The 72,089-nt window shown below is 40.8% G+C and overlaps 1 protein-coding gene across 7 annotated transcripts; it reads left to right on the top strand.

Moving 5' to 3' along the window:
• The first annotated feature begins 24,039 nt into the window (after positions 1–24,039).
• Positions 24,040–53,882, top strand: LOC114143005 (transducin-like enhancer protein 3-B). 7 transcript variants are annotated; one of them, XM_028014679.1, is made up of 21 exons: positions 24,040–24,487; positions 24,941–25,179; positions 25,583–25,683; positions 25,929–25,992; positions 27,440–27,484; positions 34,631–34,693; positions 35,544–35,648; positions 40,087–40,291; positions 41,505–41,563; positions 43,949–44,071; positions 44,685–44,735; positions 45,148–45,303; positions 46,067–46,202; positions 46,457–46,632; positions 47,198–47,274; positions 47,364–47,613; positions 48,335–48,582; positions 49,371–49,518; positions 50,706–50,856; positions 52,117–52,193; positions 52,550–53,882. In XM_028014679.1, the coding sequence occupies exons 2-21, from the start codon at positions 25,156–25,158 to the stop codon at positions 52,655–52,657; spliced, it is 2,367 nt and encodes a 788-aa protein (XP_027870480.1). In that variant the 5' UTR covers positions 24,040–24,487; positions 24,941–25,155; the 3' UTR covers positions 52,658–53,882. The 7 variants fall into 7 exon arrangements, with proteins under 7 accessions (XP_027870480.1, XP_027870485.1, XP_027870481.1 ...); XM_028014684.1 differs by having other exon boundaries at positions 41,547–41,563; XM_028014680.1 differs by having other exon boundaries at positions 40,090–40,291.
• The last annotated feature ends 18,207 nt before the right edge of the window (positions 53,883–72,089 follow it).

Here is a 72,089-nt window from a genome sequence, read left to right on the forward strand (position 1 = left end):
TTCCTCAAAGGCCATGAAATTTAGACAAAGAATGTTAATCTTATCAAAAAATTATTTGGTCCATTTAACACTAATTTATTAATCATTTTGTTCTTTCCACTTCATTGACTGTGTAGCAGCTGGAACAAGATGCTCTTCCCACACTTCATGCTGGTAAAGTAGCCCGAGTATTTTTATCCCGTGTCAGTTGCCAGGCGCTGAGGGTGTTTGTGTGAAGTCTTGTGCCTAGAGGGGGTCGGGGTTGTATCGCTATGTGGCAAAAACAAGTAGAGGAATAGTCAAGCAGTCAAAAAGAGATTGTTTTTTTTTTAAGCGAGGTTGAAGAGCCGAAGCTCAGAGATGTGTCAGAGAAATGCCTCCAGAGACACATCTGCTTTGTTTTCTTCCCCCCGTACAGTGGAGAAGAACGGGTCGACATAAGTAGCGTGTCGCTCTTGCTACAAGGAGCTTTGGGTCTCAAGATGAAAGCTCAATGGGAGCTCTGATATAATAGCTACTGCTCTAACTTCATCTGATAAATATTACTGTATTATATGTCGTCAGAATGGCTTTCGTAGAGTCTGGTATCTGTAATCACAAGCTGAGTCACAACAACGGCAGCGCTGTAGTGAAACCATCTGACTGGTCGTTGATGTTCTAAAACTTAATTTGTTTAATGAGGTAAAATGTTCAGTAGTTTAGACTTATTTTTGTCATTATCATCATTATCCTTCCTATCACAGCTTCCTGTGTTGTGATGTTTTCGTGCTGCGTGAGTTGAACGTTTCACAGTTGTCGTTTTTTTAGCTTTCCACATTGTTTTGAGTCCAAACGACGAGATCTCAGCAGCAGAATCTCCTGACCTGATCTGACCCAGTAAGCTCAGATTGTTGTTCTTACTTCATAGATTGGTTCTATCTTGTGAAGGTTGTTTAGCGCCAGAAGTCCAAATGTTTCTCACTAAAAGTTTCTGATCAGATCCAATGTGTTTTTATCATCAACCAAACACAAAAGGAATTTGGTATAAAACTGTCAACTTCATCGCTTAGCAACATATGGGTCATTTTAATTGATTTAACTAAATAATAAGTAACTCTTTCTGTTTTCCATTACATGTTCATCCAAGTAGTTGAAGTGCTTAGAGTTTGCCACTGAGTGATTAAACATTTTACATGCAACTCATTTAGATTATTGTATTGTAAGGGTCCTTCACAGAAGATCCTGCTAAACCCATAATTATTTATTTTTAGAATTAATTTGGGACTCAGCTGCTATTTTCCAAATTCCAGAGATGTTTTCCTGCAGGGATGCATCTAAAACCCTAGACTCAATAGTCCTTGAGATCTACTGGAGCTATATCTCAAATACTAGGGTTGGAGACCAGACACATAACAGCGCACCTAGGGATATCTTTATCCTCGTGTAGAATGACTAATTCTAACATTATGTTTTCACCCCCATTTCCTCATGATGTTGAACTCTTAAATGTTCCTGGATCACAGTGTGGCTCTATGCTGACGGTGGATTCTGTTCTCCCTCAGATATGGTACAGCAAAGCCCACAGTTTTATCCTCCCACTTCAGATGGCTACCCTCAGCTTGGTCACACTGCTTTAATCTCATTAGCTGCTATCATTGGGAGCACGTCTAAATGACTTAAGGCAGATGATGGGCTTTAACACAGATCGAATGGTAGTAACCTCTCTCACCCTCGGCTTTTGTAACTGCTGTCTCTTCTTGGCAGAAACAGAAAGTCTTTCTTCAATTGCTCCCTCCTCACTAAATATTAAACTGTGCCCTTTGGTGTGTGTCGTTACAGCACTTAAATTCAAATCGATCTATTTCGGCTTTGCTACGCCCTTTTATCCTTTTTTTTTTGAAAATCTTGAACATGGGCTTGGACTGAAGTACAAACTTGGTTATATTTGTTTTTGTTTTTTTTCTCTCCCAATGCACCAGAAAGCTGATGCATTGCAAGCAAAATGAATTGATTTAACGCTAAACAAAATACATCAGATGCATACAGAAGTAATCGGCTCATGACCTTCATACTCCAATTTTCAGTCTGATCGGCTCTACCTGTTCATTGACTGGAAATTAAAATATTCAGTCTTTTTCTGATCATTGACGGATTCGTATGTAAGCGCTATGTGGTAAACAGACTATTTGTTGGTGTTGAAGTTGACTGAGTGTAGCCTTTTCGGTGTCAGTGAGATATTTAAAACAAAGTCAGAGGAAGCAAGGATGTAAGAAGCTATCTAAAAGGAAATATGTTCAGCAGTTCATACAGATGGTGAGAGAGAGCAATACTTTTAATAAGATAACACAAAGGCTCAACGGAGTACAGCGAAGTTGCTCTGTTTTGTATTTTCAACTTTAAGCATCTGTCATGCTAAATTCGAAAATGCTGGCAGCCTTTGAGAAATCTTAAAACTGAGTAAATATATTCAGGGAATGCACAAGAAGATTACTGCTAATAGTCAATAATGTGAGAAACCAATACATCTTTTTGTCTTTGTTTTGATACTGTGCTGTTTTACAGAGACAACTTTCTCGTGACTGTTCATGGGGCAAAGGCTAGAAAAAGCTATTTCAGTGCTGCTTTAATAGGTCACCTAAAGAGAAATCAACTAAAATCAGTATCTGCAGGTCAAATAATCTTATATGGGGAAACATGGTTCAGACAAACATCTTTATACTAACATCTTTCATTGTGAGGATGCTGCCATATCTAATTCTTAGGTGCAGATACGTCATGTCTGCACTTTCAGTGCTCAAATGTAAACCTAAGAGAAGCTTATCTTTTGTACTTTTTGAAGGCCTCAGCTGGAAGAGCCACTTAAATGCAGCCTGACCCTGGGTGAGGCGCGGTGTGTGTGTTGCTTTTTGAGTGAGAGAGCTGTCTTCCCATTGAAGAGGCACTTTAGTCAGTTTTTAAAACATATTTGAGAGCAAAAAGCCTGAACTAGAGTACACACTCCTGAAGATGCCAAAGCTCTGCTTTGTGACCCCTGAGAGGCTGTTGATCACGTTTCGTAACAATCCCATCTTCGCGGGGCTGGGAGATGCAACGGCTCAAGTAGTTATTCTGTCATCCACTAACAACCACTTGAACCTCGCTGCCAAGGAGACCCAGGTACTCCCCAAATCCCAATTAATGAGAGAATAGCTTGAAGAGGGTGTTCTTGACTCTGGCTGTGACAGCTTAATTGTAATTTTAGTGAGGCCCCTCTAGCAACAATCTCCTCTACTTGACAGCTCTGTGCTCCTGATTTAACTGAATGACCTCTTTTGCATATTCATTTAGGAGCAACAAAACAGTGCAGTGGCAGAACATATTTCTACTGCAGGCCTTTAAGCTTTGTGTTTGCAGGCAAAGAGCCAACATGCTTTTACCCAACATGTCTTCATTGTGCACAGATGCAATGAATGCTAATCAGGAACCTATCCAAACAGGCCGGTGCTATGAATGCGTGTTTACGCATTTCTGTCAAAAGATGTTTTTGTACAAGAGCTGGAGCCATATATATTTTCTAGAAATGCTGTCATGGCTGCAGAAGAGACTTCGTCTGTCCGGATTCACCGCTGTGTTTTTACAACTACAACCCACATAGTTACCTGTTAATATTCATTCACAGCAAGCGTGTGTGCACTCTGATAAGAGTCTCTGCTTCCCTGAGCGTGTTTCCACTCAACCTAAGACTGCAGGTAAATATGAAGAATGAAGTGATACAAAGACAGTTCTGTTTTTCTCCATGAACCCTGCCTCCCAGGTGTTCTGCTCAGTCAAAGATCATTTGCTGCTGGGTGCACCTATAGCCAGTCAAGGTTGTTGTGAAGTGAATGTATTAATGAGTACTGTGAAATATGTCTGACCATAAATCTTGGTAAGTGTTTGAAAAATTCCCCAGATTCATGCATAAACAGACTTGATTTTTTCTTCTTTTTTCTTTTAAGTCGACTTATGAAATTATCACAATTGACTAGACACCCGGTATGCTAGTGATAAATATTAATAGGTGGTTCCTCAAAGCTTGATATTTAATCTCCTACATAAAAGTCTTATGCACAAAAAGTAGCAATATACTTTAATAAGCAGCATTTAGAACAGGGGTCTTCAACTCTAGGCCTCAAGGTTCAGTTTCCTGCAACTTTGATGTGTCCCTGGTCCAACACTCTTCAATCAAATGGCTGAATCACCTCCTCAGCATGCAGTCAAGGTCACCAGAGTGCTGCTAATGACCTCATTATTGGACTCAGGCAAGTTGAAGCAAAGACACATCTATAAGTTGCAGCATTGGCCTTTGAGGACTTCATTTGAAGACCCTTGGTCTGGGGAAAACCATGAGTTATTGCTTCCTGAACGTAAAGAAAGTCTCTCTAGCAGTTGTTAAGGTTTAAGCATTGATTCATCTCTTGAAGCAATCACTTATTGGCAGTGATAGTGAATAAACTTTAAATTAAGATTACCTTGGTAGAGCTCAATAACTAGAATCTAGACCCAGAAGGTACTCAGAACAACAAGAACGGCTACAAAAAACGTTGATGTCTTATCCATCTACAAAATGTGTTGATTGGGTTTAATCTCTAACTCTACTACAGGTTTATAAGTAAACATGAACAGTGGGTGTTGATTCATGAAAACATTCAAGGTATTAAGTTAGACACAAGCCAGTTGAGTTTTGGTTATTGGCCGGGTAGAGAATGCAAATCTGTGAGTAGCCCGGCTCGCCACTGGTATTTACCCTGATGTCTTCATCATTGCAAGATAGCTGCGGTGTTCAGCTTCGTAGAGGCAGGAGGATATTTCAGGAGCTCAGTGAGGTTGGTAGTCATGGGGCTTATGGTCACGACGTGAGAGCATAATCTACAAACTTTGAAGGTCAGATTACTTAGACTGATTCCCCTTTACTTTGTCGAAATGCGGGATTATTAAACTCAGAGGGAAAACAGATGCAGCAAGTTAGTAGTGATTCAAGTTGCACAGATAACGTTTGTGTTAATTGTCCTTAATGTAACCGTAGCTCCAGTTTGATGCAGTCCAGTTCAGAAATTATTGATTCAAATAAAGACACAGGCTGAAGTCAAAATTTACTTAGCTAAATTAACATCCAAATCATATAAGTCAGTTGAGGGCAAAACTTGAAACAGAGATGAGGTGAAAAACGCTGCCAAGACCTGAAAGGAACCAAATCAGAGACGTGGTCAAAGACGTCAACCCGAACATGAAGTCTGGGCTGCAGAGGAAAATGTAGTCGATCTGACAGAGACTGCGAGAACACGGAGAGCTGAAGCAGAAGCAAGAACAGGTGAACATGATGAGCTTTATTGGCTAGAGTGAACTGCAGCACAGCTGCACATGATTAGGCATGAAGTAAACACAAGATTCGAGGCCAAAGCACGCTGAATCCAGATCAGGCAGTGACCAACAGAATTTCGAAGCCTCACTCGAGCATTTCCTAACTCCTATGATTGAAATGTGGGTATTTTTGGAAATCTGCATGAATATAAGTTCTTCCATCCATTCATTGAATAATCTATTCTTCTTACCTCTGTTTACTGAAACCTGGTAAAATCTGAGTTTGCGGGAGACTAGAGCTAGAGATCTATGGGCTGACCAACTAAGAAAGACAGATTCAAGAAGAGAAACCAATCAGAATTTTTTAAGACTGATTTTAGTCTTGAAACTGACTCTTAACAAAGAAACTTAACTACACAACAGGATACACAAAGACCAACAATGAGAAAATTCAGACTGTCCAGACTGCACCACAGAGCTAACAGCATCCCCATCTCAGTGGAGTCTGAGGACACAGACAGACAGACAGACAGAGAGAGAGAGAGAGAGAGAACGGCGTTTGAAGCTAAGTCTGCTAAGCACCAGTACATCTGGCTGACAAGCAGAGAACAGAGATCCGACAGAACCAGAGCAGAAACCCAAGTTGCTTTGGAGAAAGTAAAGAGTCATCTAACCCCACAGCAGGAACGCTCACCCTGTTTTATAATTCAGATTGTTTCCTGGTATCAGAAGCAAATGATGCAAATTTGGAAGTAAATAGAATCAAACGTTATTCATGCTGTTTTCCAGACTATTTTCTAGCACAACTTCTTTAATAATTCAGGAGGAAAAACGGACCATTTTAATTTCTGATTATTTTATAAGAGCAGTAAGACCAAAGCTGTACAATGCAAAATAAAGAATCTCTAAATGTTTCAAGAAGGAATTCATAACTGTTGACAATTGATTTTAAAAAATATGAATCACTACAACACAATGCAACAGACCTCTTTCAGTATTTTTCAACTAAAGTTTGTATCTTGGCCGTCTTAGTTCATCTTAACTAAGTGGTGGCTAAACAAAGAGACATTTTGAACATCTGTAATAAAAGTAAACCTATTTGAAATAACCAGTAACAATGATTATGCGGAGTAGCTTAAGAAAACAAAATCCACCCGTCATCCTCCCTACGTGCAATGAAGTCAAGTCAGATATTTGGCTCTAAATTCACTCTGTGTGTACGGAAATGGCAGACTCTTTAAAAGAGGGCCTAAAATGATAATTCCAGTTAATAAAAAGAGCCTTGATCTTTATTTAACCACTTCAAAGACAAATCTGCTGATGTTTGGGATGGAGCTTGTTCCACAGGCAGAAACTCTTGTTGCACAAGGCTGTGCTTCCAGCTGTTTGCTTCTGAACAGGAGATGTGAATAAGTAATTACACTTCCTGCATAAAGAGGGTTTAAGTCTGTTTACATGGAATACATAAATCAGCTACTGTATTAAACTTTATAGAATGACTTTAATGATTCATGTACTCATTGCGGGCCTATGGCAGTGTAAATACAGCTTTTAAGTATTTCAACGGTTGTATAACATTGAGTTCTTCTCAAAGCAAAGCAGAAATAATTTAGTCCTGCTTAAAGAGGGCAATAAATTAGCCATACTTGTGCAAATTCTCTGGAACATGTTTGCATTGAATTTAGAATTTTGTCATCAGGAAACAACCAGAGAATTTTTTAATATTTAAATTTAAGTTCAATAGACTCTCTTGTTGTTTAATTAGAAGTTCTGACTAGCTAATTGGTTAATATATAATGCATGACAATATTATATTTTTGCAACTATTTTTGGGGTAAATATACCACCTTTTATCAAGTCGTATGCTTTAAATTTATGCATGTTTTCAACTTAGTCCTAGTCACCAGTCATAGCACTTCTACACTAGCTAATGTAGCAGACTGTCTGAGAAAATGCAAAGGAGTGCTAGTTTAGAGTCTCCTAAAGGAAAATACTTTATACCTCCAGTTATTTTTTGTTTTTTTTATTCAGGGATAAAATTGTTACATTTTGCACAAACTGACTTGTAAATTCTGAAGTTTATGTGGATTTGCTTTTTCAAGAAATAAAATGCAATAAAAAAAATCATAAAGATTTTAAATAAAATCACTTAAAATGTAAATCAAAGTTTATAATGGCCATTTTTCCTGCAAAAATCAGCCAATATTTCATTAACACAAAAATATTGTCAGGGATTGAAACTTAACAAATTGGTGATCATCTTTAAATAGCATTCTTTAAATCCTCTCAAAAACAGGAAATGTAAACATTACAGTGCAAAACTTTATTAAGTTACACGTAAAAACTAAGAGTGAAACAATCAGTCCTCTTTAGAAATAGTCTATCTTGATGCTATCATTTTCTCTGCATTCTGCTGGAATTATCTGAAGCTGTAAGTGAAAAGACAGGAAAACATATTATTGCCTATTGCAATTGTTGCAATATTTTAGACACATTGTTAACTTTAGATCAGGTTATTTGGGAATAACCACTATGACGTGGCACAATAATGAAGCCACTAAGCAAGTTTATGGAGCTGATTGCTACCAATGAGGTCATGCATTTCAGCTGAAGGTAAAAGTGAAAAAAGAAAACAATATTTTTCAGGTAAACAAAGTAATGAAGGTCAGAGACTGTTGTACTGGGAATGTTAGTCTGGGAATTAGATTCTCCCAGATCAGCAAACAGGGGAGCTGCTGTTTGCTTCCTGCTACTTCTTCATTAATAACATTAACACCAAAGTGTTTGTCAGTTTTCAGCTTGTAAAACAGCAAGGTACATCAGGTTATAAATGACTCACGCAAATATCCCAGGATGACCTGCTTCCTGATGTCACGTCGTGTTTGCTTTCCTTCAGTCTGTTGTTGCCAACTCTCCACTCTTTGGAAGAAGACTCTCTTTTTGTGTTTTGCTGCAGACTGGTTAGAAACTTCCCTGCACACGTGACCTTCACCTTGCACTGGATGCATACTGTCTTTAACCTTTCAGTAGCCACAACAAGAAAGTCTCATAGTCTATTTCTACAAACCCACAAGCATTTGATTATCAAACTACTCATCGTAGTTTGATAATCAAATGCTCAGCCAACAAAAATCTCAGCCAACAAAAACTTTGTTCCACCACTAATGGAACCATAATACTTTTCCGCCTCTAGTACTGACCAAAAAGCAGCATGGTTTTTCCTGAATAACTAAGTGTCTCAGCAACCCGTCAATGTCCAATTTGGAGTTGTGTGCGCTGCACAAAAGGTGGAAGCCCTCTTCCACTAGGAACACAGTCCATACCGATCTTTGTGTTTAAGTGGCAGGATCATAGCACTGAACCTGTTGGCTTGTGCATCGCGGATTGTGAGGTTCAGAGACTCAAGAACCTTTTGGTTGCAGCTGAAGCTGAAAGCCAATCCTTGCTTGGCTTTCATTTGGTTGGGAAGTAAATTTAGTTGTGATCTCACTAAATAAATATTACGCTTCTTTTTAGACTGGTGGAAAGTGATGGTACATGTGGTTGCAATGGTAATAAATGTAACTTAAATGCTTTAATCAAGTAATGGGACAGAAATATTGAGTCAACTTAAGTTAGTTTATTTTTCATTTATGTCTGTTGTTGAGCTCTGGTTAAATAAAAAGAAAGTAAAACCAAATGTGTCGGGAATCCTAAACCCGTTCCACATTTCTCTGGATGAAGAAGAGCATGTTTTCTTCTGTATCTGAGAATAAAAACCTCTGGTTTCTGCCCCTGTCGTGTTTTTTGATGAGCACAGACCTGTCTGATCACAGTAATGGATCGTTGCTGGCAGCGCTGTCGTTGTGATGTTGTGTGTTTTGTTTTTTACTCTGAGCAGAAACAGAAAATCTTTCATTTGACCAGTCAAGAGTAACATATTTGCTACATCAGAGTGAGTCTACACGTCGCTGCAGGACGCATTTCCATCTGTCCTGATCTGCGTCAGCTCCGTTCTCCACAAAGGCACGACCCAAATCAAGAAAAGCACTCGATCTGTTCTGCATACCCAAGGATGTTTTTGTTTTATTTCGACTGTAAAATTTTGAAGCACACCGTCGACAATCTTGTGGGAAAAAAAATTGCTCTGTTGCTTCTGCATGTTAGCTGTAATGTTGTTATTGTGAAAAATGTAGACAAGAAACATTGGGTTAGCATAAAGTGTATGCCCTCGTAGAGCATCCCTGACCTTAGACCAGCCCAGATGAACCATTACCATCAAACTGACGTGAAACGGCTGTAAAGTGCATTAACAGCATGTTCCTCCTTTAATGAGGAGCACTGTATCTTGCCCAGTTCCTTTCATTAACATAATATTAGCATTGAAAAGGCTCAAAGTAAGTGCATTTTTCTGAATAATGCAAGTAAAAGACATGTCGTCCTCTATGCGTCTTTTCCACACGCTTTTGAGCTGCTTTTCCTCTCTGAAGTAAATGTCTCTAAAAGCTTTTTTGGGGGGGGGAGTGCAGTGCAGTGGAGTGGACAACAAAGCAGAGCAAGAGGAGGCTATAGTGCCAAAAGAAACAGAATGGTGACAAATTATGAACAACTCATTACACTGAGATGGTAGATTGTAGCAAAACACAATCAGACATGGAGGGGGCATCTCCTGGGAGTGTCGAAAGGTGCTAATAACTCTGTCAACGACGAAACGAGTCGCATTCAATTTCCCTAAAGAACAAAAACCTCGTTAATACTTTAATGTCTGAAGAAATAGGATTTTTCTCCGGTCTTTCCACTCCGCTTGGTTTAGTAATTTAAATAGTTTGAAAAACATAATTAAGATAAACTGATGTAGAAAAGGCATGATGTGCAAGTGCTGTTGAGTCCATAATTATTCATACCTCTTGGCAGATTTAGGTTTAAAGTGACCCAGCCCGATCTCTGGCTGGATCTGATTGAGAATCTGTGGAAAGAGCTAAAGATGAGGGAGATGGCGAGAGGCCTTCCAACCTTGAAGACTTAAAAGTAAATTAAATAGCTTTGATGTAAATAAAGGACTCATTATTGATTATTAAGAAGGGCATAAATACTTGTCAATGTTTTTTTTTTCAATATGTCAATAAAAATTGACATTGCTTTATTGTAAATTATACCTGCCTTATTATCTTCCAGAAACAAACTTCTTGGCTAAATAAAAATTAATTCAAATCCCGATCTGGCAGTAGAAGAAGTTTTTGGGGGATTGTTTTTAGATATAAACATTTTGCCGACGAGCCATGTGGTTTATTTTCAGCTTTCAGTTTAGGTTTTAAATGGCTTTTTGTTCTGACTACAAGGAAGGCCAACTTTACCTCTTAAATCCAAACATTTGGATGATTTGCACTGTTTTGACTACGTGATCACATTGATTTTCTGTGATCACACGCCATCAACCAGTCTACAGTTTATAGCGATTTTTAATTTTTTTTCTAGAGTGTGCAAAAATCTTTTTTGAAAGTGCCAGCGGACAATTTATGTCTGTTTCTTTGAACAGCTGGTGTCCATGTTATCCTCCAGAGTTCTCCGCTCTATCAGCATCAACATTGTTCAGGATGTCTGCTTTCAGTTTTTTGCTGGATTTTTAGTGCACTGAAGATATTCAGATTTTTAAAAAAAATCACATTTAAAAATAGCCTCAGTTTTGGTTTGCAGCTACATTATCTGTGAATTTATATGTTCTAATTTTTTAACACATAAGAATACCAAAGAATATGAAACCAGGCTATAACCTAGATACCTCATACTATCCTGAAATATTCATAACTCTTTATTTTTACCTACCAAATTACTCATAATACTACTCCGTTTACAATATTAACAATAAATCCTTAGCACCAGGTTTTTCTGCTACCACCAAAAAGCTTTGGTCTCTCCTGATCTTAAGGAAAGAAAATTTGTCTGATGGTGTGTCAATGGAGATAAGTAACCATTTAAAATATTGCAGGAAAGTTTAAAATGCTGCACTTCTGCTTTTAATCTGCTTTAGCTGGGAGATAATCAAGTCAAAATATAAGATTCAACATTTATCAAAAGTGAGGTTTGCATTTGAAGAGCACAAGAGCCCCATCTCTAATATTCTATTTGCTTTAATATTGCCAAGTAAAGCTACAGTGTCATGAATCGATACTTGATGCAGAGCTGGGTTCGCAGGCGCTATTTATCTGTAAGTGCTGACGTTTGTTAGCTTTGATAAATCCCGTTTGAAATGTTTGTGTAACCTCAGTTTGGAGCGCTGCTCATAAGTGATAAGAGATCAAAAGTACAGGCTGGGATTGTAAACAGCGTTGCCTGATTCTCGCGGGTATGCTGAGATAAAATTCAGAACACAACAGAGGAAGAACCAAACATGTATTTAAACAATATTCTTGCCCCTACCTTAATTGCTGGTTGTGAAGAGCAAGGCGGTTTTCAGGTGTGTTTACTTATTAAGCCAGTGGAAAATGTAAGCCCTGGTTTTGTCTTAAAATAGCTGAGTTGTATTTCAATTACATAAAAGCATTCATTTATGATTCATATACTTTAATTTATATCATCGATTAGAAAACCTAACTGTGACACTGTGCTGCACTCTGTATTGGTGGATAAAATGAGGCCATTTTTTTCCCTTTTTAATTTAAATTTAATTTTCCATAGAAGAATAACAAAGTGATGTTTGCTAAAAGAACGTTGAACTGATAAGTCCATCCATATTGTTCTTGACATATCGGAACAATATGGATTGACTGGACGGCTATCATATTGTTTATTCTTATTGGATAAAATCCATCAATCATAAGATTAGTCATGTTAACAATAAACTTTAACTTATGCTTGTTTTGGTGTTTTTTAATTTGTTGGTACTGAGAGCATCACTAAATCTCGATATACTGAAAGATATGATCAAATATGCTGTTCAGTGATAAAAATGCATGGCTTAAATTAACATCTGTACTGAAGCAGCATGCTTGATCTCAAGTTTTATTTTCAGAAAAGTAGTTGTAATTTTGGGGATACGTGCAGTGACTGGTCTGTTGCCAAGAATTTTTAACACTTGGTCATTTTTATCATTGCTTCAATAAATATAGCCAATCTCAAATCAACACTACTGTACTTTATCATCTTCTTTCTTCCAGTTTTAGTTTTAGGGAAATAAAAAGAAAAAAACATTCCACGTCATTAAACTTGAAATACAGTTACCTAGAAGGTGAAAACAGACTAATAAATGTGGTTTTGAAGAGTTTCCTCGCTCGGCGAAGCATGATTAGTTAGATCAGATGAAGTGGAAATAAGCAGCCACTAAGACAAAATAATATTTGAGGTTTCGGTTTGGCACTTGCATCCGGAAAGGTCACGTTCCCAGAGCTGTGGTTGAGGTGGAAGCAGCAGTGAAGGAAATAAAAAAGGACCAGCCAAAAACTTTATTTAAAAAGAGAGATATTAGCATTAGAAGAAAGGTACCATAAGTCCACTCTCTGCCGTTTAGCTACGGAGCTTAACGATCAGCCTCTCTGAGGGCCTGCAATGCCCCCCAATGCCCGCCCATGCCTCTGGGCCTGGCCTCTCAGTTTCTCTCGTGTCTGGTGAAACGGTGTAACCCTCTACTCGTCTCTCGGATTGAGTTATCAGCTGTTTGGATGCCATGGTGTTAAAGAGAGCCTCCGTGTGGGCCAGCACATGTTTCCCTGGTGGCATCATCAAATCCCTGTGGCTGGACTCCCCACTTTGCTTAATATCCCTTGTCAACAACTGCTTTGGGTTCACTTCTCGCCACTGGTATTCTAATCAGTGACTATTATGAGCTAAACAGTTACACCGGCCCTGAGGCCAGCTGCTGGCCATGTTTAGATGGGCTTGGATGCACGCCTGAATTGCGAGGGCCTGCCAGCATGGGGGCAGTGCAGTTTGTTAGACGCTTCACAAATGGACTCAGACTCACCGTAAAAACACTTAGAAATTTATTCGTCTTTGGTGTAAGGGCCAGAAGAAGATTCCTGCTTCAGTGGTTAAAAGTTTACTCTTGCCATGATTAGTCTGGGCGGTTTGTCATGCAATAATTGACTTTTGTGACCTGGTTAAAAATAGAAATACACCATTTGCTACATATGCAGGAGTATTATTTGCTACTTTAAGTAGCACTGTACTAGTAAAGAATTGATCTTAAACTCTTTCTGATTAAAAATGAGTTAAAGTGTCTAACTGTGTTTCTCTAAATTTGTTCTGTATGTTATCAAACATTTATGAGATTTGACTCTATAATGACAAAACACACAAAGCTGTAGCATTTAGAAAATAATAGATTTATTTTTTTACCTAATGTTTGTAGAGCAAGAATATTTCATTGTTTCTCTTTTATTTATTCTTCATTGCTAGTAAGGGAGGTTTACAGTCAGAAATCTCTTGATATTTATTACCTTATTTGTATCATGAAGTGACGGTAAATTAACATTTATAATCTGTTGATAAACTTATTATTCTGCTGGAAACAGTCATGAGAATAAGCAGACATGATGTAGCTTTAAATCATATTTCTATTTCAATAAAAAAAATCACATTGACTTTTATTGGAGTTGTTCCCATCAGTGTTTCTTTCTTCATATTACATTTTTGTTTTCATGGCCAGTTTTTTTTTCTAACTATATTTTCTATTTTCTTGCCAATATCTGTTTACTGTTTGTTTATTTCTTGCAGCACTGGAGCAATAATCAAATTGAAGAGAACAGAAACGGTGTACTCAGTAAATATTATATGACAAAAAGGTTTAAAAAGAAAACTCAAACCTGCCCACCCACTTCACCTCACCAAGATCAACACCATCCACACTAAGACTTTTCAATATTTTATTGATCAACTTAGAACAATTAAAACATAATGCACAATAATAGTATATCATACCATTAGCCACATTGGCCATGATTTCCATCATATACATGAGATGTTTCCTATGTGCCAAATAAGCTTCAATATAATAACAGATGAAAATAACATTGCAACATGATAGCTGCTCTAACTACATGTTTTAACATTTCTCTGTGAAATGTAACCCGCTAACTGCTTCTTCTACAAAAGAAAGAATCTTCTTTGTTCACTTGAGTGTTCACTTTAATGGTCGCCCTCCCCAATATGGTGGACATGTTGATGTGAGACACTCAATGCGGCATCTAGTCATTCTTTCTCCAATGGGCCACAATGCAGCTTCTGCTAAGATGCACTGCCTTGTTGCCACTGTAGCCCAACCTTTCAGGATTTGTATGCAGCCATGGATGGAAGTAGATGAGTATTTCTTCAGCTTTAATACACATAATGTGGAGGGCAGTGAATAACTCTATTCCATAATAATTAAAATCATCATTTAAAAACTTAAATTTGTTGATCTGAAATGATAAAGCAAAAACTGAAGAAATCTGGAAGGGTAAGAAAACCTTTTTGTACCTCGTGTTAAACTATCCTGCATGTCAGTCTTTCTTAGTTACTAATTTCCCTTCAGAGTTGCATGAAAACATCCCTTGACACAATTTAATTGATCTATCAAAGATGTGTTTTTTTGTCACATTGCTCAGCTTAAGAATTTGCACACTTGAGCTGTTTCCTCTCACTGAATGAGAGACTGTGTGAAAGTCAGAAAGTGATGGGCAGTGGGCGGCTTGCCAGCGTCTGTGATAAGTGGTCTGCTGCAGGGCTATGAGTGTGGAGAAACCAGATAGTGGAGCCGGCAGCACTCAGCATGTTAGAGGTGAGAGACTGAGGCAGCAAGGGCAAAACACTGACAACAGCATTACTTCTAAGTGGACAGCTTGAAGATATTAACGCGAGACACTGTTTGGCCGTGTGCAGCGTTAATGATACATGAAGCAGAAGTGGTGCTGAGAGAAAATTTAACTAGGCGATTGTAAGTCAAGGTGAAACTCCCAACAGCGAGTCCCAGACTTCCGTTTGTGCTCTGGCCTTTTTTGTTTCTAACTGTCTCAGAAAGCACAAACCACGTTTGCGACTGTGGCAGGGTTTTTATCTCACAGTGAGTTTCTGTTACAAGTTTCAAGTCATGCAACATCTTTGAAACCACGCTCTGCTTTGATTGGCCGCCTTTAGAAACATCCTGTGGTGCTGCGTTTAGCTTTTCGCTCTCATTCTGACAGCAGCTAACGGGCACTTTTGAAGCTTTTCTCGATGTCTGAAACATGTCACTTATTGTCAATAACTTTTCTTAAAAGACTGTTTCACATAACCTTTGTAGATGTATAGAATAGTCAGAAATGTTGCAGAAGGGATCAGATGTAGCAAATCTTTAATTGAAATAGCCAGTCGTTGTTAATGTGGAGATGTTTAAAGTTTAGTCCGGAGCTCTGGAACGCGGATGTGATTTGATCGCATTCCAGATCCTTGGAAGACTGCGTGCTGTCCTGAATTTATTGCAGTGGGTGGAGTGAGGTAATTAGAGCTATCGATCTGGCTAAATGATAGCCTTCTTAGTGCTAAAGGGCATGCGCTCAGCAAGCCCTGGTGTTATCTGATGACCCATAAAATCAATGGCGTGGCAGGTGATTTACCTCATTTGATTTAGTTCAGAACCGAGTGGGTTCGCATGAACGAAAGCAGCACACAACGCCGTGCACTGTGTACCACACTCAATATAGGCATGCACGAACTCTGCACAGTTCCCTCTGCGGTATACATGAATACAAAAAACCTCATCTCGTCTTCAGTCCTGCATGTAGGTGCTTGTTCCCTTGGAAACCACATTTTGCTCTGGTCCATAATGAACTCAGTTCTTTAGTTTCCTGCTGAGCAGCTGATGGAAAAAAAAAAAGATCATTACATGGAGGAGACATTTAAAATGTCAGTAAGATGTCAGGCTGCTCTCACCTACTTTGTACATCCCTCTTCCGTTTTTTAATAGACAGTTTACATTGTAATAACAAGGCAGTACTTCTCTGCAAACCACGGATACTTATAAACCTGCAATTTTCAGGATTGCAGTCTAACCTTTATTTTATCATCTTAAAGTTGCACCTGGTTCCCCCCGGTAAAGAGGAGTAAAAGAAAAACCTTAAAGTAAAACACATTTTTTTATTGCAGTAACATAATCTTACACTGAGAAATTGAGAAAAGCCCAGGCTTTAAATTAAGAATATTGATTGAGTTGGGGAGAAATACATGTGTAGAAATAATTATTTTTAACAGAATTACTAGGGGCTCAAGAACAGTATTATTTAATTTGTGAATTCATCTATTTGCAGATTTTTCTGTGGAATGTCTCTCCAAGCTGTTTGCAGAAAATCTGCCTATTTGTGGTTAATTTTGTAATGCATATCTAAACTATTAGAAAGAAGATGCAGCTTGTGAAGCTGGAATTACTGAGTGCAATGCTAGTTGATATTCACAGAACTACAATTATTTTCCTTGGTGCTGATTGGCTGTACCCTAAGAGCAGAAATAAGGAAGACCATACATATTGGCATCCATGCTAGTGCCAAGAAAGTTTCCACTCTGTGTATTAATAAATATATTTTTGCTTAAATCTGCCTATTAAAATAGGCAAATTTAAGCATTTTTGTAGGGGGTCTGAAAATAGCTGTATGCGGTATTTGTACCCTTAAAAATCTATTTTAAATAAACAAAACTGAACTATTTTTTTCAAAATATGCTTTTTACTGTTGGACAATGCCTCCTAACCTGCAAATTAAATTGTTGCAGAACTGGAGAGCTCCTCCATTGACAGAGTGCTGCATCCTAGGTGCACAAAGGAACGTTATCATAGATCCTTCCTCCCAGCAAACTCAGTAATGCCTTATTTCCGCTGAGCAGTACGGATTTTGTAAATTTTTTTGTAAATTTTCTGTTGGGAGTTTTTTATATGCAAATATACATGCATATATATACTTTTTCTTACATTTCTACTCAGCGGCTCATTTCTGGGAATCAAAGTACGGTACGCTATTTTGAATAACTGCACTGCATTTTGTCTTATGCTATACAAATCTCCTATTCGTTACATTTTTCATATTATTACTTTTGTGTGAATCTGCATACTTTGACTTGCCTGTCACTGTGCTGATGGTACACCTGAATTCCCCCACTAAGGGACAATGAGGATTATTTCTACTCTAGATTTATTTTATTTTTTTAAGTTGAACTTCTAATTAGTAATCCGTGACTCTTTGATCTCTGGAGTATAAATAATACATGTCACTGAGACTCTTTTTTTTTTAGCCACATAGTTCTAAATTTATTAATCTGTGCTTTCAGCAGCCCACCCACATCGTGGCCACTGTCCCAGTTGGGAATAGAGTGAAGGTTGTAATTTTATTGGCTGTGGTCTGCCAGAAAGGTTTATGTACCCGTGCTTCCTTTGGAGGTTAACTTTTGCCGCTTCTTGCTCTGCCGTTAAATCAGTCTGACAGTTAGTGAGAAAAAGATGAAGTATTATCAATCTCCACCTGAGGCAGCTTCATATAAACTCATCAGAATTTAAAAATTGCATTACAGAAATTCTCCAAAGCCTTATGCAAGTGCCAATGGCACCGGGTCTTGTTTGACTTCAAAACTTAAAACCTGGCATTTTCTAGTTTGGAGGTAGCCATCCATGTTGATTTCATCCTTCCCAGACTGGAGTTTCCCTGTTATTATAGCATTGGAAAGTCACAAAAGAGCTGCCACAACAGAGTCTCTGATGCTTGTTGTTGTTTAGTGACTGAATTTAGCATGAGCAAACCAAAAAGCAAATGAAACACAGACAAGAAACTGCAGTAAAAGAGCTTTACATTCTTTATATTTCACCACCAAACCACCACTTTGTTCATTGTAATTTATAGTAGGCCAAGAGTCAGTTTTTCACCAGTTAGTCTGCCCAATTTGTACCCATTAACAAACCATTTAGCATACATGTACTGAGTTATTGCAAATCTCGTTAAATATTTTATTGGATTACAGACATAAATATTCATATAAGTGCTGAAATGCCACATTTATGGTATGTTGTATATTTTCTACAGATTTTATCTTGCCCTGTGGTTCTGATCCCCAGTTGGGGCAGTCAACTTCTATTTATTTAGATACAATAGATTATCACACATAAGCACCCTCTTCTTTGAAGATATGATTTGCTGGACCACATCTTCTTACAGCAGACTATAAACAAAATTTATGGGAAAATGACGTTATATCATCAGTAGTCATTTTGTGCGTGAAATGTCTCCAAGAAGATGCGAAGTGATTCGTGGTCAGAATCAAATGCACCAATGTTTTCAGGTAAAAACAGCAAACGTATGCGGCGGCCAATTGACCAGCACCACTTATTGTTTCCATACCAACGTCACCAACAAAAAACCAGCAGCAATTACCAGATTGTTCCACTTACTCCTGAGGCCGCCACAGAATGGCAGATACATGTAGGGGTGCACCACCACAAAGCATGTTTAAGCCTCGAGTTATTCTCCATAAAACCACCTTAACGCCCGGATGTAAGCAACTCATTTCTCTGGAAATCGAAAGAGTTGGTGTGGCCCGGAGCCAGGGTTTCTCTGGTCAAAACAGAAAGGATTGGTTCTCAGTTAGACACCGGCTCCAACCACAGCTGTGGAAAAGGCTCCCGTGTTGGCCATGTGTGTGTGTGTGTGTGTGTGTGGGTAAAACACTCATTCGCTTGTTAAAAGCAGAGAAGGTCTCTCCATCGTCATGAGGTCCTCTTTCACTCTCCGGCTGATGGACAGGATCAGGTCACTTTGTTGACCTTCTTTTCCAACGGCAGCCACTTGGATGGTAATCACAAAAAATAACACCAGCCCCCTAAAGAGCGTTAGCCTGAGCCAGCCTGTGGACCTGGTCACAATGAGAGCTCTCTAAATTGGCTTATTAATCACAAACAGCACAAGAAGCAAAGCCGTTCTGAATTCATTATGGATCTGTTATAGCAGACTCAATCATTAGGTATCAACAAGGGTGGACGGCAAACACTGACACCTCATAAGCGCCTCGTGCCACATTCCAGCGCCGTGAAGCACAATAACACTTCATCTAAGCACCATTTACAAAACGCTGCTGTGAAAATATTCTAATTATGTTTCATATCAAGGTATTACAGTGCATTATCATTTTGCATTTAAAGACCAAACTTAAATCAAAAGACCTGGGTCTGTTAAAAACAGATTTTTTTCTCTTTTCATAGTGTATCTTTTCAGCTGCTTCTCAGCTTTGATTAGGCCCCGTACTTACACACCAGCCAACAGCACATGCTAATGTAGAAATTACACAAAAAAGGCCTTCACCTTTTTTGATCAAGCACTGCTCATGTCTGTGTTTGTCTCTTTTGATAAGGTCCTTTCATCTTGTTTGCATTGATTAGAGGCTGACGAGTCACAGTGATACTTAAGGGCTCTATTCATGTCTGCTGCCCCCACGACACACACTGGGCCCATTGTGGCGAGGAATGTCTCCTTTCAAGGCCTGAACTCGCCTGTGAAAGCATGTCAATAATCCTGAGTCAGTGGGCGCCTTAGACCGCCACAGCGACCGTCCAACTGAACACACCGCGGTGGAAATCCAGCCCCCAGTGCTGCACTCCTCTAATTCAAAGCAACTGGGATGGCTGGAAGTGGCGGCAGTTGAATGGATGAAGTAATTAATCTCATGGATGCTGGAATATAAACAGCCTCACAAAGGTGATGTCACTCTCAAAGGAAGAGAAAAACAGCATTAATCAATTTCACCCCTTGCTTATAGCCCACAACGTCCAAAAAAGGGTCTTCAGGCTAGATTTTTTTTTTTAGCAGTGCAGAGACAATTCGTTTTTTACACTTCAGTCCTCCATCAGAGTGAGCATGGTGCGATTTTGTTAAGGATTCCTACACCGCCTGAAAACACTGAGAAAGTCTGGGTCTGATATAAGCATGTTCAATGTCTTGATGAGCATCCATCCATCCACATTTGTCTTTAGCCGTTCGTTCAATTATCAGTTTGTCTGTTTTTGACATTAGCCATCCATCTAACTACTTTTGATATTATCCGTCCGTCTGTCCATACATCCATTTGTCCTCTTTAGACATTAGCCATTTGTCCATCCATCCATCCATCCATCCAGTGGTAATCCTAGGCTGAGTTTTATAGACCCCTATTTCTTGTACAAAATGAGAAGAAGAAAGCATAACCAACTGAAACTGTGGTTTGGATTATTTATTTGCGCAGAGAATGTGATATCATAAGCCGATTAAATGTGAATTTACTCTTTAGAGGCCACTAACCCTATTAAAAATATACATCAATCATATTTATTTAATGGCTGCTTTAAGTTGGTGTTGGGGTGGCGAGGCAGTGGAGACCAAAGGAATCCACTGACAAAGCTTCTGCAGAGATGAGGGTGCAAAGAACCAATCATTGCTCTGTAAAGAATTAAAAGCACCTCTGCAAATAGCCTCAATATTTGTGCAGTGCCTCGGAGTGGGAGTTTCACAGCGTCTGGGTTTCCAGTGCAAATAAACAGTGCAGAGGTCTAGAAGGGCGGAGCGGCCCCACTTCTCCCAGCGGTGAAGCCCACTTCTTTGTTGTTCCTTAATCTAGGCCACTCTCTATTGAGTGGGATGAAAAGTGAATCTTTGTGTGTGTGTGTGTTTGTGTTGGGGTGAATACGCGTGTGTTTGTGCGTGTGTGACGCATCCATGACCGGCTACGTGTCAGATGAAGCCGTACGATAATGTCTGTTTGTATGCGGTTTTTGAATCAGAGGCTCGGGCCTGTGGAGACCGTTGCTGTGTTTGCCAGTTCCCAGATAACCCACATCCTTACACAGGGCCTACACATACCAATCCCAGGAAGCTCAGCGCAGAGCAAACTGTCAAATATCTGTGCCACTGACCAACAGCTCCACTTAAATCAACACTACAAGCCCACTTGACTACAGATATGATGAATGGATGATGATGTTGGAAATCTAGCAGCTCTCCATCCTCTGCCCACCGAAGCACCGATCTTATGAATATGTGTCCCATGTTTGTGTGTTAATGCTCCTCTTGAGTAGTGTATGTAATAATGTCTTTCACGCTGATTCTGTTGAAATAGAGTGTAGTGTTAAAGTAAAGGAGAAGTAAACGTCCTGCAACTGTTGATTCGTTAGTGGAACTCCAATCTGCAGTCTCGTTTTTGCAAACTGGACTTGACTCTCTTTTTTTGCATGCTATGTCTTGCGCATAGTTGTGAAGATTTGTATGCACACCCCAAATAAAAATCCCATTTGGATCTAATAATATATAAGCAGGATAAGCTCAAGTGTATGATGAGATTTATTTTACTTTGAAATTAAAATAAAATGATTCGTACAGGCAAAAGTGACAACGGAAACCGTCAGCAAATACAAAAATAAGCCAATCTGAGAAGTGGTTTCTGAGCATGACACAGGCTTCCTGAAATCATCTTGCCATCGTTTTGCAAGAGAAGTGAACTAAACAGTTGAAATTGTGCAAATGATTGGGAAAACATTGAGCAATGCGGTTTTATTGGATTTTAGTGCCACTACTCTTTTCAGGAACTGGAAAGAAAAAATGAACTGTGGTCTAACACCATTAATTCGTTTAGCGCACACAGTCACACTTGGCTATTTAATCACTTTAAGGGTGCTAGTAGAGTAAAAGCGCCTAGGTAGCAAGTGGATATCTTTGAATCTATGAAGAAATTGAAACTGTTGACTAAATTACAGCAGGAAATGTAATTAGTGGAACCTTGTTAACGAGCTGAGTGCTGTAGCCTCACTTGTAGTGCTGCCATGTATTGCCAAATGCACTCATAACACAGAATAACATAACAAAACGTAAACTTTTACCTGTTATCCGTTTCAATGCTTAAGATGCCTGACATTGCAGGAATTCTGAAATTTTCATTCAGACATTATGTCCTCTGAGGAAACTTGGATGTTCAAAAGCAGACTTGAGTTTTATCTTGTTCAAATGTCTGTTGCCTCTTAGAGTCTGTGATTGCGACTGCTACTGGAACAATTAATCATTTGCAGAAGTTTTATGTGAAACCCGTCTTTAAAGTCTCCCAGCCAGTGTGTCACCCTGCGACATGCCCTCAGTACATGAGTTATTATCCCAACTGATGTCGCCACATCTGCAGGAGGGATCCATTTGTTGCTAGGCAGCAGCCGAAGCACGCAGCGTGCTAGCTACAGCTCAAATGCAGTACTTTGCGCACTTCATTGTGCTTCATAAAAATGATGAAGTATTCCAAAGCGGTGTTTTGGTCTGGGAAGAACAAAATGTTCCAAAGTGAATCCAATTGCATTATTTTTATTAGCATCTTGATTTTCATTATATAATATTTTATTTATTTTGCACAATCCTCTAATTTGTAGCTTAGGTTTGTTATGATGAGTATAGGGGATTTTTCACTTACAAACCATATTCTTAAGAGGTGTGCATTCATTTTAGATAAAAAAATAATCAATGTGTCTATTTTCATTTCTTTTTTTTACACCAGATTAAGTTCAACATTTAACAGCCTTTATAAACCAGTAAAGCCACAAATGTCGTGAAGGCCAACCAAACCTGGTCCACTAACAGAAATCCAGTGCTTAAATCAAAACACGAGGAGCCTAAATGGACTCCTAGATAAACAAACAAATGCAGTTTTAAAGGAAATTGAGGGCAGAAACAGATGAGCGAAAGGAGCCAATGTTTGAGTGAGGTAAAAGCTTTGTTTTGCAGCAAATGTTTTCATGGGGGATGGGGGGTTGAAGAGTGAGGGGCATGGGGGGAATCAAACTGATATTTAAGCCCCTACTAGCTTTTTTTTCCCTGCTTTTGTTTTATGCAGGGCTCTTTTTACCACATGGTAGTGACAGATTGTTTGAGCTGAAAGGAAAAGCCATTCGAAGCTAATTAAGCAGCCATTCCAGGCACTGTTCGCAGGCAGGAGGGAGAGTAGCACAGGCATTTGTCAGCGCGGTACCCAACGTGGGTTTAATTGACAACGGGGACTCATGACTGACAGCGTTTCCAGCACTCAGCCAATCGTAAGCGGCGCAGGAGGACAGCTGGGTTCCCATTGGATAGAGAGCAGTGAGGCGGAGGTAGAGGCCCCCACGTGGGGTGTGTAGAGTGAGCAGCACATGATAGGCGGAGGCACGGAGGTGTTGTAGTCTTCCTATTGATGGTGATAGGAAAGCTTGTACACGCTTAAGTTCTCGTTAGAAATAGGTCGATCAATTCAAGTCACTCAAAGGGCGCTCTGCTGTAGATAAAGCATCTTTTTATATTCTGCGAATTTGAGGTTTTAATAAATTGAGTTGAGTTGTTTTTGGTTTGATAGCCAAGGGAGCATGTTTTTTTTCTTTGTATGTTTTTCTCTTTCTTGTAGAAGTGTTATCGTCACGTTCCAATACTAATATTTATTTTAGGGTGACGTTGCTTTAATTTATATATGTTCACCTGGCATTTTATTTGCTTAAATAAGCATACCTCTTGGGGTGACGTTCACACCACAGACGTCCTTGGACGACCGGAGTTTAATAGATGTAGACGGCATTTGCTCTGCTTCGCTGAAATGGACGAACATATAAATTATTACCTTTGTTTTGAACAAGTTGTTAAACGCTCAGAATGTCACTTCACATCCAAAATGGCGACCGTGTGAGGTCACCGTATTTGTCCAATGAGGACGTCTGTTTTTCTTCCAACCCCACGTGGGGACGCCGCTCAGTGATTGGTTGCTCGTGCTGAGCTCCGACGAGGAGCCTGATTGGTTGGTGCGGGGCCCTCTCTCAGCAGTGAGGTCCTCGTGTCAGTGCACAGTCTGTGTGTGGTACAGCGCGCGGCGGAGGAACTGGGTACCCAACGGCAGGCTGGCGGTGAATTTCACAACGCTCGATATTTTAACACAAAATAACTGGTTCGGTCGACAGTTCATACTATCAGGAGCTACTGGAGAGCTGGCGTACTGCTGCAGGATCTAACTTGGCCTGTTTTTTGAAGTTGTCTGCGGTCGAGGACTCGTCCAGCGTCCGATCGGACGGACGGACGGAGCGACGCTCTCCGCTTCGGAATCGCCGGGCTTTAACGGACTCTCAAGGGGCCGAACAAGACGAAGCGAACGAGCACAGGAACGACGGAAAGACATCTTTGTTTTGCTTTTTAAGTCTCCAGTGGCGGTGGAAAGTCGACGATATTCCGCAGTGTGTGGATACTATTTCTTACCTGTATAGAGGAGGGAGGAATCGGTCGAGACAAAGGTAAAAAAGGGCTTCACGGAGGGAGCCGCTAACCAGGCGAGTGGTGGTGAGGCTTTTATGGGAGCAGACTTCCTGTTTTCTGATCACCTCGGACCACCAAAACACTGTAGATGTTCGCTCTTATTATGAAGGAGAACTCGGTGCATTTATAAGAAAAGCGAAGCGTCGTGTTCCTGTGGGTGTATTCAAAACTAAAACTTTGGGATTTATTCTTATACTTGAGGAAATTTATCACGTTTTTCCTCACTGCGGTGCACACTAAACCGACTGGTAAAGAATCTGTCATATCTAGGGAAATATGTTCAAAATCGCCCCCAAAGAGCGACTTTATTTTATTTATTTTTTTACGTAACCGACTCCGCGGTTAGGTCACTAAGGTGAAATTGGTGTCGCTTTGTGTTTTTGTTTATGTGATCCAGCTCCTGAGCGGTGCCCCGTTTTCTGTTTGTTTAGGTCCAAAGCGAGGCTGAGGAGGGGACACGTCCACTGGTCGGGGTCTGAAAGTGCGCCTGGCAGCCCAGAGAAAGGCTTTGTCCGCCGCCATCCTGCGTTTACAGGGGAGGGGGTGGCGGTGATTTACCGCACCTTCTCTGGGATTTACGACAAAAAAAAAAAAAAAAGGTGGGGGGGAGAAAAACACATCGATTCCCTTGTGTAAAAGGCTCGACATGTATCCACAAGGCCGGCATCCGGTGAGTAGCTGTCTTTGTCACTGTTTGTGCATTGATGCAAATAAAGCAACCTTTTAAAAAAAAATAGCTTAATTGCCTGAGAATTGAGCTGTTGCTATTTATGGCTTGAGTTGGTGCCAAGGTGTGTTGCACCTTGTGTATGGTTTAAATCCTTGTGCAATTTGTTGTCAAAACGACAAAAGCCATTTATGCAGTAGTTCTGTGTGGATGGATTAAGTCGGTGACTTATTGGTAGATCACGGATGAAGGCAGCCTTCTTTCTGTTCTGCTTCTTGAGGCTCGGCATACGCATAAAAAGCCACGAAGAGATAAAGAACTGGGTTTAGCGAGAAAAAGCAGGAGGTGGTGGCAGGAAAGTTATCTGCTCATGATGTTTACACCTGCGGTGTTTCCACTCTTTCAGGCACCTCACCAACCAGGGCAGCCTGGCTTCAAGTTCACGGTGGCAGAGTCCTGCGATAGGATCAAAGACGAATTTCAGTTCCTGCAGGCTCAGTACCACAGGTAATGACTAACTAACTGTAAACAGCTCTGGCTTCCTGGAAACAATAGGAAGAGGAAGCTGCTACTGGTCGCTCCTTTATTGTAGCCTCATGCACCCCAAGCCGACACTTGCGGCGTATAAAATCTAAACTGCTTTCTCACGTTTACTATAAACAGTTGATGGTGTTTGCTTTTCTAATGGCTCTCTGTTCGGGTCATAATCAGTAAACACCTTCTCTCTTTTTGTTTTTCTTTCTTCCTACAAGTCTCAAAGTTGAGTACGATAAACTTGCCAACGAAAAGACTGAAATGCAGCGCCACTATGTCATGGTAAGTGCAATAATTGTAAGCCATGAATCTGATTTAATGCCGTGCCCTCCCATTTGCCTCGGGTGAAAAGTCACAGGTGGTGCAACCTAGTTGTTTTTCCAAGATCTTGTTAGATTGTTGACTCACGCTTGTTTTCATTGGACGAGGAGGAGCAGGGTGGGGGTTAAGGGCCCGTTGAAATTCTAGACAGGGTCAAATGTCCAGCTATTGATCGTAGGGTGTGCTGACCCCATCCCATCTGTGTCTCTGGGTTCCTCCAATTCTCCCCACCTCCACCCTAACACACCTAACAGGATCCAAAGGAAGTTAATGGCTCCTCTGCTGGCTTTGTGCATGAATCAGTGGGTTTCCTGTGTGTGTGTCTTATTGTTTTATTTTAGTAACCTCCTCAGAGTGAAACAAGTGTCACAACCACAGCTTTCTCAGACAGGGGAAGAGTGTGAGTCTGCTCAGACTTGCTGCCAACATGCTTCCTGTTTGATCAGATGTCAAGTGGACAGCTCTAAGTACCACATGTGCCCCAAGTGACCACCTTTGAACAGCTTTTGTTATTCCCCCCCTCTGGTGAAACTCCCAACAATTATTTTCATCAAAATTTCTAACCTAAGAATCATAATTCATGTGCAGTCTCTTAGATTGATGTTGCAAAATTTTAAGTTAGTCAACAGCTGGGCCTAGTAATATTATCTGTAATTTGTCCAAGATTCTGTTTAATTAGAAGTTTTCCTGCTGCTCAGTGTAAAACAGTGAACGAAACATGGTGGGATATTACTGCTTGTATTAAAAGATTATTAGTATTTTAAGTCATAAATGCTTGCAACTGCTTTTAAGACAAGGTTTAATGTAAAAGTACACTCAGATAATTTGTACTATACTCAGTTCAGAGTTCATAACAGGGACAAAAACAGATGGTTTTGTAAACATGACCCAACTCAAAGGTTCTTGCCAACACAAGCTTCACAGAGCAATCTGTCCCTACTGGTGTATCCATATAATATTATTGTTTGTGATAAAGAAATAATGACGGACAAGGTGTCGATTTCACTTTTTTGAATCTACTTTTTGTTCTGATAGGGTGTTATTAGCAGCTATAAATTGTATATCTTTGGTAAACAACTACACTTTAGGTACTGAGGTACTGCAGCAGCACTGCAGTGCTGCTGCAGTAAAAAGTACACAAATATTGTCGACTGTTTTGGTCAAAGTTGTTCTGCTTTTTTCGTTCACTCCTTTCCTAAAGCATCTGTTCAGCATCTCCTTTATGGTTAAAATAAAAAATATCTTAGTCTTTCATTTTCTCATTACTGGGTCAAAATGAATTACCTACAACCACTTGTGTTAAACCTATTAGGGTGTGTATTTGAGGATAAATACCTGCCTTTGAGTCTGACGTATTTTTGAAGTGAAAAGTTTGAGGTTTAATGTTTTGTCTCTCTTTATTTTTCAGTACTATGAGATGTCCTATGGACTCAACATTGAGATGCACAAACAGGTATGTGGCCACATCAGATATGGTCTATGTACATCCAAAACACTTATGTTTTTGTTTTTTCCTCCCCTAGTGTTTGAAGAGTATAAACATGTGCATGCATGCATATCTGACCTTAGTTCCTGCCCTTATCCCTAAATGCTTTTCAGAGGCGTACCCATACAGGCTTCCTGTTGTAGAAATGCTGACAGGTTAAACAACATTAAGGGCACACTCTCTGATGAGGCGGTTGATGAGATTAAAGTAGCTGGCAGACAAACTGGCGATGTATGCTTTCGAGTGGTTTGTCTTAAGCTGCTGGGGTTTTTTTCTACCAGTAGATGTTTGAATTTCCATGGCTAAGGAATTTAAAAGCTCACCTAATAAGCGGACAAGCTGCTATCACCCCATAGATGAACTGGAAGAATATCCAGTTTGTTTCACACCACCTAAAGAGTCTTTTCGATAGAAGAGAAGTCGTTTCTGTGTTTCACAGCCATCTTATTAGTTTGTTTCTGTCGTGTTTCACACGTCGAAGGAAGCAACAGTAACTTCAGTGGAGCTTTACAGAAATGCGTGAACAATAGAATATAATAGTGACTCATTTAGATGGCTTGCTGAAATTCATTATTCACTATCCTCTACCTGAAACTGCCCTGGAGCTCCCAGGAGTTGAGGCAGCACACACAACGACTTTGGTGTGCAGCTCAGTGACGTCTCATCAGAAATGTTTAGCATTCAACGCCCGCATCAGGCTCCAACGAATGGATAAGAGACAGTTGTTGATTCAAGTTAAGGATTTTAATAGTTTGTCAAAAGAAAAGAGGAAAAAAATTCAATTTGTGGCATAAATAATACAAAGGCTCATAATGTGAAGAGAACTGAGTCAACGCTAAAGAAGGAAATACCAAGATACTTGAAAGAACCTGGATAAAGAATCAAATGAACCGCTGAATGGACTTTTGCTTTCTGCAGGAATACCTTAGAGAAATGGGAAGCTTGATAGATGGTGACTTAGTTTGACTTTTGGACTTTTTATGTAAATGATCAATGTGTCAACATGAAGTTAGCTTTCCCTGGCTTGTGGTGAATTTTTATTTTTGTAAGCCTTGGCTTAAATTATCTGGGTTACAGCCTTGTGGAAACTGTGGACAAGCAAAAATTGCATCATATGTTTATCTTTCCCACACTGCCCCCTCATGCATTCATTCACATAAATGTGCCCACATACTCGTCGTTTTCCAAGTATTCGGTTTGCGAATACTGATGCATGGCTTATTGTTAGTAGATGCTTTTATAATAGTAGGAAGTAATCAGCTTAAATTAAGGTAACATAATCAGTAAAACCTGTGGTTTTTCTCTGCTTTATGACCGCTGTACAGAAAATGTAAGAAAAAATGAGTAAAAAAAGATTGGTGACCTAATCATTCTGTACCTCATAACTTAAGACAGACCTACAGATATCACACCAGTAACAAATCTCTTCATGACATGTTGAAGAGGTAAATTCAACCAATTGATTCAGGTATGTTGGAGCAGGGATGCATCTAAAAGTTTCAGGACAGTATTTCTGAAGTTGGAGACCCCCTCACTCAACCTTTTTTTTAATTAATTTTTTTATTTTAAGCGTCTACTACAGACGGTGGCGTTGTGTCGTGAAACTCGTAGAAGTGAATCATTTAAGACTGTAAGTGGTGTGTTATGTCAATGGAAGATGTAAGCAGGGGATTTAAAACTCAGTTCATGGCTGTTGTTGAGCATGAGATCAAAAGTATAAACAAATAAAAATATGTTGGCTGTAGTGGAATAGATAAACCTGTGAGTTTGTGAGGATTACCAACCTCATCTCTCCTGTTTGCACCAAAAATAAAAGTTTCTCACCCAGAATGTGACATGATGTCATGTAAAAACCAAACCATTCTTTTAGACCCCGTTAACTTCTCTGTTAACAATTTCAGAAGCAGACCTATCTTTTTTCAGGGGCAGTATTATGTAAAGTAGGCTCATATTCTTTAGCTTTACATTATGTTATAATGTTGTTGTAAAGTTACTCCATGTTATCCAAAACCTAGATGGAGTGTTACTTAGAGTTTTTTCATGCATGTTTGAGAAATCCTTGAATCTCCCTGAATCAACCATTCAGTTGTGCAAAAATGAAAGATGAAGATCCTCCTTTGTGACTCCCCCACTCAGCTCCTTCAGACTAGCCAGCAGCAATTGGCAAACACCTGGTGCAATTGCACATCAGCTTAGCTCATTATATGAGCTACTTCTCAGTAGTTCAGCGCCGGCTTAAAACATTGTTAAAGGGTCAATAGAAGGAGCCATGTTGGGATGACATCCTGAAGGTGGACTTTCAGAAAGAGCAGTAGTTTTTTTTTTTTTTAAAGAGATAGAGGCCCGATTTCAAGGCGTTAAATTATAAAGTCAAATTTCTTTCAAGTCATATTAGATGTATGTAGTATTTTTATAACAACTGAAGTTAACATAGTTACTTCATTGTGCTATAAAATGGCACTATGTGCCTGGAAAACACATAATACTTCCCCTTTTTAAACTTTTTATTGCTTCCTTAGATCTATTTTTTTTGCCTCCCCGTTTGTACCGTCGTATTTTTTCATCGCCTCTCCCACCACCGCAGAAAGGGGACGTGAAAGATGGCCCCCGTGTCATTAGCCGCACAATATGATGTACGAGAGTGGCAGTACGTGAGAGAGGCGGGGGGCGAGATGATGAATGGTGGGGTGGAGGCCTCGTGGCCGTGAGATCCAGAAGGTTAATGGCATCGGCGGGAGGGGAGCCCGGTTGGAGGAGCAGCATGTTGCTCTAGTTGGCGCGCGCTACGCTAACTAGATGCGTTTTCTGATCATCAAGGCAGCCAAGCCTGCCCCTTTCTGGGTTTTTTATCAACATTAAAGCAGGTAGGAGTGATACACGGCCCAAACGAGTGGGAAGAAAGCGTGGATGTAATCTGGAGACTAGGCGTTCCGGGGTAAATGGGTTAATCGACTTGTCCTGTGCATCTCCTTTGTTTGTCAATAAGCCCAGCGGAGAGCTCTCTGAATAATTTATTGCTCCTGCCACCCTCCTTCCTTTTTCTTTCTCCCTCTCCCTTCCCTGCTGAACAAGTGTTTGTGATGACATCAGCGAGAGGTAAACAGACGGCCCCTCGCCGTCACCGTTGTTCATACGAACGGCTGCAGGCTGGATTATTGGAAGCAGGCGGGCGTGTTACTTTGCTTGCGTTGAAGATTTATTGTAGTGTGAAAAAAAAAAAACACATTATAAATTCACTTTGTTGTTACCCCAACAAATCTGGACTAAAAAGGAACTCATGCACAAACACAGACACACACACATATCTATAAATATCCCAACATAGAAACACTGTTTGTGTCTACTTCACAAACATACAGTAATTGAGGTTCCAGCACACTGTTTCCCCTCTATGCTGCTGCTGCTGAGCAGAGCGGTTGTCATAAAAGGGAAGGTGTGTGTGTATGTGAGTGTGTGGCTGCGGCTGCCGGGAGGTAATTTGTTTTGACAGTGTCTCTTATGATGGCAAAAAGTGCAGGGTGGAGGTAATCACCCTTGCTTGCTGTCAATAAGTGATTTTAATTAGCGCAGCTCATTAGGCTGCCTCAGCAACATGCCCTGCTGACTGTGGTGGAGGTGTGTGTGAGTGGGGTGGAGGGGTGTGGGGGGTTGCTTTGTTTTCAACTCCCTCTGCTCTCTGTCTGTCTGGATGTTTATCATTTCATGCCTCCTTATGTTTTAAGCTTAGCTTTTTGCCTGTCCATTCTAATTAGAGCTAGGATTAAATGGAATCATAGGGATTCAAAGTGAACTTATAGCATTTTCATAGATGCACCGATTATCCGATTCGTCACTTGTTGAATGAGCGAAGGCGGTGGTGGGAGAAAGTGTTTTATCGGGTCTGTTTCCTGGAGAAAGGAGGAACAGGGAGGAAGGAGAAACGGAGCTTGTGCAAATGAATAATTTATAGTGGATTCCTGGAATTGTTTGCCAAGGTGATGATGGTCGATCTGTCTCAAAGCCAAAACAAACTGAGTAGGAGAACACACACACACACACACCCACGCTCAGGGGAGTTTGATGAGGTTACTCGGGGCTGTGAGACGTGCTTTATTTTGATAGCAAGGCCGAAGAAGTTGGTGAAGGAGTGTTGCACTATTATTGTTTGGGGTGTATGTTTCCTAACTGGCTGGTGTTAGGATTCAAACAGAGGAATGTTATCTGTCACAGATGCTCTGCTTCCATAGGTTTCCCTGCAGAAATGTTGCTTCTTTCTCTGCATATTGGCTCTAACTAAATTGTCACGCACATGCAAAATGTTCCTCATGCATTCGTAATGAACAAGGTACCTCTAAGTGGCTCTTTCTTCCTCTTGCCCTGGCTGAGAAGATAATTCCCAAACAGCCATCTCTGCCTCCTCATCATATGCCACTTGTTTTCCTCGCCAATTGAATCCTCGTCAGAGACTCGGCTCTCCACTCGGGGGGCTAATGCCTGGAGCGACAAACAGCCAAACGGCTTTCAACGCGCCATTGACAGAGGGATGCGGTGGAGAGAGCGGGCCTCTCCAAGCTCTGGTGCTCCTAGACAACGCTGAGTACCTGTAATTGTGGAGCAGCAGAGAAAAGCTTCAGCTGGCTCAAAGGCCTCTGTTTCCAGCGGCTTTAAGTGACTATAAACCTGTCTCTGCTGCTGAAAGCTCTGTGGAAAAATGGTTGCTTCAAAAAAAAAAAATGAAGTGGTCCTGTTTTGGCTTCTGTAAGCCCACAGCGGGTGTTTTCTGCATGTTCATGTTTAGCTGTCAGGAATCTGTCCAAACACACTTGTCCTCATTACCCTCACTGGGTGGGTGAACAGAGGAACGAAATCGGGAAAGGACGGAGAAAATAGTGCAACTAAGTACATTGACTCTTTCTATTTATTTTTTACTTTAAAGCCACATATAGAGGTGGCCAGTATGGACTTGGGATCTTATTATGATATTTTATTGAACTATTATGATCATCATGAAGATTACAATTAAAAAAAACAACTTATTTTTTAGGTAACTGTATGTTTGTGACTGCATGGCACAGTAATCGTAGTGCCACAAACAAATATTATTCTTGAAAAATATTAGCATTTGAAATAGGCTTTTTCACTTGTCCACTTAAAGTGTGAGTTTTATCACTAAACTGTTCACAGTAACTGCCTTTTATCATATTTTCATAGTCATTGATACATATTGATACAGAACAAACAGTGGACAAAATAACAAATATGACATTTCCTATCGTACTGCCAGCTTCCTTTTATATCAACCATCAGTAAGTGAAAGCTTATCGATGAATCAAAATTGTTACCACTCTAATCCCCAGATGAGTTTTGGGCTGAAGTCAACATGGGGGTCAAAAGTCTTCAGAACATTTAACTACAAATAGCAGCTTTTTTTTTTCCACGTTACTCCAATACTTTTCTCTGCCACACCACCAGATAATAAATTCAACAAAAAACGGCGGAGTGCAGCGCCTGAATTCCACAAACGTTTCTGGCCTCAAACGGTGGCCCTGAAGTGGTGATTGGCTGTGAGCAAATGGATGTCTTTGTGCGTAATGCAGTTGCGTTAATAGCCGAGTGTATCAGCATACAGCTGTTTCTACAAGCCCCGTGCTGCTCCCCCTGCAGCCATTTCCAGGCAAGTGGCGTAACACTGAAACACATTCACCCTGCCAGTGTCATTGTATACACCCCTCCCACCCCCCAGTAATGATGATGCTTTATGAGTCTCCATAGAGTCCCCCACCCTTCCTCCATGTCAGCTCGCCATCCGCCCGCCCCCCACACCGCCTCCTCGGCCGCCTCCGCATTCCCAGTTATCCCTCATTAATTTCCCGTGCCGATCAGATCGACAGGCCGAAAATTCAATTTAATGACCTGCCTCTGTGCTGCTCCTAATATGATTTTACAGGCTGTTCTGGTCAGAGCCCCTCAGCCCAATTTACATAACGATAAGCCGTGCCAGATAGCGTTGCCCCGGCAACAGAAGAGGGGAGGACAAGAGGAGGAAAAAGGAAGAGGAAGGGCATAGAAGAGAGGAGTGGAATTAGCATGAAAGGGGTGTGAAGAAGCTTTGGGAGGGAGAAAGCGCCGTCCGTTTGAGGTCAAACAGGGGTTGTGAGATAAATCCTGACAGGACAGCAAAGGTCTGCCCCTCTCCTCCCTCCCCTCTTCGTCTCCTGCTCCCCCTGAAAATGAAAAGGGTGACAGAGGTTTTCCAGAAAGCTACTGGCACCTCCTGTCTCTCCAGCCTTTTCACATTCAAACAAGGTTAAGGAGTAAATGAGCGGAATGCAGCGGCGTCCAAAATGGCGGGAAGGATCTCTTCAACCCACACACACCTGCTGGGCCTCCACCCCTAATCTCTCAGAATCAATTAGTTCACCTCCCCTGGTTCAGTCAAACCGCATTACCTTAGTGTCAAATCAGAGGATTTCTCTCCTCCATTCATCACTGCTTCCACCCCCTTTCACTCCGCTTCCCACTTTTGTGTTCCTCTTGTGCTCGACTCTGTTCCTCGACTCTGCGGAAAGTGCAGGATTTAAAAAGGGAAATTGGCTCGGGCAAAATGTCATGGGACCTCCGAGTGCAGTAAGACGGGCAGCGCAGCGTATCCATTTACCCAAATGCGCTGTAAAGTGCATTATGTACATTGAGCCCCCGCAGTATCAGCTTACTCTGCCGGCTAATATTATGTGGTCGATACCAAAGATGGCTCTGATAGATAGGGCTGGAGAGTTAACCTGTCTGCTTCAGCATGCCCTCCCCTGCCCCCCCCTCTCTTTATAGGCCGTAATTATGAAGTATGGACCTCATTAGGCTCTCTCCAGCCAGATGGTATTAGCATATTTCAGCCTCCTAATGAAATAAAGACTTGAGCTTAATGGAAGCATCGGAGAGGAAGGGGGGGCGGAGTAAATTTGTTCTTGGGCGGTCCCAATTTAGTTAGAAATACAATTTGGTTAGAAAGTGCACGTTTTACCCAGATGGACGCTGCAAACAGTTTGGTTTTATAGGTAATTAAACTGTTCAGTCTGTTGGTGCATGCAGCGCATCGTAAGCGTGTTCTTCTAATATTTTCTTTCTTCTCTCCTGCAGACGGAAATTGCCAAACGCCTCAATGCAATTCTGGCTCAGATCATGCCGTTCTTGTCACAAGAGGTGAGTTTCAGCCGTGCAAGCTGCACCTTAAAGGAAATAAGCTAGTTTCTGCCATGCTGTACATCAAGAATTCAAAATATGAAAATAGAGGCTGTTGCTCAATAGCTGATTGGTTGCTTGTTGTAGCATCTTCCAACAGATTAAGTTTTAACAGAGGTGGGTAGAGAATCCAAAAATCGTACTCGAGTATGAGTAGCAGTACTTCAGCATGTTACTCAAGTGAAAGTAAAAAGTAGCTGTCCAAGAAATTACTCAAGTAAGAGCAGAAAAGTATTTGGTAAAAATGAAACCCCAGTACTGAGTAACTGATTAAAATAGCAATAATTTAATATTTTAAGATTATGTCATCAGATAGATCAAAGTATAAATTTATCAAGGTCAAAATGAAAATAATTCATTACAAAATAACAAAACCAGGCAAAAGAAAAAAAAATCCAAATTAGCTTCTTTCATTATCAATATAAACATCGTTCATTTATCATAACGATAAAATCTAAATCTTTATAATTGTATCATGATAAATGATAAACAATGCGATAAATGCCCAGTCCTGTAGTACAGTGCAGTAAAAATACTCCTAAAAGTAAATTTTTTCCCCATAAAGTTAATTAACTTAAAGTAAACAACTCTGATTATTATTAATTTTACTGTTCTCAGTTTATTCCCACCTGGGTTTACTTTTGTGCATATCCTTTAGATTTAAGCACATATTATAGACTTTTCTTCCTTGTTTTAAGGCGGAGTGAAGGGTCTATTTTCTACTTCGAGAAGCAGCAGACGTCTGAATATGTTCTTTTTAGCTGCACTCTTCTCTATCTTGTGTCTGATCTTTTGTGTTTGTGTCCTGCAGCATCAACAGCAGGTGGCTCAAGCTGTTGAGAGGGCTAAGCAGGTGACAATGACTGAGCTGAATGCTATCATCGGGGTACGTGGACTTCCCAATCTGCCTCTGACTGTGTGTATACCCCCTCTTCTTCTTTCATTTAATCCAGAAGCAGGGACAAAACTGCATTCACAGAGGAGGAGCGGCACTTCTCATACATTTATTGACCACTAAATTATGCTTTTGGATTAATTTCAACCCTATCTTCATCTGAAGGGCTACATTTAAGAGAAATTTTGGAAAGGAGGTCTAATCTGGTAGAAAAATTGGATAATTGATACAAATCTGCAGCAGTGTTGCTGTTTCTGTTTATTTTTAAGCTGTGTCATGGTCCTTTCACTTGTGCAGACTTGTCCCTGTCTTGAGTGGTTTATTAATTTTAGAACACAAAATGTTTGCCATGATCTGTCAATGTGGAGTTCACCACTGTAATTTCTCTGATTGTTGCCATTTTCAGCTCATAGGGAGCCGCTCCACAGCGAGCCTCTGCTCTGAAGCGGTCTTCCAGCTGGTATCAGATTATAGAGTTTCTCACATTTCACTTTGCTTGCTCTTTAATTACATGAAGGTTTTCAGCCAACTGGCTTACCTTTACCTCTTGACCAGAGAATTAAAGTGTTCAGGTCAGGACTAGGTTTGGGATAGTAGCTGAGATAACAGGGACTGCACAGGCGTTGAACATCTGTAAAATAGATGGGATTAAAGTTTAGGTTGCGCAGATTGACCCAGTGTGGAGAGCGGGGACGTCTCCTGTTGGTCGCACTTGTGAGAAATGTCTATTTACTTGATGGTTTGTACAGCTGCGGGTCTAACATTTACAAGGTTTAATGTTTCTTCTGTTCCAGGTTTACAATGATGGCTTAACTGACCTGTGAAGTAAATCCAGTCTTTTGATTTTACAGGTTTTTAATCAGAAAACCTCAAACTTTTTATCTAAAATGTCGTTGGTTGTAGCTTTTCTCACTCTATTTACAGTACAGGAAAATATCTGGATTTCCACAGGATTGGAGTTTATTATCAAAAACTTTGAACCAAATGAGACCAAAACAATTACTGACCCTTAGTTTCCACTAAAGGATGGTCACTTTCAGACAAGTAGACTTTAGATACGCTCTGGTTTTATTTGAAGTTTGAAATCTGCGCGGCTGCAGCGCGGACTGCAGACTACAAAGCAGACACCGAGAAATTGTTCTGCCTTCTTCTCCTCCGTTTTGCATAGTTTTCTAGCCAGGGGCAACACATGATTGAATCTTACTTGACAAGTGTCAGAGGTGCTGCGTCATTTGCATGCTCCTACCTTCATTTCCATAAGTCCTACATTAAACAAGATAGTAGCAGGATACTGGTTGATGGGGCAGCTACAGGTGGTGTGCTGCTCTTCACATGTCATGTAAATACTAATCGGTGACGGCACAAACCTCTACACCTGGCTACTTTTAATATCACTACGGCTCATTTGCTTACCACGATGGCCTCTTCTTTACATATTTTGTTTGGATATATTTACGGTAGTTTTAAAAAAAAACTTTTTTAAAAATGTTTGAAAGCTATACTAGAATTTTATCTTTAAGGTGTAACAAGTTGGATAAGTTTTTTCACTGTTTAACAATCAAAATAAGTGAAAACCTTTTTTATTTTCATACAGAAATGATGCAAATGACCAACAGGTTTATTCCTGCTGTGGCTCAATTCTCCCATCAAACTCATAGTGTCTGCTTAGTTGGGCTGCGGTCGGCTTTCTAACGTTGTTTGTCCCTTTTAAGGGAAAGTAAAATTTAACTTGGTTTGTTTCTTCCTTTTCTTCTGGCCAATATGGATGTCATGGATTCTCCAGAACCTTCGCTGCCGAGCTGGAATCTCTTTGTCCTACCTCTCGGCCCCATTTGTTGTTTTTAAAATATCTTGCGGTATAATTTTCTTTTCTTTCAATGACTAAAGAAATGCTGATGAACTGCAGAACCTGTTGTAAGCCACAGTGGGTAATGCGCCGATCATTGCCAGACTTATTAAGCCAGTCTGCCAGCTGGTTTGTGCCGGGTTCTGTTGATGCTTGTTCCACCTGACAGTACTGTTCTGCAGGGAGCCAGCTTCGCCTAGTTAACTTTAATTGCCTGTTTCCTGTGGAAGTTGCCAGAGCTGCAGCAGCATTTACACATAATGAAAAAAGATATGTGTGAAAGAGAGCTAGCTCTTTATCCATGAATATTGAATTGGAAGCAATTTATTTTCTGAAAATTCCCCCCCTCCCCGCTTTTTTTTCTCCCTTTCTCTCTCTCGCCCCTCATGACTTCCCTCCCTCGCCTCTCTTCTCCTCAGTCATAGCACGCTAATGAGGCTTCTTGATAATGATCCCTGCACGCTTTTCCTCATTAGGCACACTCAATAGGGACATCCCTGCCTCAATCCCTCGCCCACTCTCTCTTTTATTCTCTTGTTATTTTTGTGATTCTGCCTTTCCTTCCTCGTCTTGTTCTGGCTGCCCTTTCCTTTCTCGTTTTCTTTCTTTTTTTTTTTCTGCTCGCCTTTCCGTTTTTGCAAGAAACGGGCAGCTCTGCTCACCGGTGCAAAAATCGATTAAGAACGCTGGCCCTTATTTGCTTGCATCCATCTGACGGGTCCAGGTCTAGCGTGACATAATGGGCCGACTGAATAATGGCCAGCTGTTAAATAGACTTTTGAATGTGGTAACCCACCCTATGTACTTTGGTCTACTTTCTCCATTTTGTATAATGAATGTATGGATCAAGTTATTGGAGTTCTATCTTGCAAGCAGAGAGGCAATCTTTTTTTTTCCCTCGATTTTTTTGAAGAGGCAGTTGATGGATGTGCTAAGTGTTATTTAACCTTGTTTTAAAGCACTTGCTTCCCTCTTGCCTGAGTGGCTATTTAACTCCTGTCTATCTACTCTCTTGGCTCTGACTGCCTCTCACAGACATTCATGGCCTCTTGGGAGACGTGTGTGTGTTCTCCACTGTCTTCTGCTTAGTGGTATTTTGCTGAGGCGGGGCATGCTGGCTTGGTTTTCCAGAGTGTTGAAAGGATTTGAGGCTTTCATGAGCAGACCTATTGATTTTTTTTCTCCTTCTTTTTGTCCAAGTTATGATTGAAGCAGTTTGGGAATGAGCATAGCTGTTTGGTACCATATCTGGTGGCCAGAGGTAATGTGATGTTAAATCAAAACATAGCTGATTGAAGGTCAGTCACCATCACAGAAGAAAATGGGACAAACATGAAAGTCGCTGGCATGTGAGGACAGGATGTAAAGAAAAACCAGTCCTCTACACTAAACCAAGTCAAGAAGTCATCATTGGTCATCTGGATGAAAACCCAAAAACAAAGATATTTCAGTCTAATTTAATGTCGCTCTGAACTGAAATATTTCATGTCTCTAAACAAACCATATTGCGCCCATGTTGTCAGCCATTGTTTATCTGTTTTTCTCTTGGTAGCTCCAGGATTTTTGGAGAAAAAGCTCAAATGATTTGGTCTAGTTGGCTAATTTTTAAAGGATTTATATGGCACCTTACATTGTGGTTGTAACAGCTGTTTGGAGCAGTATAAATTATGATTGACTGACTGCTGATGAAACCAAAATAACTCTCCTTCATCTCCTGCTGGTTGCTGTGATTCATTGGAGTCACATAACTACATTCCCTTCCAACGGAGTTTAGAAAATAGCTTAATCATTTTTTGACAAAGCGAGAATAAAATGCCTCGTGGTCTTTTTCATAATGGAAAAGGTGAGTCAGAAAAAAAAATATCCAAAAGCAGAAAATGATGAAACGTTGATTAGATTTAGGTTTCTTTCAGTTTGATTCAGAAAAACGTCTTGAATCTCAGGGGGCATGTTGGATAAAATGTTGTCATTACACATGAGTTCAAACTCGTTAACGGTCACATTGACTAACATAAACTTTTTGAGAGCGACCACCAAAGAGTTAACAAATGTTGCAGATGTCCAAAAATAAAATATTCAGTTGTTTTTAGTTTCTCTGGTTTGATGTTTGTATATTATTAATTTAGTATTTTACACTGCAGGTTTAATTTAACTTAGAAAGCATACAATTTGTTTTTTGACATATTTTAGTTACATAAATATTATGCTTAAATATTAGTTGTATTAGTTTACCCTTAGCTATCAAGTAAACATGAATTCGTTTTAATATTGGAACATGAATAGCACTGCTTCGTCCTGCTGTCATATTTCAGCTACCCTGCTGCAGAACTGGAAAGTATAACACAGAGGTTTTGGAGTGAATGTATTCTACTCTATTGAGCCAAATGATTCATTGAACACATGAAAACAGTTCTGTCCCTCAGACAGCAGGTCAGCAGCAGCAGTAAGCCAGCACTGCATGTTGATCCACAGCTAAATCCAGATTGTTTGGCTTTGAGCAAAAACGTCTCCAAAGCCAACCTGGGCAGAGCACGGTCACTCATAGAGGAGTCATTTCCCAGCTGACCCACTTGTCCTTTGTCTCGTCTCTTGTCTCTCTGTGTTTGTTTACAGCAGCAGCAGCTTCAGGCCCAGCACCTCTCTCACGCTGCCCACGGCCCCCCGGTCCAGCTGCCCCCTCACCCCTCAGGCCTGCAGCCACCCGGCCTCCCCCCGGTGACAGGTGCTGGATCCGGTTTGCTGGCTCTGGGCGCTCTTGGCAGCCAGACCCACCTGCCTGTGAAGGATGAGAAGAACCACCACGACCTGGAGCACCGAGGTGAGGAGCACAGCCTGCCACACAAACGGCCTGCAGCACTTCACTGTTGCTGACAAGAGCGCTTTCTACCGGCTTCAATATATTCCATCCAATAAACACCGTTTTCAAGGTCAAACTGTAAACAGAGCTACTATGAGGGAAAATGTTGTGGTTTAGCAGATATCCTTCTTCTTAATGTAGGGGTGGGCATTTAAAATATTTTAAAATACCTCAAAAAGTATTGTTGGGATTATTTTCGCTATTTTCTCCGCTGTTTATTCAATGAGAGTATCAAAACATTCGAAAACATGATTAAATGCATGTTTAGTGCAGTTCAGTGTCATAGATCACACTTCTTTATGTGTATTACATAAAAAAACTAATGTTTTCAAGATTAGTATTTGATTTTGGGTCTATGTTATACAGTCAAGCCATACAGTAACCTAAAAAAAAGAAAATAATAAATAGTTCTTATCGTCATATTTATTGTTATCACAACTGTGCAACAAACTATTGTGATAAAACTTAAAGTCCATATCGCCCACCCTTACCTTAATGTTCTGATTTGATGTGAAAATAGGTTAATCAAATAATAGGAAAGCAGAAAAATGAAAACTATTATAATATACAGTACAGACCAAAAGTTTGGACACACCTTTTAATTCAATGAGTTTCCTTTATTTTCATGACTATTGACATTGTAGATTCACACTGAAGGCATCAAAACTATGAATAACACATGTGGAAATATGCACTAAACAAAAAGTGTAAAACAACTGAAAATACCCCTTATATTCTAGTTTCTTCAAAGTAGCAACCTTTTGCTGTGATTACTGCTTTGCACACACTCTGCATTTTCTTGATGAGCTTCAAGAGGTCGTCACCTGAAATGGTTTTCACTTCATAGGTGTGCCCTGTCAGGTTAATAAGTGGGATTTCTTGCCTTATAAATAGTCATGAAAATAAAGAAAACCCATTGAATTAGAAGGTGTGTCCAAACTTTTGGTCTGTAAAATGTAAAATGTTATAGGATGCTACTTTTAAATGCTACTTCATTTGGTCTCCATAGCATCAAAAAGTACATTTTTGGTCGTTAAATTCTCTCTGAAAGCGTTTCCTCTTGATCACGTCGTAGCTAACCTGATGGGTTACACCATGCATTTGATTGCTGCTCTTTGATTGCAGTCTTTGTTGCCCTCCCATACTAATTTGTGTTTTGCTTTCCTCCCTCTTGGCCCCTCATCTTTTCACTCGCCTCTGGCCATTCCTCTGAAAGAACGCGAGTCCAGCACGGTATGTTGACTCTACTGCTCTCCGTCCTCCTGTGTGTCTGTCTGTCTCTCCCCCGACTCGCTCTGTTCCTAGCTCATCGTGTTTGGTCATTAGGTGTACTTAACGTAGACCTGAGCTCACCGTTCAATAGACATTCATGCTGTCTGTGTAAGAACACACACATTTTTATACTTGGGGGCGGTGTACGGTTCCTGAATCCAAATGACTTCTGGCTAAATAAGCCACTGCCTTCTAATCCAGGTGGAAAATGACTCCAATCACTGGACGAGGATTAGTAGTCTGCTACCTCCTTTAATTTCAGCACAATTAAAAGTGACTTTGACTCACCTTCCGTTTCTACTTTAGAGGATTTAAAGAGTCCTTGTAACAGCTCATTGTTATTATTCCTCATTCTGTAAACATTGTATTTCTCTGCTGCCTTCCTCTTCCTGCTGTTTGGTATCTTCTCATCACTTTGTTTCTTCCTTCGTCTTGTGTCGTCCCCATCTCTCCTCATGTTAAAGTCCTTGTTTTATCAGACTGGCTTAAAGCTCTCAGTTAGCTGGAGTGTAACGCTCTGTTGGATATGCTCAAACAGATTAAGTTCCCATTGACTGGCCATCCTGAATGGGCTCACTCATGTCAGAAGGAAACCCTAACCCCCCCTCCACCTTCTCATTTGGTGACAAGCGGCTGCAGTACCACCTTACCTGCTCTCTCAGCCAGCCTCTCCTCCCTCTTTTTGTTTGCGTGCGCACCCCCCCCACACACACACGCCCCCCACGACCCACACACACACACAAAGTCTTCCTGTTCTGTTGTCTCAGGTCATCTGATACCACAGTTAAAGGGAAGTGCATGGTTACTGAGACTAAGCAATCTTTGAAAGGCCTCCGGCTCAGATTCAGACGGGCTGTAATACTGTAGGAGACAGCATCTCGCCAAGCTAGACTGGTGGCTTTGTTTTTGCAGCAGGAGCTGAACGCATCGGCCCGTTTTGACCTGAGGAGGAGGCGAAAAATTGGCCCAACTCATTTGGGAAAGCTCTACTCCTTTATAAAGGCGGCTGCTATCCATTAGCTGCTCTACCTCGGTTTAATCCTCCATCTTTCTGATAATTGTTTCGATTTATTAAGTCGATTCACAACAAGAATTGACCTCTAGATGTGCTTACCCCACCTACCCACTCGTTGACCTTCAGTCTGCCTGGCAGGGCCGCTCCACCATCTCAGACAACAAAAACCCTGTTTGCAGCTTTTGAGAAAGTGCAAACGTGTCTGAACGTTCCCACTAGTCAGGGAGAACTCATGGCTTTACTGCTAGACTGGTGTTGCTTGCCAAGTTCCTTTCCTGTTTTAAGTCTCTTGTCTCGTCCTTCTTTTTTCCCCCCCACTAATTTTCTCACTCTGCCCCTGTCAGGACTCTTCTCTGCAGGCGGCACACTTTGTCTCGCCACATTGATCCTGTCCTGGATTCCTCAGTGGTCTCTTTCATTCCCCTTTTCTTAATCCTGTTCATTTTCATGTCAGTTGCTTTGATTTTTAGTTGTTTTGTAAACGTGTTGGGAATCCAGAGTAAGTTTGATTATAAAAAGTTAATATAGTTTTCTACTGGCTTTTGCCCTGGCTGCAGTGGCAGGCCATAATATTGTCAAGTTTTATTTAGAATAGAATAGAATAGAATAGAATTACTTTATTCATCCCAGCAGGGAAATTATTTCGCAGTTACAGCAGCATAGAGACAAGACACACAACCACCACCACTGAGTAGCAATTGTAGACAAAATAAAAATAAAAATAAAATATAACATGCTGTCAATATAAAAAGCAGAAAGCAGAGTTTTTTTTAGAGTTCATGTTTTCTCTCCAGTTTGACTCGTGACGAGTCACCTTCCCAGTTAGTGTTTTTGCGGCTTTGTGGTTTTGCTCAGCTGCCTCGTCTGTTTCCTCTGTGCTCCAGTGCTTTGGCAGCAGCAACAGGACTGAGCTTTCCAAGAATCCTCTTCAACCCCCCCTTTTTTATTCCAAATCAGTCCAGCAGCATTGTGCAGTTTGCTTACTGTCAATATTATCGCTGACCCCACAAAGGAAAATACTACCTTCCCTTCATGATTGGTCATGAGCTGCATTTATGTCTTAAACATTAACAGCTGACATGCATAACACAGCGGCTCCAGTTTTGCTCTGCATTAGCGGCTTAGAGTCCAACATCTATGGAGAAATGTTGACACACTTTATCCACATTTGTTTTCCAAGAAGATTCTCAGTTGAATATTTGTTGAGGCTGTAAATCTATACTGTACACACAGTGTACCAGTGGATACTGATTTAAAACGAACAGAGCATGCCAAGGTAACTCGATGAGAACTCCGGTCTCATGCGGTCGTTGTCGGTGTGTTTGTGGCAGAATAACTCGGTGTCGCCATCAGACAGCCTGCGGGTAGCGAGCGAGAAGCACCGCAGCTCTTCAGACTACGGCCTGGACTCGAAGAAACGCAAAGTGGACGACAAAGACAGCAACAGAGGATATGTGAGTGTTTTTTAAAGACCGACTGTCTATTCAGGCTCTTTTATGAAATGTTCGCCTTTCAGAAAACAAACGTACAAATTGGATTAATATAGAGAAGGGTTGGACAATATGGCTGAAGAACGTATTGTCTTCAATACGTTCGACAGTTATTGATTAGTTTTTTTGTTTTAAATCTCTGAAATACATCCAAACTGGTACATGCCTTTTCCTGTTTTCTCCAGTTTTCATTCCACGTAATTTTTTATTTTTAAGCAGTTATGAGGCGACGCTTTAAACTGCGCCTGCGCAAGTTACTCATCAGCTTGTTGCTAGGTGACCAAAGAGTGAGTGGTTGATGTCACCAACCTTGACATCAAGGCGTGAGAGGTTGAGCAGCTAAAGCCTTTCCTCTGCCTACATCCCCCAGAATCCCTTGCAATTCTGGATCAGAGTTCAGTGAAATTATTGAACATTCAATCAGACGTATTATCTGCTGGTATTGATCACATGTCTATTGCAATATATATAGTTATTGATTTATTGTCCAGCCTTAATATCCATCTAAATAGTTATGCGTTTTTGTGCATGTAGGTCAAATAAATCCCTTCCCACTAATGTTGCGCCTCTATTTCAGGACAGTGACGGAGAGAAAAGTGACGACTTGGTGGTGGACGTGTCCAATGAGGTAAGACGGGCATTTAGCTGCTCAGACACATTCTTAAACAGGAAGGCTGCAAAGAACCCAAACACAGCCCTCTTTTGTCTGTCCAAGCCTCAGCACCTTTCACTGTGTTGCCAAAACGTCTGACATAATATTGGTTGTGTGCTTTGAGGCTGTTTACTTGGTGAATTTCCCTCTGCCATTCATGCAGAATATAAGACAAAGAACACAAAGAGAAAAGGGTGTGACAGGTGAATGAGAAGTGCATGCATATGTGTGAGGTGGGGGACGGAGGGGAGCATGAGCATACATCGGGATATTTATCTGTGTTTGCACATGAGGCCCCAGCTTGTTTGACCTACATGTAAATGCCAGTGGCTTTCCTCCAGCCTGTTTGCTCAGTCTTGCACTCTGTCCGTCTCGTTTAACTCTGCAGGACCCAGCCACCCCTCGAGTCAGCCCCGCCCATTCCCCTCCGGAAAACGGCCTGGATAAGTCCCGGGTGCTGAAGAAAGACGCCGCCCCCAACAGCCCCGCCTCCGTTGCGTCTTCGGGCAGCACGCCGTCGTCTAAGGCGAAGGACCACACCCATGTGAGTGTATCAGGATGATGAAACGAGGGGAGAAGGGAGGCTTATGGTGGAGGTGATGAAGCCTGAACTGACAGACTAAAGGAGCATTTGTCAAATGAAGTGGGTGGCTGTGTGAAAGAGTAATACGGAGGCTTAGGAGTTGGCTGCTGTGTAGGATTTGAGGGAGCAAAGGGGTGGATGTCTTTTCAGGAAATCAAACTCTATGGCTCAGTCCTATCAATCTCCTTTATGGCTTACCCAGTAAATGGTCATTTCTCCGTTGCTCTGAGGCCGTAAAGAACCCAGAGTCTCTGCAGAGGGATATGTGCTGTCTGGTTTTTGTTCGCCGTGTCCATAATCTGCTCCTCTTCCATCCTTATAAAAACCGACATTTAACGTGGCTTGAAATGTTTCACTACATAAACCATTTTACTGAATATTGCTAAAGATAATCAACACAGTGGCCATATTACTACTTCCTCTTACCATCATTATAAAACCCAGTTTCTTTCATTCCCTTATTAACATTAACTGGCAAGGGATGAATAAATAATTATTTGGGCCAACATCTTCCATAAGTCTTGACAAGCTTAGCTTCTAAGCAAAGGTTTATACCCTCATCCTGACACACTATCACACACTCACAACCACGGCTGTGACGAGCGCCCATGTTAGATTGGATTAACTCAAACTGTTCGCTCAGATTGTCACTCTGGATTTTCCTGCCTGTGGGGTGTTTTCGACTCAAACTTTGGAAATGGACAAAATAATTTCTCTGTTACAGAACGACAAGTCGTCGACACCGAGCCTAAAGTCCAACACGCCTACACCGAGGAACGAGGCCCCCACACCGGGAACCAGCACGACGCCTGGACTGCGGCCTTTATCGATGGGAAAACCGCCCGGCATGGAGGCACTAGGTAATTACTGACAAATCGGTTATTCTCCTCATTATTCACTATGTTTCCTGTAACAAAGCACCCTTTTTAACAAGCAAGTACACACAAGTTTCACTGTTAATGCTTGTGAAAAAAAATCTACCACAGTCTCACTATGTGGCTCCTGTGACCTTTCCTTTCACTGCTACAACAATTTTACTGCACTGACACTCATAAAACTAAAACCTAGGAAGAGTTTAGTAATGAGTTAAAGGGCATTTCCTTCTCACCATCAGCTGCCCCGGCCCTCCGTACTCCCCTGTCGATCGCTGGTTCTTATGCCTCTCCATTTGCCATGATGGGTCATCACGAAATGAACGGATCACTGACCAGCCCCGGTGTCTATCCGGGTCTCATCTCACCCCAGATGAGCGCCGCTGCAGCCGCCGCCGCCTACGGACGGTCACCAATCGTAAGTCCCACAGATTTTATGCTGAAATTCTCACCCAAGATGTAGAAAAAGAGATGCAACAAAGATCCTCCTCCAAACATCTGCACCACCATCTGCAGTAGGTTAAAATATTTGACTAAACATGGAGAAGCAACATTTAGTTTTATACCTCACTAATTTAGAACAAACTTAAGATCCAGAGAAAATCCTACTCGTTTATAGACTGTGGAGTATGTAAGAATGTAATATGAACATTCTTGTTCATATTACTAATCGAGAACAAACTTTAGATCTAGAGAAACTCCTATTAGTTTAAATTGTGTAGAACTTTAGTCTTTTTTTGTTATCTTTACCATTTTGTCTTTCTTTTGGTTTTGTTTGTATTTCCTTCTAGTTAATGTAAAGCACTTTGAACTGCTCTTCCTGCTGCAGTGTTTTACTTGTTTGTCAGACTTAATCTGCATATTTCAAGGGATTCTCCTGGAAATTATAGCTTGACCTCAAAATTTAGGCGTCTAAATCTACAGATTTGTTTCTACTTGAAAATAAACTTAAGCTTATTTGATTTCTTTATTTTTTTGTGCAGGCGGGGTTTGACCCCCATCCTCACATGCGAGCTCCAGGCCTGCCGGCCAGCCTCACCTCCATTTCAGGAGGAAAACCGTATGTTTACATTTTTGCTTTCGCTCTTTAACTACCGTAGATTTTATTCCCAGAACTTGACTCTCTTCCATCTCTGTTGTCGTTTCCAGAGCTTACTCTTTCCACGTGAGTGCAGACGGTCAGATGCAGCCCGTGCCCTTCCCTCCAGACGCTCTCATAGGCCCTGGCATCCCGCGCCATGCTCGTCAGATCAACACGCTGAGCCACGGCGAAGTAGTGTGCGCCGTCACCATCAGCAACCCCACGCGTCACGTCTACACTGGTGGAAAGGGTTGCGTCAAGATCTGGGACATCAGTCAGCCAGGCAGCAAGAGTCCTGTGTCCCAACTTGACTGTCTGGTAATCAAATGATTTCACATTTTAAAATGGAGAAACTGAGTCGAGTTAGCCTTACTCTACATTTATTTCAGGATGTGCAGCCATAAGGGGATCCCAGTGTGCTAATGAGATCTCAAAGTAATACATTAAGGCTTTTCTTGAGCATTAAATGTAGCCTGACTCTCCATCCCTCTACAGCTGTCCACAGATCCCAACAGATAGAGAAGTGAATAATTCAGTAAAATGTCTCGCTGCTGTGTTGAAATTATCCTTGGTGAAGGGGGAAAAAAAACCCTGCTGAGTAATGATGTTCTGATTGGCCAACCCTGTCTGCCATTACGCAGCTCATTACTTTCTCCCAACTGCCTCCCGTTTCTCATTTTGACTCGGTGTCTTCATGCTGTTCAGCTCATATGGCCTCCTACGCCCTTAAGGTGTGTCCAGACTGCAGTTTGGTTTTATAAAGCCATCAGGGTGCTATTTTAATTTGACCAATAGCTTCTACAGCACTGTTGATTTGTCTTTCTGCTCTTGTGGAGCCGGCAGCCCAACTGTCTCTCGTTAAAGTTGACATTCACATCTTCACTAGATAAAGTCAGCTGCCTCCCCTGGTAAAAAAAAAAGGTCTTAAAAGTGGATATGCTGCAATATGCTGGTTTCTCTATGATTTTTTTTTCTCATCTGGAATTTGCACATGTGTAGAAATTTATTCCAACCATTTTCATTCTTTTATCTTTTCCAGAACAGAGACAATTACATCCGCTCCTGCAAGCTGTTGCCCGACGGCCGCACCCTAATCGTCGGCGGCGAGGCGAGCACGCTGACCATCTGGGATCTGGCCTCGCAGACGCCCCGCATCAAGGCTGAGCTCACTTCCTCTGCTCCGGCCTGCTATGCTTTGGCCATCAGCCCCGATGCCAAGGTCTGCTTCTCCTGCTGCTCCGATGGAAACATCGCCGTGTGGGACCTCCATAACCAGACCCTGGTCAGGTCGGTACTTCGCTTAAACGGCTGTGTTTTGGACACAAGCCTGAGGGAAAACAATACATTGCACCGTTTCTTTTTATTATTGTGAAGAGTCAAAAGAAGGGCAAGAAATGTTTGGCAAATGTTGTATTCTCTAAATGGTAAATCTAGTTTGTTTTTGTTTTTTTTTAAGTTTAAAAAAATTATACAAATTTACTCAGACATATTTTTGATGCATCTAATGCTGAAACAATTAATTGCAAAGAATCAAAATAATCATCAACTAATTTTGTAATCGATTAATTGTAATATACAGACCAAAAAAAACTAAAAACTTTTTTCATAATTATGTTCTACCAGTGTTTCTCAAGTGGCATAGTTTGGCTTCACCTGGTTGAAGCTTTGTTAAAAATAAAATCTCCTGTTAAGCACCTTTTCTAATCCAATTATTAATTGCTTAATCCAACAGATCAACAGGCTAGTCCTACACTGTTTTGATGCAAAGTCGAGCAGAAAGGGGTTGAGCTTTTCACATGTTAATGTTAGAAGTATTTTTTTATCTGCAGACTCATGCTTTGCTACAGATTATGACGCGTTCACTAAAGGAATGCCATGCCACTTCATTTTAGGCAATAAAATGTTTATTTGCATTTTAAGTAAAATAGGTTTAAGTGGTTAAATGAAAAATCTTTTTATTTGAATAAACAATTACTAAAATAATTGTTAGTTGCAGCTCTAGATACATTCATGTCTTTTTTCAAGCGGTGAAAAAGTCATGTCTCACTTGTCTTCATGTGTTTTGTGCATTTCAGGCAGTTCCAGGGCCACACAGACGGAGCCAGCTGTATCGATATTTCCCACGACGGGACCAAACTGTGGACCGGAGGGCTGGACAACACGGTCCGCTCCTGGGATTTGAGGGAGGGCCGGCAGCTTCAGCAACACGACTTTACCTCACAGGTACAACTTGAACAATTTGCATTTCCTGCAAAAATGCAGTGTGAATGTTGTCAGCTGAATATTTTTAGTGGAAATTGCAGAAGTATTTAAAGTCAATTGCAGCAGACTTGCAGAAATGTAAAAAGTAGGTAAAAGCCTGCAAAAGGTTTCTACCTATAGAAGCTCTAATATAGAAAAACTATAGAAGAGTGAAAATCTTCTGTAAATGCAAAAATCCCACCCAGAGTGTTATAAGTTCATACAGAACACTGTTTACAAAGCTAAACACTATCGATTGTCTACTTGACTAGCATGTTGCTCTACCATTCAATGTTAAAACCCCCAGAAATGTAATGAGCAGAAACATTATAAAATAAAACAGTCTGCTTTGATAGAAGATTGCAAAGCGTTCTGCTTATATCATATGTTGAATGTAAACGGCAAGAAAAATAATTTTTAGCTCATCTAGTGCAGAGCAGCTTATATGCTGAAATTAGCCAAAGCATATTATAGATTATGCTAGATTATGATCTATAATTATGATTATAGATCATCAAAAGATGCAGATTTTTGTTTCCCACAAGTTAAAGTTTTCTTTCTGACAGCACAAATAAAATGTTACAATCTAAAACTATAGTTTCACAGACATCTGAATGAAGCTCTGCAGTAATGCAAAAGTGAATAGGTTAATGGCGAACCCATTAATATCACATCTCGTTTGTGGAAAAAAACTTTAGTCTTTCCTGGTTTATAATGATCATTTTGTTCTAGATATCCACCTAATAAACTACTGAACTAAAGTATTAAACAGTGCTGAAGCATCAATCATACTTTCACAGAAAATGAGTGACCCATGTTATAGATTATGCTAATAGATTATGATCTATAATTATGATTATGGATCATAATCTATTAGCATAATCTATAACATGGGTCACTACCATGGTTCCCAACATTAAATTGTTCCATCAAGTGTGATAACAGCAATGTGGAAGATGTTAGCTAAAAAGCTAATGTTAAATGCAATGCTGACCATCACTAGCATGTTTTCTAACATTGACTAAATTTAATAGATTTTTATAAAATGTAGTCAAAATAATTTCAGCTTAAATTTTAGCTTTGCAGCACTTACACTAATTAAACACACAGTGACATTTATTGGCAGTGAAGTAGACTTGCTCCAAGGTTCATTTATGTTTTTGTTGCAGATCTTCTCATTGGGCTACTGTCCCACTGGAGAATGGCTGGCTGTGGGAATGGAGAGCAGCAATGTGGAAGTGCTCCACCACACCAAGCCAGACAAGTATCAGCTGCATCTACATGAAAGCTGCGTCCTCTCACTCAAGTTTGCCTACTGTGGTAAGTGACCTGCAAAGAGCTGGAGAAAGTCCTATGGCGAAGGACAATCTTTAAATATCCAGAAGCAAACTGTTGGGGCGTGTAGACGTATTTACAAATTAAAACTTCCAACCCAAACTCTAGTCAGAGCCTGTGCTACTATATCTGGTTGTATGTGAACAGTTTCTTTCCCATCAGCTATGTTCTTTTGCTTTTATATATAAAATATTAATAACATGCAGCATTCAATGTCACAGTACAGAAAGTGAACATTTTATGGATTCATAAGGGTGAAATATTTCAAGTCTCCATTTCTTTTAATTTTGATATGACTTACAGACAATGAATACTCTGAAAAGGTTACAGCATATTCATAAAAAAGTTATGCACCAGCGACAGGGATTATGGCACCATTGTTGAGCAAAAAAAAAATCAAGAATACATCTTTAAGACCAAACACTAGATAAGATGAAAGCATGAAATATTTTACTATTTACGGAATCTCTACAAAATGAAGGCTTCACTTTCTGAGTCTGGCGAGGAATATTGCACTTTTATAGATTCTAATTTTTATGTCAAGTCGGACAAATTCTGAGACTGAATTGATCAGGTTACAGCAACAACACATTGCATTTTTCCATGCCTGCAGCAGACTGTAACTGGGTGGAAGATGGAAAAAAAAAAACTGAATACCTGAATTTGATGATATTTTGATAGTTTTATGTGAGCAGAGTTTTAATAGTCTCTTCATTATCTGGCAGCACAGGGAAGACTTCAAAACCTATAATAACAAAAGGAGATGATTCTGCACAATTTTACTTTTAATGAGCTGTAAATTACACCGGTTTTCAGACACCAGTGGGCTGATGGTGGTTTAAGTGTCACTTCCCTGATGTGTGTAGGGCTAGTGGTTAAAAATTTCAAACAACAATCATTTAACAGCAAATCAAGCGCTTCGAAAATGTTCGTTCGCATTAATGTATCCTCAGAAACCAATGAGCACAGCCTCATCTCCTCCACCAGCGAACTGATTCATTCAAATGAGACCAGAGCTCTTAGTGTCACTGATTAAATCAGCAGCCAGCTAGCGAGTTGGTTAATTAATCAGAGGGTCATTTGAATAATTAACTGGGTTAGAGCTGCAAGTCTCCTTCATTATGTGTTTTATGATTGTTGATGAGGTAATTAAAGTAGCACATTTAAAACGATTCCAGTTGCTCTGTTATGTCTGCGAGGACCCTTACCTGCAGTGTGTTAAAGGTGTCTCATCTGTGCCTGTAGGTAAATGGTTCGTGAGCACGGGGAAGGACAACCTACTGAACGCGTGGAGGACTCCTTACGGTGCCAGCATTTTCCAGGTGATGATCGCAATTCTGTAATATTTGACCAAATGCTGCTAAATCAATACAATCACATGAAAAACATTAGTGGCTTAGTTCCATGTTGTTGTCCTGAAATAAAGAAAACAGTACTACAGCTATTTCAAACAGATCGATGGGGTTAAAGGTTTCTCGGATCGGGAGGGTCTGCGTAAATAAACCAGCTGTTTGTGACGACTGAAAATGAAGTCAGTAAAAGTGTGTGGAGCCAACAGTGAACAGGAGTCACTTGCACTGAAATTTAGTGCTTGCTTGGCAAACCAGTTTAACCTTGACGATATGTCACGACCACGATGAGCAAACTAAACGTTTTGACTGTTTGTGTTTACTTCCAGTCGAAGGAGTCGTCGTCCGTCCTGAGCTGTGACATTTCTGCAGATGACAAATACATCGTGACAGGATCTGGTGACAAGAAGGCGACAGTCTATGAGGTCATCTACTGAGTTTATTGTCCTGCTTCAACATGGGCTGCAACAGATTGAAGCAAACGACATTTTTCTCTGACTTATTTTGGAATTCAGCTGCGCTATTGGCCTGTGGAAACTCATACTGGAAGGATTTTTTTAAATCTCTTGTTTTAGGGTTGTACTTTTTTTTTTTTTTTGGATGTGACGGGATGGAGCGGAGCTTCATCTCTGAGAAATTAATTCCTCAAAACATGTACATTGTGTACATACTGGATTAAATAAGACATTTTATATATTATTAAAGTATATATATATATATATATATATTTTCATGTCCTGGGTGTACTTGTGACCATTGTTTTGGTCGCTCTCGTCTGAGAGAGAAACCAGAACACGAACTGAAACCTTTTCAATTATTGCACCCTGATTGTTTTCTAAAGCACATTCTGCAGGCTGATCTTTCCAGGAGTCAAACAGAGGAGCCTGAATCTTGCAATGTTGAACATTTCATGGAGATTTCTTTTTTTTTTTTTTTTTTTTTTTTAAACCGGCCTTACGTCACAACGCTCTTAAAGGACAAAGCATGGTCGGATTCAGGCGGACCCTCCACAGGAACAAGTGGGACGTTGATTCAGGAGAAGAGACGGATGTAAATTTCCTTCCTGTATAAAGAACTGTACACGTGTCCTAATGTTCTGGTCTGTGTGTGCTTTCCCTGTTTTTGTTGATCGCCTGTGGCAGATGGGGGATGTTACAGCTCAGTCTAACCCTTGGACCTCAGTTGGCAGCAGATGCCACGAACTGAATGACTGTGCGCTTTTTTTTTTCTTTCTTTCTAACTTGACGTACTGATCTCTCGCTGCTCCACTGATTTCTATTCAAACTGAACTCCAGCAATCCGGTCCGTGCTGCTGGGATTCCTGTGCCCTTTGCATCCCACCGATATTCCTGGAATATGTGTATTTGGCTGTGATGGAGAGGAAGGCAGAGTCGGTCTGTCTTCACAGAAATGTTCAGTGCCTGAAAATGCTTTCAAGGACAGAGGGAAGCACACTTACATGTAAACACATGCGGTGTTAGCGAACGAAGCTGAGGGTTAATACTTCTGGTTTGTTTTATTGTGCTTCTCATCCTGCCGGCATTTACAACTTAAGGGGCAAACTGCACCTCTGATTCACACCAAAGTATGTAGCAACTGCTGTCAGCACTGAAAATAAATGTACAGTTGTTAATGACTCAATAAAACAGTTTTTTTCTAGAAGGGCTTGCCTCTTTGTGGCTTCGAGCTGGGATTACTGATGAAGGTAACTTCTTTTGAGCCGATTATGGCCGACTCAACAGGTTTCTAGACTGAGACCAAGATGAAGTTCTGATTGTGTTTAGGTTAGAACACATTTTCTCTTCATAAAATAACACCACAACTTTTTCAATTATTTAAACACATGATTTGTGGTAAAGAGGTTCAACACCATATTATGTATATAGAGAAACATCCACAGCAGGAGATCTGAGCTTCAGTGCTTTATTGCAACTGTGGCTTGAATTCATAGTTTTGGAAAAAATGTTCACCACCAGGTCATTTTCTCAGAACTTCAGCAGCTTTTTGGTGAGAGCTTGACTTTACGCTACCATTTCCTAATTGGTGCAGTCATCACTGTTATCATTAGACCTGGACTTAATCATTGACTATTCAGCTATCCCAAAGATGAGCCTTAAATTTTCCTCCAAATATTTCTGCGTTTAAAATTGTTTTAGCTGAGCACTTTCTAGGCCCGTTTATACATTTCCCGTTCTCTAATTATCAAGGCACCCTGTTCTGAACAACCTGTTCTACCCAGATTTCCAGGGTGGAGCGCATCATGTACAACATGTGCTGCCTTGTCTGTCAATAAGGCCCGAATGTCTGACTCCAATTTATGAGCCAGCTGCACAGAATCAGCAGCGTGCATGTCACGACTGATTAACTACCTACAACTATTAGGAAATTATTCGCCATATAATTTCCGCCAAAACAGGATGGATCTGGTTCGAGACGTTATTCTTTTGCACACAGCTGTCCTGGCAGGAATCAGTTCTCAGTTTTAACATCGCTAACATGGTGCCTGGTGGACCAAGGCGAAGTTCAGCAGAAAGTAAAGCGGGATTGTTTTGACTCACCTCAGTGTGACGACCCGACTCCTGCTGCACCGTTTCCATGGAGCCGACAACATGGGCTTTGTTTGGCTCTGTGCAGCTTTGATCTGTTGGGGGAGAGGGGGAACGGGGAAAGATTGAGAATGTTCTGTTGAGAGAGTTCATTGGTCAAGAACACAGACGGATTTGAAACATGAGTTTCAGCACTGTCACCTGAACTGGTCACAGATAAACATCTTCACCTGTTCTCACGTTTTCTTTTATTCAGTTTTTGTTTTTTTATAAATACAAAAGTTCAATACAAAACTACCATAGATAGTTTTGCTAAACGTGCGAACTATAAATATGACAAACCAAGACTCGATGACAGTAGGAACAAAAGGCTTTCACAGTAAAAAGATCAGTACACAAAACATTTACGTTTACCATGAAACAGCTGGCGTTGCATTAGAAAAACTTTCTCCCAATTTTTAGAATAAACCCCAACTGGCTAGACTATTCAATAAGAGAAGCTATTCAGATATTTAATTAAAATAGAAATATACATATTTTCATTTCTAGACATTTCATTGATTATTACAATAATATGGTAATTATTCCAAGTTATTACTTAAGACATAAATACTGGAAATTAGTTTTTGGGTCTAATATTATTGTGACCACACACCAGACAACAGCAAATAAGAAATGGAAAACATTTAAAACAATGGGAGCAGATTTAAAACGGTCATGCAAACATTGTTTATAGTTTAGAAATTCAAAAGAAGAGGATTCTGGGTGATTATCTTTGTGGATATATGTGTAGATATTCTATCTAGCAGGACTCTGATCACGCATGTTAGTTTGTTTTTCAGCTGAGACGATATGAATATTAGACATTCATACTGAGGTCATGAACTCTGAGCTTCATGACCAGATGCATTATGTTGATGAAAACATCCATCAAAAATGGATCATTGATAAATGGATGTGGTTGACAACAAGACTCGGGAAGGTAGTGTGTGAGAACCAAAGTGCACCAAGAAAATATTGTCAATATCATCACAGCCTGAACTGTTGATGCACTTCTAATATAGTTTTAAAAAGTCTGCTTGGATGTAAATAAGAAGCATAATATTAATAATGCATAAAAAAAAAGCTAAACTCCTTATTCTCCCCAACAGGCTAACTCATCTTTTTGTGCCTCAAATATGAGTTTATTAGTTTTTCCTGCTTATTTTATTGTTTTTCTTATCGTTTCCTTCTTTGTATTTTCAAAAGGTTCAAATCAGAACCGGTTCTGGAAGCCCAGAAGGCTTCCAGACAGGAGTCTGTGGTTTCAGGCTTGCTGACAGGAGTCGCAGTGGGAGGGATGAGGCACGGCTATAGATCAGTGCGGTTGGCCAAACCACAATCACAGAGAGACACGGTGACTGATTACTCCTGCTTCACTTGAATCACACGAGCGGCAGAAACACGTTCGGTCACACTCCTGTTTCACACACTCCCACACACCTCAGGAGAAGACGCAGCACTTTGGGAATGTGCAGCCGAGCGCTGATTTCAGAGGTGATCCTGCAACGTGATGTGTGGGTTTAAAAAAAAAAAAGTCTCCCTAAATCAGAAACATGCAAATGGCGACCAACCCCGCGACTAGGAGGTTGCAACTTCTCGGGGATCCATTTCATCATCGTGGCGTCTACTGATAATGTCTGTGAGTCGTGTTGAACTGACTCGACGCCCTGAACGGTTGCCATGTCTTTCCTTCTCCCACACTCTCGCTCTGCTGCCACTGCAGGAGGTGAGTACATTCATTTTCACTTTTGTGGGGGTGCTGGCTGCAAGGCTGTGATTTCTGACTGTGCCTGTGAGAGAAGGGGGTGGAGGGGCGGAGGAGGAGGAACAGGGTGGGGTTGGAGTGTAATACGGGGTGATTTTAGCCAAGTCTGTGGGATGAAGGCGATGTACATATGGCTGAGCTACGAATGCAGACAGGGACATATTTTGCTCAAGTACCTTCAGCACATTCACCAGCAGGAGAAAAAGAAAGAAAGAAACTAAGCCAACTGAGTCAAACTTGTCAGATGGAAATGTTTGTTTTGCTGAATGTGCTTTAGGAAGACATTTTGTGGCCTGTGCTTTTCAAACCTTTCAGCTTTCCATCAACAAAATATCAGTGGAAAATACCAACCGTTGCTACGAGCAGATTGAAAACTATGCCACAATCACCAGTTTTGATTATCATATCCAGTCCAGCAGCTCACGTGGCATGAACCACACATTAACGTGTACAGTGAGGTGAGAGGTCAATTACTAGATGTACAGCTGGGATAAAACATCTAAAAATCTCCAACACAAACACCGACTTGGTTACAAATAATCTTGACTGGATGAAGAGCGAGTGACAATTTGTGTTCACCACTGCAACTTTCAGAAGACTGAACTGGAAACATTACAGCTTACAGAGATCAGGAACATGCTTCTCTTACAGATTATCAAAGAAAATATTAGTTGTTTTAAAAATGTTTCCTCATAAAGTTTATGTATCAGGTTTATTTTAAACTGGTAATCTATTACACTGGTGGTGAAAACAACCAAATAATCTCGTGTGACCTTATTCTGTTTACTCCCCTTGTTCTACAGGCCCCAACAAAAGCCCCAAAATAAAGCAGCTTGCTTGAATTTGAAATCCAAAATCTATTTTGCATGATGAAGCAATCTGTTATTTATCAATTCAACTCAATTGAATTCATTGTTACACAACACAAAAAGACGATCAACAGTATTACACTTTTCTTTTCTTTTTACGACAAACCAACTGTCATAAGTTTTCTTTTACACAGTAAAGGTTTATTATTGTAATTACATAAATGTGAAGTAATTACTGCTGAATTAACTATACTGAAAGGGAAAAGTGTCAACAGTCGGTAACTTTTTTGTCAACAGCTCGTTCTTTTGTACTGTCTAGGATGTAAATTATGAAAATACTTCTCTCATACAACATCCTTCAACGTGAAATGTTGAAGATGTTCGACATAAGACCATAAGATGTTCAAAATCTTGTGTCAGACAGTATGTGTGAACGTATAACCTATGACCTGCTGGACAGTGAAACATCTACTCACGGCTTCAGCAAGGAATTAACTAGGAGTACTTTGATTTAGGGCACCTTTACATCCTCTATACTGACTTTGTTTTTATTATGTCTGAGGTTGTTTTGTTGTGTTTGGGAGCTTGTGTTATGTAAGGGGTTAGCTGTAGGTGCAGGTCAAATACAAGTTCAATTCATACATCAATCCAGTTTATGGACATGGGTGCATCTACAGTTTCTGTGTGACCTTTGAACTTTTTTTTTTTTTTTTGCTGTTTAAATGGTTTTATATTTCACGGGTCAGAAATTACCCATAAGACTATCTTTGTACCCTAGTGGTGTACACCCCAAATGGAAACATAAACAAAAACAAAGTGTCACTTTTTCTAACGATGGGATCAATTTAGGAAAAGTCATTAAATTTCAAGTTGGAAAAAGATAGTCTAAGGTATTTTTTCTACACCTAAACATGCTTGTGGGTCGCTTTTGACCCGCAAGTCAACACAAGGGTTAAATAGTGTTCATTTTGAAGTGATCATTTCATATAGATTTCCCAGAAGCAGCTTCTGAATCTATCCATAAGCAGCACTTTGCCCAAGTTTCTTCCTGAACGCTTCCTACGCTCCTATAAAGAAATGCAGCCACTCTGAAAGGCTGCGCCTGTAAAGAAACTTGTTTCCATTTCCCTGACAGAGCAGAGCTTTTTCCTGTGAAGGAGAAGTGATGCAGGTCACTCTCATTTCTCTCCTCGCTCCGCTGCAGCAGGAGGCCTTTAACTGACAGCCGTGGGATTTCATCTCTCGTTTAAAGCACCACCAGAAGTCATGGAGAACAAAACGAAAGTGTTTTTTTTTTCTTCTTCTCCTCCTCACAGAGGCAGGACTTGAATGTTTTTGTATTTTATTTGCTTCTCTTCCTCATGCCATCCTCTCAGCACTTACAGCTTCTTCTGCTGCAACTTCTTCTTCTTCTTCTTCGCATTTGTGCATCTGAGATAGGAGCTTCCTATGACTTTTCAGAGACCCTGAAGGAGAGCTGAGAATGCTTGAAGAAAACATAAGGCATGAGGCTGCCTCTTCCTCCTCCTCCACCTCTCTTTCTCCAGCCACAGAATAACCAAGTGCTCACAGAGAGCAGGAGAAGATTAAAGGGAGGTTGTGTGGAGGCAGAGAGCGTTGGTGCTTTAGCTCCCGGAGGTCATTTGGGCGTCTTTGAAAGCATTCAGGCCTCGCTGCATCTGACCTGTCCTCAAGATGAGAAGCTTTCATCAGACTTCGCAGGACACAAGAGCCCACTCAGGATCAGCGTCACAAATTGGAGGAGGTCTCCGTGTGTGCGTTTCATATTGTTATGTATAATTCAATGCTTTTACTCCCATAAAAGCCGCTGCCTTGATCTCTGATCACACAGACCATTGAGAGCGATACTCGAACTGGAGTTTTCCACCTTCTTTTGTGTTTGAGGAGGCCGCAGTGAGATCTTTTGAGATGAAAACAATCAAAACTGTGGAGGAGGCCGTGCTGCAGGATGATACCGTAGTTTCTAGACTATACGATGCTACTCACTCCACCCCCCCCAAAAAAACATGCTTCGAACATTGCGATGCGGCTAATATACGGCTTTCCACAGCGGGTTTCGAAAGGCTGGACGGTTACATGACGAAAAGTGTCGGATGAGAGAGACAACAAAACTGAGTGTGTGTGTGAGGCCTGCAGGATATTAACAGAGGGCTTTCACAAAAACCATCACTGCACCTGACCCACGCGAACAAAACCACATTCCCAACGCGCAGCAGAACCAGAACAATGCAAACGTCACTTAATTTCTACTCTTTTTGGCAAATGTTTCGATAATATTTAACAACTTAATATAAACGAGTAGATTTGTTTCTACTACTTTAGAACACATCTACAAAATATAAAATTGCATCTTCCTTTTAGTTTAGTCATTTTTAGTTAGCTTCATCCCACTGGAGTCACAGTTTGACTAGGCAAAAAGTGCCAGCCGGCAAATAAAAGTTTATAACATTTTTATTTAGGATGTACGCGTGCCCACACACACACACACACACACACCCACACCCCCCCACACACACATCCCCACACACACACACACACACACACACACACGCAAATATGTTTTGACACACAAAAAAACATTAACAATATTTGTCCACAATTTTGTAAATAATAAACAGGGGAAAATATCATATAATAATTATAAAAATAATAATAAAAAAACTCAAAGGAAAACCTAATCATCTGAACTTCTGGTGATATTCATATTTATAAAACTTGTAATTATACTCTTGTAAATTGCTGTGGTTTATAAATTTATTACCCAAAAAACACACAAATCATTTCAGGCCCCTTTTTGACATTAAAATAAAACTAACCAACCTGAGTATTTTTTTTTTGTGAGGATTTTAGCCATTTTAAATAAAAGAAAGCAAGCAAGAAAGAATGATTACATTATGCCCAAATAAAGTTTAGAAAAATAAACAGAAAGTAAACACGACACCTTTGATTGTGTTTTCACTGGCAAAGTCAGGATGTCATCCTAACAATTACTTGGCGACACGCAGCAGAAATAGTGTCTCGCAGTCAGACGCCAACAACAGAAATCAGATCTTCATTTTGTGTTACAAGCAAAAGAGGAAGTGTGAACGACTTCTACCAGCACTGCTGGGGTGAACACGTGGGTTAACAAGCTCAGCAAGGCAAATAATTGGTACAAATAAGTCATTAGCACAGTGGAAAGCCTCAGATAAAATGTGAAGGAGCTCTAATTGAACATGATTATAAACTTCCTTCCTTCCACCTCTGCCAGTTGAAGCTGTACCGACGAGGGCCTCACAGATAATTAGGATCACGGGGCAAAAGTGGCACCAGGGAGGAACTCCGAGGGTTCCCCGCTCTCTGCAGTCAGACGGCATAAATGCTCCAACAACAAGAGTTGATCATCTGCACATTTTCTCAAGCCGCGCTTTTTAATTAACCCTTGATCACATTACACCGGGGTTAGTAAGCTCTGAAAAGCTGCAGAGAACTCCCCTGAGAATTGAATGGTAGATTTTCAGATTTTCTTGCTCTTTAGCAGGATTTCGTGTGCGTGAGGAGCTCAAAAAATAGCATGTAAAAAAAAAACAAAAAACACTGACTGTACCTGGGGGCATTACGACCGCTAATAAACTTTCATCAGTCTGTTTGTTACTCGCTTTAAGGCTTTATAACTAAATCAAACCAGTTCATGTCCAGTAAAGGAGACACATCATGCAAAATCCACTTTTTTAGCCCTTAAATACATTTTGTTGGAATCTCTAGCAGTGCAAAAACTTTTACTTCAGTCTTTCCTAGTGCTGTGTACATCCATCCATCCATCCATCCATCCATCTTCTTCCGCTTATCCGAGGTCGGGTCGCGGGGGTAGCAGCTTCAGAAGGGAGGCCCAGACTTCCCTCTCCCCAGCCACTTCTTCCAGCTCCTCCGGGGGAATCCCGAGGCGTTCCCAGGCCAGCCGAGAGACATAGTCCCTCCAGCGTGTCCTGGGTCTTCCCCGGGGCCTCCTCCCGGTGGGACGTGCCCGGAACACCTCACCAGGGAGGCGTCCAGGAGGCATCCTGACCAGATGCCCAAGCCACCTCAACTGGCTCCTCTCGATGTGAAGGAGCAGCGGCTCTACTCTGAGTCCCTCCCGGATGACTGAGCTTCTCACCCTATCTCTAAGGGAGAGCCCAGACACCCTGTGGAGAAAACCCATTTCGGCCGCTTGTATCCGCGATCTCGTTCTTTCGGTCATGACCCAAAGCTCATGACCATAGATGAGGGTGGGAACGTAGATCGACCGGTAAATCGAGAGCTTCGCTTTTTGGCTCAGCTCTCTCTTCACCACGACGGACCGGTACAGCGCCCGCTTGACAGCAGACGCTGCGCCAATCCGCCTGTCGATCTCCCGCTCCCTTCTTCCCCCATTCGTGAACAAGATCCCGAGATACTTAAACTCCTCCACTTGGGGCAGGACACCCCCCCTGACCCGGAGAAGGCACTCTACCCTTTTCCGGCTCAAGACCATGGCCTCGGATTTGGAGGCACTGATCCCCATCCCGGCCGCTTCACACTCGGCTGCGAACCGATCCAGCGAGAGCTGCAGATCACGATCTGATGAAGCCAAAAGGACCACATCGTCTGCGAAAAGCAGAGATGAGATCCTGAGGCCACCAAATCGGATCCCCTCAACACCTTGGCTGCGCCTAGAAATTCTGTCCATGAAAGTGATGAACAGAATCGGTGACAAAGGGCAGCCCTGGCGGAGTCCAACTCTCACCGGAAACGAGCCCGACTTACTGCCGGCAATGCGGACCAGACTCTGACACCGGTCATACAGGGACCTGACAGCCCGTATCAAAGGGCCCGGTACCCCATACTCCCGGAGAACCCCCCACAGGGCTCCCCGAGGGACACGGTCGAACGCCTTCTCCAAGTCCACAAAACACATGTAGACTGGTTGGGCGAACTCCCATGCACCCTCCAGGACCCTGCCGAGGGTGTAGAGCTGGTCCAGTGTTCCACGACCAGGACGAAAACCACACTGCTCTTCCTGAATCCGAGGTTCGACTATCCGACGGACCCTCCTCTCCAGGACCCCTGAATAGACCTTGCCAGGGAGGCTTAAGAGTGTGACCCCTCTATAATTGGAGCACACCCTCCGGTCCCCCTTTTTGAACAGGGGGACCACCACCCCAGTCTGCCAATCCAGGGGAACTGCCCCCGATGTCCATGCGATATTGCAGAGTCGCGTCAACCAACACAACCCTACAACATCCAGAGCCTTAAGGAACTCCGGGCGGATCTCATCCACCCCCGGGGCCTTGCCACCGAGGAGCTTTTTAACCACCTCGGCGACCTCGCCCCCAGAGATTGGAGAGCCCAACCCAGAGTCCCCAGGCTCCGCTTCCTCAGTGGAAGGCATGTTGGTGGGATTGAGGAGGTCTTCGAAGTACTCTGCCCACCGGCCCACAACGTCCCGAGTAGAGGTCAGCAGCACACCATCCCCACTATAAACAGTGTTTGTGCTGCACCGCTTCCCCCCCTGAGACGCCGGATGGTGGACCAGAATCGCCTCGAAGCCGTGCGGAAGTCTTTCTCCATGGCCTCTCCAAACTCCTCCCACACCCGAGTTTTTGCCTCAGCAACCGCCCGAGCCGCATGCCGCTTCGCCCGCCGGTACCCATCAGCTGCTTCATATTGCTGTGTACATATCTTTATATTCTGTTCGGGTCATATCTTTCAATCAGTTCAGTTTACTCTGATCCCCATCATGTTTCTTGAAAAATAATGTCACCATATTTGCATCAGTTCATAACCAATTTTGTGAATCCACCATTTTTATTTCTCACAGTGATTTTGTCTTCCAAGTTCAGGGAGGCCCAGATTACTAGTGTCGAAATGTTCAGTTGTTGCGTGTGTTAACCCACCGTCCCCAAGCACCAGAACTTGTTCGAAGTGCCTGGTTAAACTTGATATTTCTTGTAAGCAGCGCTCTTTGATTTCGTGAAGCACTTCTAGTGCTTCAGCAACCTCTGCCAGCATTAAAATGGATTTACCAAAAGACTGACTGAGGGGTCAGTGCCTTCCGTCTGGAGAAACAACAGACAGCAAAGCGGGAAGCTGTAAATAACACTAACATGCTAAAACTTTATTTTAGACATGAATTTATTGTGTCGATGTCCTTGCCTTGTGCATATGTTAGCTCTGTCTGTTCACTTGCAGCTTCTTGAGGACGTAACCATACTGTGTGTTTTGAATAGTATTATTACATAACAGCTCGATATTGTTTCTCTTGGGGAACACATGACCCACACATGGTGGTTTTGCTGCTAGCGTTAGCTAACTCTTTAACAATGTTCAGGCTTTGTTTACAAGAAGTGTTCATTTATATTTATATATATTTTTTGTTGACATCGTTTTATCAATGTGTGAACATAAGGTCTTGACAGATGCAAAATCTCACACATCTTCTGCTGGACTGTCAATAAACTCTAGTCATGTTTTTCCATTAATGACATAATTTCTCAAATCTGAGTTTTTGCTTGATTTTTTTTTATCCGCAAAAAAGCAGAAAACAACTGGCTGAATATCCTCCACTGATTAATTCCATATTTTCTGTCAGGGTTCAAGACATTGGGTCTGACGAAACAGATTGAGGAAAAACTTTACTTTACTTACAGCAGTCAAACACAGACACTAATGACGCTCTTCTTTCTTATAATCATATTAGCCTTTTGACATTTTGTACTTTTGCAGTTTTGTTTTCTTCCACGTTTTTCAAGTAAACATTTCATACTAATTATTCAAAGTCATTTTAGATTCTTTGCTCATCGTAGTCTTCTGTGAACGAATGTGGTTATGTGGTTCAGGAAATCTTGCTCAGATGATTCCTCAGGGTTATTTGGAATTTGATCACAAGTCGTAATTTCTCATATTTCTGAAGAGTCGACGGCTCCGCTGGGGGATCAGAACCACAATCAATACGAAATGGCGTGTCTTCAGAAAATTATGGAAGTGCACTCCACGTCATGTCACATTATAACAAAACTTTGCCATGTTTTTCCATAATCTTTTCACATTCTTATATACTCATAATCTAGCAGCCTTCATGTTCCCAAATACCAGAGTTTATTTGCTGGGATTCCTCTATTTTGTTTTAGTGTAACTTTTGTGCTATAAATACACACTCTGCACGAGTTTAGCTATAAACCAACGCTGTATTTCATTAGTAAACATGCATACCAAACAGACAGGACTGTACTGGATGGTTAGTAATGTACCCAATAGTCTTCTGTACAAACTTCCAAAATATATTGTTAGAAAAGTTTTTATTTTTTTACAGTCTAAGATGAACAACTTTTGCTTGCATTCAGCTTGCAAAAAAAGTTAATCTGAGGACATTTGCACATTTTAACCATGGTTTAACACTGGAAGTAAAACCAAAATACACATATATTTAATGATATAAAGTAATAAAGTCATTTACATTTCTTGCAGAAATGTTTCTACATGACTACATATTTTAAAAAGTACTTAGTTACTGTTAAAAACCTGGTTCCAATATATTATCACACTGGCAAGTTGTTTTAAAGAATTTACATTTCATCATCTTAATTTCTAAGAAATTAGAATAGGTGTTCTAAAGCGATATATATATATATATTTATATATATAAGCAAAGGGAGAGGAGGAGGAAGGAAAGGTCACGGGAGGTTAGAGAGGAGGTGAAGTGAAGCCGGAAGCCTGACAGAGAAGGAGACGGGCTTTGTGCTCCATGAACAGGTCATTTGTTTGGGTGGGTCAGTGTGGTAAAAAGCCCCAAGGGAAACGAGTTAATGTGACAGGCAAATGAGTGTGAGCTTGTTCCTGAAATTTCGACAGGCTTTATGCAAAGTGAGAGGCAAAAGGGGAAACTCATTCAGTGTGGGATCTCAATGTGGCAGCAGCGTGTAGAGGTAGAGGGTATTAGTGCTTTGAAAGCTGAGTAACAAATTAACAAATGGTAGCAAAAATCGCCAGTATAGTTTGCAAAGTGATGATGCTGGAATATGTACATATTTCACTATTTTTTTAAGAGTTTTCCTGGAACGTTCATAAAAATATCCATCAACAAATCACTTCAATTATACACAACCCCAAATGATGCAAAACTCCAGATGGTTTAGCTGGGAGTAAAAAACGAAGCAGAGGAAATGAAATCATCAGACAGACACTGAAGCTCTCAGGATGATGATGGATGAATGTCAAGTGGCGTTACAATGTCTCATTTGCTGGTTTATTGTTCTTATGGAGGCTGATTTGGTTAATGATCCAAACACTGAGCACAAATTCTCCAGATGCCGGGTGTAGTTAAAACAGCTATCATGTGCCAGCTCAGCTTTTTACAAAAGCAAAACAAAATACACTCAGAAAAAGGCTTTTGCAGAGGGACCCATCTTGTATTTATCTGAGATTGAGTTGCTTTATAATCAGCTGAAATAAACTTTCATTATAGTGTAATAAAGAAAATCTTCATTCCTAATTTCTCTTAATTGGTAGATTTATGATTGTTTGGTTTGATTGGACTATTAATAAAATGCTAAAATGCTATTATTCCAGTTAATATTGCAATTCTCAAAATAAATATATTTTTCTTTACATAGTTGTTTAGAGAATATAAAAAGAGAAATCTAAATAAGTGGTTGGACTATTTTTTTAAATCAAAAACCATTTATTGAGAAAATAAGCAATATTCTCAATTCAAAAACCCCATTTGCTGCTAATTAAGAGACATATGAGATCAAAAACAAAGATATTTATTGTTTTTAATCTGTTATTTAGGCTATTCTACCTCCATGTTGGTGCAAAATGCTATACATAATTATAATATTTAGATTTCAAGTGTTTCAGGAACCCCTAATCATTTCTTTGGAAATGTTTGATGCATTAGCATTAGCATTGGGGACGTTTGTGCTGCTGCTACATGTTTTGCATTGAGAATGTATTTTAGGTTTGAATAGTTTCGATGATGGGCCAACTCCTTTTAGCACAACTTGAGCAAAACAAAAGTCTTTTCCAGCGTCCCGTTAGATCATTTTTGAAGCCAAATTAACCCCCAATGGGCCAAGAGAAGCAGCTTTGTCATTCATCACTGCTGTTTGCGGATAACGCTTATACGTCAGATTTATGGACATACCAGTAGTACACAAACACATTTAGGTTCAAGCAACATGACTACAAGTTTTTACAACATATTTTCAAGACAAAGCAATTTAAATCTGAAGATTTTCATTAAATTGGACGATACTGGTTTTAAAATTTAACATAACTCTACTGGTTTGGGCCTTGGTTTGATTGAGTCCTTTAAGGCTAAATTTGTTTGGATTTTACTTGTTTTTCATTTCCACCATGAAATTAATTTTGATTTTAAATACCTGCACTTTTAAATGTAATTTTGAGTTAAATTACATTTAAGTAATTTCTATAGTGCCAACACGCAACAGAAATTATCTCAAGATACAGTATTTTATCTTTATTAAACTTTTCTTTTACCAGGCAAATAGTGTAAGAACCAGTTGTCATGCATGACCTGACCAAGGCACCCAAGGTCAGGTCATGTAATTGTTCTCAAACAAATATTTAGACCAATTTCAATAATTTCAGTTTGCTCAGTCAGCTGAAATTCTGTCAGAAAAAGATCAAGTGCTAAATTGTTTGAGGAAACCAGAAAGTTTCCCCTGATTGACAGCAATCCCTCAACCTGAACGACCAGAGAGACTATAGCAACCAATGAAACAGAACTATAGCCAGAAAAATACTGACCTGGTCAAGAATGTGCAACATATTACAGTCAAAGGTTAATTTTAACTTATAGAGCAGACCATTCTTTCTAGAAGGTCTGACCATTAAAGTTTTATCAAACAAAGATGTTGCAGTGATATACGAAAAACTAAATAAGTAAACAGCTTCAGCCATAGCCGTCCTGACTCCTGGATGCATCAGGGCTTTTAGAGCATTTGTAAGGACACTTGTAAACACTAACGCATTTTATATTTGGCCCTGTTAGTGGGAAAAACTGCCTCAGGAAAAACAGACAAACGGGCAATTTCTAGAACTACACAAGCAAAATGACTTCCTCTCTGTTCGCCCTGTTTCTCAGGCTGAGTCCTCCTCCGCCGCCCCCCCCGTCACGTACACACAGACGAACAGACACCAACACAGTCACAGCGTATTCCCTCTCTTGACCTGTCTCACACACCATTACCCCTGTGAGGCGAGCAGACAACCCGAGCCAGCGGGGAGGAGGAGCGGGAGCAGCATCATGGGTAATGTCAGTAGACACATGTCAAAAGTACAGCCTGTGTCTTGAAAAAGCTGTGTGTGGTGTGACAGCGGTCCGCCCGCCGCTAGCTCTGCGCCCCCACCACCACCCTGACTCCATCCAGCCGACACAAAAGCATCCTCTGTCGGCCCAGAGGGAGAAAGAGGGCAAGAGAGGAGCCAGCAGGGAGGGTCATCAGCACTGCTCCGCTGGGATAAATGCTTTTCCTCTTGTGGTCTCACCTCACTGCACAGCTATTGTCCTCAGGTGGAGAGAGGAAAAAAAAAAAGGTTTTGTCTGTGTGTCACTGAAAAGCAAAGTGTTAGAGAGAGGTTTTATGTGTGTGTCAGATTATAGGAGCTGTGTGTGGGTGTGTGTGTGTGAGTGTGTGTTGTTGTTTTCCCCTCAGCACAAACTGAAGCAAAAATAAAAATCACTTGACAAACCTCTAAAACCCTGAAACTCCTGCAAGGCATCTACAGATGTGATTCATACAAAACGATATTTAATCAGAAATTTATCAATTGTAAGGACGACTATCTGAACAGGTTACAGGAATCCATGTAGAAAATCACATGAACAAGGAGAGGGACTCGATGTGAGGACACAGAGTCCGGCTCGTGGTTGTTTACAATGAAGAAAAACTACAAAATAATTGGGTCTACTTTTTTTTAAACATCTGACCTTCTAACATCTGTTTCTTCTAACCTGAATCTGATGGAGAATCTGTGGAGGGAGCCAAAGATTAGGGTGATGACAAGGAGGCCTTACAAGCTCATTAATGTGGAGCTCATTAAAGACAGAAACACCAGTTAGCAAACGTGACCCGATCCATCGGGAGACGGTTCTGCCCGGCTCTGCCTCTCATGCATCATTCTGAGGGATTAGCTTTCTCTGTGCTGCTGTAGGCTTAGGCTGCTGGAGGACAAACTGACCACTTCTCCTCACTTTTTTTCTTCTACTACTCTCCAGTTTATGGAGTGAATGCCACAAGTCAATGACCTTACACAATCACCTGGGTTTCCTTAGAAGACTATTAAACCTATTTTGAATGATTAACAGATCTTGTTGTATTGATTGATAAGTAGGACTAACTGGAAAGTTCGTGTACATGAATTAAATGAGATTTTCTTTGCAAGTGCTTCAGGATGATATTTGTTGTGAATTGGGACTAAGGAAATAAAAAGAATTGAAATTGATTGGCATAAAACCAAAAAAATGTTTGGTCATTGATTATAAACCTAATCTATTAAAAATAATAGATTAATACATTTTTGAAAAATTGACACCTCTTTCACATTATTTTTGTTTTAATACTTCTGTCTAGTTTGCTATCAGAGCAAATGTCTTGGTTTAATAAAACAGTTTTATATTTGAAATGGAGTATGAATAGCTGTGAACCTCTAAAAGCATCTCCTTATTCTCTCTTTTTCTCACACATAAAATATTCCAGACTATTTTACATTTGTTTTTGTCAGGCTATTATAAACATACGTCAGAATGAAGTTATTTGTTAAATAGTCTCGTTTCGCCAGCAGACAATGAGCGTAATCTACAAATACCATCAGTTACTTGTGTTTTTTCCTTTGGCTGCACTTAGCATGATATTTCTCCAGTAAAATTATTTGCAGCTAACTTAATGCTTCAAGTAAATCTGTTTATACATAGCGTTTGCAGTTTCCTTGACTCAACAGATTTGTGTATCTACATTTTGGCCACCCAGTAGTGAGTTTCTACTCGCAGCCAAACGCAGACCATCACTAAAAGAGTGAAACTATACCTAAATCCTCAGTGAAGGACCATATTGACCTCTAAAATCTCACTCCCAAACAAGAGAAAGTGCTTTGTTTCTCGAGCGAGCGTTCGATGCTCTCAAGTCGGCCTTTATATTTCCCTTTCAGCTTCTCCACAGCAAGATTACAGAAGACAGAGAGGATTATAAGAGACAGAGGTAATTGCCCTTATTTCTGCAGCAGACAAAGGCCAATGTTCTGACTGCTCTTATGTAAACTGTTAAGTGTCACTCAAGTAGTTTTCAAGGCTGCAGAAAATTGTATGTCTCTCCTTTTCCCATGACAACCACCAATCTGAGGATATTATGAGTTTCCGTATTTTGAAGAGAGAGAGAGAGAAAAAAAAAACTATTGACAGACTGCTTCTATTTAATGACATATTTTTTCTTTTTTTTGTAGAATTGTTCACATCAGAGTCAATTTGTTGGACAGGATGAAAATTACTGCACCTCAAAGCGATTCAAGTTTCTCACTCTGAGCAATTTACCAACCCAAACTAAAAGTGCATTGTCGGCTAAGGCTATATTGTCATGCCAATATTGGTTTTAGATACCGTAGACGTAAAGCATCGTAATTGCACCACCGTGTTATAAGCTAACTTTCTGTAACGGTACTTTTCAGCAGATTTATGTGAGCCTGTGGATGTGCTTGGTGTCGCTAAGTGCTCACCGGCTTTTAACATCAACCTACATCGTGTGCCTTTGTTTTTTTTATGTTTTTTTGGACCTAACCTCTTTAGTGAACATAGAGGGCATTACTTTGTGATTCAGGTCCTGATGAATGGGTTGCCACGGCATACCCGCATGGATGTGTCCCCATAAACACACACTAATCCATCAGTGAATTGTAACTAAGCATTAGCCTCGCCACAAATCCTTCTGCGTGCCACGCTAAACACCAGTTCACGGGACACCATCTGGTCTTCTTCCCTCCAAAAAAAGAAAGAAAAAAGAAAAAAATGAGCTCTTGTCAACCAGCATGAATGAGCACACAATGCTAAAACCCCAAAGAACAATCAAAGACTCCAAAAGCTAACGGAAGATGAGAAACCCAAATACGGCCCCATTACTCATCCTCTGATCCCAAATGGGATGTCCATTAAAGCACATCGACCACAGGGGTAGAACCAATCATAACCCAGATTTTATTTGCATATGAAAGGATTTTGCCTCGGTATATAGCATCCAGAGAGAGATGGCTCTGGCTCTGATATCAAAAGATATTTAGCCCTCTATTCAGCCATCAACAAAGAATGGCCATTCAGACAGGCGAGGAGGGAAGCAGTGCTTGCTGAGCCATCACAGAGCTCATTTGTTCTCCGCTATTTACTTTAGTCTCCCCTTCTCCTTCCCTCCGCCCTGCAGAAGCTGCCAGCAGGGATGGGTGGGTGACTGACTGGGAGCCCTCCTTCTATCGCTCCATCCCAGTGGGAGGGATAAACAGCAATTTGAATTGTACTCGGGAAGAAAAAAAAAAGAAAACAGTTTTGATTTGCATTCATTTATCGGTCAATCAGCCCTGCTGACAATCATCATCAAACTGTCAGTGTGCCGTTGTGTAGAATTATTCATTTGGTTTAACTTCCTCAATCGGCGTCTAGTTGTTTCTTTGTCTCTGCATCTGTGAGAAACAAAATCTATTTGCTGTGTGTGTGTGTGTGTGTGTGTGTGTGTGTGTGCTCTTTCATTTATTCTTTCAGTCTATTTAGTCTCCTACAGAGAAAAATGATGATCTGAGAGGAATCCTAATGTGTGCCACCACCCATAAACAACCTTCAGTGTATTTTCTTGGAGGCTGTCTGAGAGGAGGGGCATTTGTAATTACAGAGGTGGATTAAGGGGTAAAGTGGAGGCCAAATGCACTTGCTTTGTCATCTAGGAGAAGTAAGGGCAGGTCAAGTCTCCCTGCTCCAGCTCAGGTATTAAACAATTGATTGCTAGGAGAAGGAGTGGAGGGAATTAACTGGTGGCTCCATCTAAAGATGGGTGTGGTGCAGCAGAAGACAAAGGGATTGGAGGGGAGCAGCTGTAATAATTACTATATAAGTCAAATCTAGATTGAGAGATGGAAATTACAAAACATAAAATTTGTTTTTAATAAAGCCAGTAAGTATTTGAAGAATTCAGGACATCTGCAGTGAAAAAATAAAATAAAATTAAAGTAAGTTGTTTAATATTTGGGATATTTAATTTTAGTTGAGACATATTGCTAGTAGTAGACTGTTTTAAATCTATGTATACACTACTTGCACGGTGTATGAGTAAGATTCATATTGTTTTGACAATATTTCATACAGTCAATTCCAATTAACTGAATACAAAAAATGATTTCTTTATTTCACAGGGAAATTAAATGCTGTCATAACTCATACCATTCAACTAACATAAGCAAGTTGTTGTGGAAGGTGATAACATTGTGACTCTTTCCTTAGAGCTGTGATTAGAAATTTAATCTTAAGCTTTACTCTGAGTGTGCAAATTATTCATTTTCATAATAACGACATGATTGTACAAATTCTCACAATATTTTGTATGTGCTAATGTCCTTTTGTTTTTGTGACTTTCTGACATTCATCTTGTAGTTCTGAATGCTTAGCAGCTTCTGCACGTTCCAGTCACAATTTTCA

This window comes from Xiphophorus couchianus, chromosome 4 (genome assembly GCF_001444195.1).
Source record: "Xiphophorus couchianus chromosome 4, X_couchianus-1.0, whole genome shotgun sequence".
In the NCBI taxonomy this organism is placed as follows: Eukaryota; Metazoa; Chordata; class Actinopteri; order Cyprinodontiformes; family Poeciliidae; genus Xiphophorus; species Xiphophorus couchianus.

Excerpts from the sequence above, each read along its gene's own strand:
- LOC114143005 (XM_028014679.1), top strand. The coding sequence starts at position 25,156 with ATGTATCCACAAGGCCGGCATCCG. Across the intron at positions 41,564-43,948 it reads AAGAACGCGAGTCCAGCACG|AATAACTCGGTGTCGCCATC; the intron begins GTATGTTGACTC and ends TGTTTGTGGCAG. Across the intron at positions 46,203-46,456 it reads GCCCGGCATGGAGGCACTAG|CTGCCCCGGCCCTCCGTACT; the intron begins GTAATTACTGAC and ends TCTCACCATCAG.